Raw genomic sequence first — 70,205 nt, forward strand, 5'->3', positions numbered from 1 at the left:
ATGGTACTTGTTGGTCCCTGCCTGGCGCTCGGCATTAATGGGTACAACAAGGACTGGTCGGCTCGGAGTCAGTATAATGTGTCTGAGTGGGGTATTCATGCTTCACTGCGGCATGGTATCACAGTGGGCTAGCACTATAAAACCAGCTTCAGTCTGGGCTAGTACAAGCAGCCGCACATACACATACACACGCATGCACGTGGTCATATGAGCGAAATATTCTCAAGCACGACGTTAAACCCAATTCCACTACCACCACCACCACAAAGTCATCTCGGTGCTGATCTGGTACCGAAACTCCCAGATGATGCTGAATAGTGAGCTCCAGGAACACAGAAATTCTGCAGAATATTGAATAGAAGCGACAAAACCCTTTCCACATTCATAAGAAATCTCTGCCAAAAGCAGATTGTACAATTGTGACCATATCATGAGCAGATAGTTGTTTCAGCAGTATTATAACTGTATGATGTTGTTTGTAAACAAATCCGTCCGAACCAGACAATCCAGTGATTGTCACCATTCGATAAAATGACAGAGCATGTGTTTATGAATCACTATTAAATAGTGATGATACCAGGTGTTCGCGAAAGTAATAATGAGTTGGTATGGAAGTATATAATGTGTCTGGAATCTACAACAAAACATTTCAACAGTTGGCACAAAGAAGTTAAACACATATTACACATAAGTTCCGAATTTAAATTCACATCTCCAAGTATTTAGTACTACAAAGTAGATTAGTTCCATTAACGTATCATCCTACACTCTTTGGGGGCGGTGGGGTAGTCTAGTGGTTAAAGCGTTGGCTCGTCACGCCGAAGACCCGGGTTCGAATCCCCACATGGGTACAATGAGTGAAGCCCATTTCTGGTTTCCCCTGCCGTGATATTGCTGGAATATTGCTAATAGCGGCGTAAAACCAAACTCAGTCAGTCCTACACTCTTTGCAGTTACAGAACCTGATTTTCATGTCATTGCACCACGACAGTATGGGGAGTTGCTCGTAGCATCCATCACTGGATTGTCTGCACCAAGCTTATTTACTGACAGATCAATGCCATTCAGATGGAATATTGTGCAGTGTGGTGAATGCTTGTCATTGGCGGGACTAACGGGATTGGGTGGTCAGGCTTGCTGACTTGGTTGATACATGTCATTGTATCCCAGTTGCATAGGTCGATGCTCATGATGTTGATCACTGGACTGTCTGGTCCAAACTCCGTTATTACCAGACTGTCGCTATATAGCTGGAATATTGATGAGTGCAGTGTTCAACAATAAACCAACCAACCAACTGAATACCTCTGAAGGGTCGGTGGGCTAGCCTAGTGGTTCAACAGTATATTCGTCATGCCGAAGGTTTGGGTTCGATTTCCCACATGGGTACAATGTGTGAAGCCCATTTCTGGTGTCCCCCTGCCGTGATATTGCTGGAATATTACTAAAAGTGGCGTAAAACTAAACTCACTCACTGAATACCTTTTAAACTGGCATCAAACAAAGCCCACTCATCTTGCGTCATTGAGCTCATAGTCTCCCTTCTGGTGGGATAAAGCCTTAAACCCATCATATACACCTGAGGTTGGTGATGGGATAGCCTAATGGTTAAACCACTTGCTTGTCATGCTATAGTCCCAGGTGCAAATACCCCTGGGGTATTAAGTGTGAAGCCCATTTCCATGCCTGGAATACTGCTAAAAACTGCATAAAATCATATTCACTCACTTAACTCATACTCATCAAATAAGCAATTTTGAACTGTTTGATGCACTTGACTGTATTCTGTTTGTCTTTAACTCCACACTTACTGACAGCTGTGTGAAAGTTACCTGTAGATTGTCAAGTCTGGACCAGATATAGCAGTGCTTTTAGAATTAACAATCACCCACATCATCACAATGAAACCACTCAACCTTCATTAATAAGTTCTTATGATAAGTGAGACCGCCTCCGTGGTGTAGTGGTTAGAGCGTCCGCCCGGAGAGCGGAAGGTCGGGGTTCGATCCCCGACCGCGTCATACCAAAAGACGTTAAAATATGGTACTTGTTCGTCCCTGCCTTGCACTCGGCATTAATGGGTACAACAAGGACTCGTTGGTTCGGAGTCAGTATAATGTGTCTGAGTGGGGTATTCATGCTTCACTGCGGCGTGGTATCTCAGTGGGCTAGCACTATAAAACCAGCTTCAGTCTGGGCTAGTACAAGCAGCCGCACATACACATACACACGCATGCACGTCGTCATATGAGCGAAATATTCTTATGCACGACGTTAAACCCACTTTCACCTCACCTCTTATGATAAGTTTTGGGTAGTAGAGATCTGTTCTATTTCACAATCCCCTTGGAATTAAGGTATTAGAAACTGGATTCACGTTGCACAACATCTGACTATGAGTACATTTCATCCATCAATCTGTCAACGAGTTCACTGGTTATCTAGGGAGTGACAGCATGACTTGGTGCCCACTTGCCAGATCATACTTCTGTATCATGGAGTAGGTAGGTAGTTGTCCGATACCCTGAATCACAACCCGGTCTAGATTGTCACTCCCGGATAAAACCATGAGGCCGCGAACAAAGTACAAGCACTCAGATGACCCATGCCAAGTGTATCTCGGCCTGATACGGATTATTCATCATGCTAGCATGGATTTAGAGATTGTATTTCATTTCATAAATAGTGTGTGGGTTTTGTAATTGGATATTTTGTTTAAGATGGTGAATGCATAATTCAGTAGGTAATGATATTTAAAGCAAGTTGCGCAAGTTCCTAGCTTTCATATTCTCCAAATTATATTTGATAAAATGGAGGAAACATTGATTATTGCGAGGGTCAATTTCAGGTCAATTTCTAAAAAACAAAAGTCCATTATTTTTATATTGAAAAAAAAGATTTCCATAACCGAATTTTTTAGATTTCTTTATAATGTAAAACTTACGTCCATGGCACCTTAAGGCAAAAGAAGAGATGGTCTAGCTTATTGTTAAAATAAAGATAAAAAGAAAAATGAATAAAAAATAATAAATGCTACTTTTTAATTATCGGTACATTTTAAATCATCTCAGGACTTATGGTATATAGATGAACCAGTACAACATGCCTGCAATTATTACACATGTCCAATTCATCTGTGTTATGTCATGAAGCACTATGCCCACGGTGTTGCAACATGTTGTCACGCAGTGGGAGTGTTTCTGATAAGCCAAGCTTAAATAGCCTCATATAAATCTAGACCCTGTTTCTGAGTCTTTGTTATCAGTACCGTAATTCAACATGTTGTACAGACCTCTTTCGGGCCAAGGACAAATTTGTGGAATTTTTCAAATCATTATTACAGCATATTACAACTATAGTTACAAGGGCCTCCATTACTGGTCACAAGGTGAAGGTCAAATCAGTAATGATTACAGGTGAACTAAGATTTCTTTAAGATGTCAAGAGACTCAAGGTGGGCGTAACATATGCTTGACCTGATTAAATATTTTCGACAGGTCATTTTGCATGGCTGCAACATGCACATCTGACACTACATGCATTGGTGACAGTGCCAGTCTCGTGCCAAGAATGCAACTGTTCGCAGTGTCTCAGGTCAATGTCACTTCAGGCAAATCAGATACGTTTGCACATGAAACACTGAGGCAATTCAACACCTACACCTGTTCAGGAGCTACTGTACCACACCTAAGCCAGAAATTTTGAACTTTCTCTTCATTTAAAATCATTGGTAGCAATGTCCTTTCTGTGTGTGCTAAAAGCTAAAAGTTTGCTGTCAAACACCCATCAGTAATGACCCTATCCTCAGTATGATCTGAGTAACAGTCATCCAATTTTAGTATAATCTGATATGATCTGACTACCAGATCTTCAGTATGATCTGATCGAATGATAGACTCGCCTAGCCTGACCACCCGATCTTCAGTATGATCTGATCGAGCGATAATCTAACCTAGCCTCACCACATGATCTTCAGTATGATCTGATCCATCGATAGACTCAGCCTAACCTGACCTACCGATCTTCAAGTATGATCTGATCGAGCGATGACTCGTCTAGTCTAACCACCCAATCTTCAGTATGATCTGATCGAGTGATATACTTGCCTAGCCTGACCACCTGATTTTCAGTATGATCTGATCGAGCGATAGACTAACCTAGCCTTACCACATGATCTTCAGTATGATCTGATCGAGTGATAGACTCTTCTAGACTAACCACATGATCTCCAGTATGATCTTATCAAGCGATAGATTCGCCTAGCCTTACCACATGATCTTCAGTATGATCTGATAGAGCGATGACTCAGCCTAGAATGATTGCCCAATCTTCAGTTTGATCTGATTGAGCGATAGACTTGTCTAGCCGAACCACTCAAACCTTGGAATGATTAGATTGTGTAACCATTAGTTCCTTGTTTGGTGTTTAACACTTAATTACTTAATAGCCCAAGAATATTTGAGTCTGAACCAGACAAACCAATGATCTAGCCCTACTACCTGAACCCCAGTATGATCTGAGTGAACGAGCCAACTATATATTTCACTCACCAGCTAAGTGATACGTGAGGACAAGAGTTTTCACATTTTAGTGCATATTGACAGCTTGATAGAATATATTGGTGTCACGTATTCTTATACAGGTAACAACTGATGTCAACATCCTCAAGTGAAATATAGGTGACAGTTTTATTAGTAAGGAAATACTGTTTTCAACAAGTAAAGGGAACTAACTGTGTTATCTAACGAATGATTTGTTCACTCAGTTGAATTACATAATGAGCATGTTTCAGGTACTTGAACTCTGCTGAAGTCTGTTTTATCCTTCGTATTCTTACAAACATGTTATCACACATATGATGAAACATACAACTTTATAGATGACAACTTCTTATTTATTGCATAGAGCCACGTTTTGATGTAGATCCTTTCATCATTATCAAGCTAAAAGTGATATATATATATATATCATGTCTTTGTTACTCAGACAAGGATGTATAAAGACACACAATGAACTCACCGAGCATCACCTGCCTGGTATTCATTCACCTCTTAAAACAAGCGAGGTTGCTGTGATCACTTCTAACCTTAAATCCAAGGTTAATTTAACAGGTTAAAAATTAATTCAAACTGATATTGAGGCAACAAACCAAATAGAATAGAATCATGAAGGTAAAACACTGTTGCCCCGCTGATTGTTTCCCATTATATTCATGAAGGGTAAGAGGTTTATTTCTAAGGATATCTTTCTTATCTCATTTGTGTGGGTGAAACTGGTCACTTTGCCCATTAAAGACTAGAGGCGGCCATATTGCATACAGACAGACTGTTGCTCTTATCTTCAGACAAGGGTGACCCTGGGAGTTTGCACCTAGCACCATGGAGTTATCTCAGGTTAGATCAGTAAAGGTCAGCCCTATGAAACAGCATTGTTGTTTGTATATGACATAAAAGGAGTTGTAACACATGAATAATAAAAATGTTTGTAAAACATATTTGTAGATATTGTTTTTCAATGAATAAATGCCCCATCAGTCTACATATAACTTCATTTACTAAGATGTTATAGTAGGACACTGATTGTCTTGCCAGATATGTCCACTTAAAACCCTTCAAAATTCAAATTATTATTTGTTTCTATAATGCATATATTTGCTGATTCTTGAATTTCTTGTTGTTGAAAATATATCCATGTTTGATCTGTAAGGTAATGCAGTGTACAAACACATGACTCCATGCTTTCTATTGATTTAAAGAAGACTGACAAATGCTTTAGAGGTCACAGGTCAGATTCTAGCTCTCCCATCCCTAATCTAAGCCTGGCGGTCGACTTTGCTTTTCTGAGACACCCAATCCGGGATTTATATTGTCACACCTCTTTCTGCAAATATTTGCTAGTCAGTTAACAGAGACCTATTGCAAAATGGAGTGTTTATTTCAGGCCATATAATTTACAAGGGTAATATGTTTATAGGGCTTGTTGTATGGACCTCAAGGGCTGTAGCATGGTAAAGGTAATGTGATTGGTTGATCTGGAGAGAGAGGACTACCGGCAATGTACCTGGCCAACTGTGGGACAGACTGACTGATTCACAGATAACACCTCCACCATGGTGAATACAAACTCAATATGGAATGTGCAGGTCAAAATTAGCCAAGATTAGGAATTGATGTATGCTTGAGGTTTACCTGGCTCATTCACATGTGCCAGTCTTAACCAAGACTGTTGGACTGTTCTAATATTTAACTCTCCATGCAAGCTAAAAATACGGTCAAGATAAGAGCCCTTAGCCTACCTGGGACTCTTCCCACATGACTTTGTCGATAATCAATTCAGAATTTCTGGACTGGTATCTAGGACACGCAACTGATAAATTTTGTTGGTGACAGCTTTCTTGGCCCTGGAGAGACAGATATTTCAGGCACATTTGGCTCTCAACACGCCTGGTCATGATTTGCCACGTGTTTTCAAAGCAACTGCCATGTAGGACTGCAAAAAATAGCTGAGAAAGCAGTTTTTGTGAAGCCCTAAAACAAGCCATCTCAACATAAAAAAACACAAAATTAGTAAGGTTGAAGAGGATTGGATTGAAAAGTAAACGCATTCTGCACCTAATTTTATCCTAATCACTTTCAGGTTTTCAGTGAATTTTCCTTTTACTAAGTATCAGAAAATAGCAACATTTTACAATAATATGCCCATTCAAGTTTAATGGAATGTGTGGATTATGATCATGCACCTGTATTTGGGTTGGACTTAAGAAGCAATTAGCTGGGCAGGCACCAGAAACATGATGTAGTGAAAGCCTACATCATGAATGCAATTGGGGTTGGTTTCACTGTTAAAATATTGCTACTTTTCATGAGATTTACAAGATAACAACTCTTCCCCATGGCATTAAAAGGATATTTTCAGAGTCCTCTTTTGATTTCAGGACACAATAGAGGACGGTTGTGTTTCAAAGCTGACTCTTTCATGGTTAATTTTTTGCCCCTACAATGAATCTGTTCATCTGACTATCCTGAAAAAGGGCTCTTCACAAATGGGGTGCTTATTCAGACCATACTGAGACCATACTGAAATCAAATTTGTAACCAGGTATCATGAATACTTTATAGGTAATTTTTATGTTTTGTGTTCACATTTTACAAAATATCCCTCTGATAATTATTCACTATGATACTGAACTTTTATGTGTAATAGATATTAACCAATGATACATTAAAAGTGGTGTTATGTGTCCCACTTCATCAACCAACCCATGCTACTCAGCAATAATAATCACACGCTCATTGTTAAGATAAGATTTTATTGATAAGCTCTGATTGTTACATCTGAACTTGTAACTTTGGATCTAACACTCTAGGTAATAGTGCATGTAAATATAGCAAGATACATAATGTTGACTGGTCTTAATCACACATCATGCCAGTTAGTCATTTGAACTAGTGAGCCAATGCTCACGTCCAGGAACAGCCCAGCGTACATGATCTCGTCAAACCATTCTCTCAGTGGAAGATCCATTCTCAGGTCTCAATAGAGACATTTTCATATCTCAAAATTCAGATCAGCAATGGGACACTTCACTATACAGGATAGTAGTTACTGGAAAAGCTTCTAAAGACAAGAAAGTGGTTCACTACTATTACTGTCTATTTCTTCACAAGTGATTTCAAAATTTTGAGTTCCATGAATCCTATTTATATGTGAGCTCATTTCTCTTAAAAACTTTGTTCTAATGTACTTGCTATATATGGGGTCTAAGAGTTGCCATGGTTACTTGTCTGATTTCTGTTTGTACATTGACACAATGTCAATGATCATTCTTCATTGTAGATGAAATAATAGTCATAATCTGTTTAAGCAGCTAAATCATTTAGCCAGTGAAATGTATTTGTGTTACTTTAGCAGGGTTTGAATTAAACACAAGTCTGTCAGTCTGAGCCTAGTATAATTCAGGAATCACTGGTGATATTTCAAGAGACCACCATGTTTACCATTCAAGTCATGTCTGTGGATATCTAGCCCTGTTTAACACATGGCAATTATCTTTTCTGGTTATCTATACACCTTTGTGTTTGTTCTGTGTCAGAGTTTTATCTTCGGAACACAAAAACTGCATGTCATATGAAAACAGTAATTCTGTTTCATTTAAGAAAAAATATCTAGACAGATAAATATGTTGCTAATCTCATGCACGAGGCCATTGCTGATCTCAATATTGAGATATTCCTTTATGTGATTACCAATCAGTCAAGATTAAAGCAAATGATATATTTTTACTGCAATGGGTCAGTTTTTTAACATCTGAATTTGAATTGCAATCAAGTGACAAATCTGAAAACATGTACACCTCAGATACTGAGATATGTTGTAAAATATCACAGAATATGCCATCCTCAGACATATAAATATAAAGGTACAAAAACCTGAGTTTCTTTGGACATAAATTCTCTTTCGGTAATATGGAAACTTGAGACCCAAAGTTGCAGTAAAAGGAAGAAAACAAGAGTTATGTGATATGCATAAATACCATATAGGGACACAATGCAAGACTAGCTGAACACTTGAATACATGTTCTTTGATATTCCTTCAACAGCACCTGGAACAAAGAACTGGCTACTTTCTGGGGGAAAATAATGTCGCATAGAATGCCTTATTGACATGTGAACAGTCTCAATTCAATTAAAACTTTGTCAACATTTTCCTCATAGTTACATAGAAAAGGTGTACACACATGTAACACACATAGCACTGATTATTCACGTCTTATTATTCCCCAGAAAGTAGAATATTTTTACTGTAAGCAAATATCAATAAAATACTGAATCAGTACAATTCTAACTAACAGAAGCTAAAAATCTAGAAGCAATTAAGCATATAATTTATGAACTCAAAATAAAACCGTCACCAATTAAGATACCAAGATGGTTAAATGTATGATTCTGATAAAATGATTCTATGACATTCTGATGTTGCCTAATTCTGTGCCAAGTTTGCAGTGCCCTTCACAAATATAACGAAACATAAAATATTTGGCAAGATTGAACTTGAGCAAACAACTCTACCAGAGAGATACTTGCCAGTACCAACAAAAGTCATCTTCTTATTAACAAACCCTTTCTCTTTGAACAGAGTACAGAAACACTTAAAACATCCATCCATAAAATAAAATTTTAAATTCTGATTCAGTGGAATGTTGGTAAAAATTGTATTTATTTGCTTCAAGGATATACTTGGAAAGTAACAATATCCGCAGTGATATACCTATGCACTTTGATATAAACACATATGTTAATAAGAACTGTCATTATTTGTTTGATAATATTGAAATCAGTAATTATTGGGACATGTATCATTTGTCTCTAAAAACACCATTTAAAATGTTAGTACAGGCAAGTGAGTGTAATGGCAAAGAAAAATACAAAGTAAATTATCTTTGTTATGTATCAAGATTGAACAGTTTGCCATCACTTTCTTCAATATCTAATAAGTGGGTGTCCCCTGCTTAGACACAAAGAAAATGATAGCTCTATTCACTTAGGACATCAACTGACTAGACTTTTTTTGATAGAACTGCTAGATTATGCTTGTTCCAAATCTCATAAGAACAGTTGTGTGTTGCCTCATGCCGGCAATCATGCTTGATATACCTTTCTACCTTGCATATAATTTATTTTACTACACTGAACGAGAACTTGCACATCATTTTGTGTTTAGTTAAAAGATGTGCTTCACACGAATCTACTTCAACATGGTTCCTGATCAAAATATGATTGCTTTAAAACAGGACAAAAAGAGAAAACAAATTTTTCAAAGATTTAAAATTGCTGATCTTAACAATAGACTAATGACCAATTTTTAAGTCATCAATCATTACTGTTAATCTGGCATCAAAATATTTCTTTATCAACATCTGTCAACAATTCATTATTTGTCCACTGTGAAATTCTTTGAAGCAGCACTGTTCTAATTTGTATTATAATATTTGGTTTAAACCCCTATTTATGGATAAAGAGATATATTGAGAAATGGTATTGTAATACACTAATTTGAGATCTGGTAAGATTGGTATTTACCATGATTGACTGTTAGAATGGAACATATAGGTATTAATAAATCAAATTCATTTATGCACCTACATGACCATCATACTATCCTTTGATTATCCTTCAATTTGAATAAATGGAAGACCCCCAAATTGTTTCAAGTTTTAGCACTAACCATCCACCGATCCCTGCTGCATGCTGTTTTGGCACATGGGAGAATGCTTAGCAGACACAGGGAGTAGAGAGAGAAACTCACTTTGAATTAACATGCTTTCATGGAACTATGTCAGGGCCCAGATTTTCGAGGCTCTCTTAGTGCTAAGATAATCGTAAGTGCCATACATTAACATTAACTTATGACTATCTTAGAGCTAAGACAGCTTTGAAAATCTAGACCCAGGTGTTTATGTAAATGGCTAACAGTAGCAGCAAACCTTATCACCTTTACGGTGTTGTAAATGCTAAGTAACATCACTAATTATGTATCTGATTGCCGTTGTACAAAACACATTAATGTTAAGACTGTAATAAGTCTATGTTATGGAATGGAATGCCTTGTACAACAGCACCCTGGAAATTTAACCCGGTCGGACTTTCATACATCAGCCAATAAAAAGAACAGTTTGTCTATATTTACACCAATAGGTGTAATATTGCCACTTGTTTCAGCCATGAAAGGCGAGCATGATATTTCTGACACTATATTATTCGAAACTGACTTGATTAGAGCTATGGTGACAAATGTGTCCAGGGATTCATAATAAGATGGATAATATTACACTTGATAATTAGGATGCCACCTGTTTTCCTTTCAGTTTGTGGTCTGATGTTTCTATTATTCTGGGTTGGGCATGCTTTTTGTTCACTGCAGGTTTCCACATCAATATCAGTGATGTTACAACAAAGAATTTACTGATCAAGCAAGACTGGACCATGAATCTGGCTATACAATCCAAGTAGTTTTCCTTCTGGTGGAGTGGTAATAGACTTCAAATGATTACAGCACCATGTAGTAAAACACTTTTAAAAAGGTAATTTTACTTTAACAGGAATGGCCGAAGTGTTCGTCCTGTACTGAAATACACATAACACTTTGTGTCAAAACAAGTTTGCAAATAGTTTGCAAATAAATGGTAGAGAAACAAATAACAGATACATGTGTTCAAAAGAACTAAACTAAAAACTTCACTCTAAACCTACGAAAATCATAAAAATCACCACCAATCTAGTCAATTGTGGTTGGTAATTTAGTCTTGATATTGTATTCATTTATCCATAAAACAAAGCCTTTTTGCCATATATAAATAAAACTTGAAAAATACTGCCTTAAATTCAAACAAAAAAGTTTGAGAACTTCTCGTCATGGGTGTTAGGCAAAATATGAGACATTGAAAGAGAGCTGTGATCTGGCACATTGGACAGCAAAAGACTGCCATCATCATGGCTCTATAGTTGAGTTGATATGTCCAAGAACAAGTTCAGTTCTGTTTCAATCTTTCAAATTGTTGTCTACAATACATGCATATCTAACAACATCGAATGCATAGAGAAGCCTTCTTTGCTTCATACATATATTTAGCACTAAGTGGAATTCCAAATTTGAAGGATTATCTGTGAAGCTTGGCTTCAAAATCACCACCCACCGTAGGGCATACATTGTGAAATTGAAGTTATTGATACATCTGTTTTATGAACACTTTGAGTGTACGTTGTAAAAAACATGACCATAACTTGTAAACAAACAGTTGAAGATACTGAACGGAACAACAAATACTTGCAAACACGGCTGCCTTGTCCGATAACCTGCAACGTTCGACCTAGAATGTTTCATCTTGAAAGGCTGCATCTATCAAGATGCAGATCAATCCCTGATGTATCTTGTATAAGCTTGTAGCAACCCTTACACAATATCTCAGTAATTATTTGTGAAACACACTACTTACAAGTGCAATCAGTTCCCAGGCTTTGCGTTTTCAATGCCGGTTTAGAACTTGTTGCACATGCTTTAATACTACAAAACAACTTAATGGGTAGAAATTTCATCAGTAATCATCATAGCTACCAAATATTTTAAAAACAATTTGATCTTTATATAGTGAAGCATTATCCTTTGAGGAATATAAGGAGTCTATGTTAAGAACATTTAAACATGTCAAATCCTAACTACTCGTTATGGCACATGCAAATCTCTCAGATCAGAGCAATCAGAAACACTACAGCGACAGCTGATGCTGTGTCTACTTTAAAAACAGATTTATCATAATCACAACTAAAGATTGTGTAGGGCTTGCTACAAAACTATACCATCAAATGACATAACAATGTAAGATGATATGAACATGATAAATACACTTCCTGGTTAGTCCAGTACCAATGAACACTTCTCAAGACTAGTGTTTCAAACCTAGAATAGTACATATACTGCATATACTGAGATAGACACACTCAAGCAAAGAACATCAACACTCAAAAAGACCGATAAAATTGATAAAGCTGAGAGTAGAGCCAGAATATTCCAAATAAATAAGTCTTAACGGTTTCCAACTATGGAATATAATGATGCTACTCTAATTAAATAGTGGAATGTATAATCAGGTTGTATGCAACTCTTGTCCCTTAGTACTGGTGTGTGTAGACTGCAGCGGTGGAAGGGGGTGGAGCAGCATAGCTAGCAGGATATTCATATGTCCCTGGGTAATCGGGGTCTGAAACAGACAACAGCAGTGTCATACACTGTGGCAAGGTGACGCAATGTTTAATATTAAGCAGAAAGTCACAGCAGTGATTGAAATAATGACAAATCCTCGAGTCCTTAAGGTGTCCTCCTGTGGTAGAGACGTCCTAAATCCTGGCTTTAACATTATAGTTGTGACAAGGAGTCTTTTCGAACACTGCAAGAGGCCCTTGTGAAATCCATAATGTTGAAAGTGATAAATCCAAGATAAATACAACAAAAGACAACCTCATGGTCCCCCGGAGTGGCCCCTTGTTAATTATAAATATTGTGATGTATAGGTTGTCAAAGACCTTAAAAAATGCTACACCAATAATAGTAAGCCACAGTAGACTAGTACGAACATATGGGTGAAGAACTGATCTGCTTAAAATATATACATGTTCATATGTACAACAATTACTCATTTCAGAGTAACTGTTGACAAAATGTCTGATCAATATTGGAAATCATTTACACCAAATACATTTTGTATAAAGGTAAATTATATCAAGCACAAAGCTACAAAACAAATGAGATGTGCAGGCAAGTGGAACTATATGGCATCCATTATCTTCTTTGATCAAAGGCATGGAAGGATGTGACTTGGCTTACTTTGAATGACCTTTCCTGGTGCTACAACATAAGAGGCACTTGTAGCTATAGGCATTGCAGATGCATATGATTGCATATCACGGGCACTGTTTGGATAAATAGGTCTGCCTTGATAGGGACTTGCAGGAGCAGTAGTTAGTTCAGCACCTAGACAGACAGATAGACAAAGCTCTAGCACACTTCAGCTCAGCAAAATCAAGAGAAAAACTACATAAAATGTAAAGTTAGCACTACAGCTAGTAAATATAAGCAAAACTAAAGATATATAGTGGTGATCAGTAAATAAGAAGGCACAACATGTCAAATTTGGAAGCAGCACTTCAGACTTCGAAAGAAATGGCAAACCTAATACTGTAGAATTATCCAGTAAAACTTCAGATTACAATATGTTATAAGATATATGTACACAGTTCAAAAACAACTTTAACATAGCATACAGGAAAGTATTAAAACCATTTTTGACATGTTAAATGCATTTAGTGCTTGATATATACATTGACATAGGAAAAAAAAGAATCGTCATAGAATGTTTAGGTCATGCTTCTTGTCATAGAATGTTTAAGTCATGCTGCTTGGTACCAGAGTGACATGTATATACATATGAGTGAAACCACAGCCAATCATTGTATTATGAGTAGAAGAGAATGGACGATCTAAAAGAAAATGAGAAGCACAAAACTCATTACTCTACTCATCACATGTTTCTTAGTTTGGTCATAGTCATTTGCATTTTTAACCTAAAAATATGTCATCCACATAAAGAGTCGTATGACCAACAAAAGATTTAACAAACATCTCTCTCTGCATGTGGAGCTTTTGTTTTTGCTTCGCTGTAATTCAGTATTCAGTGAAGGTAGTCGGTCTATTAATTCATTACAAAGATAGAACATTACATTCAATGAATTAAATGGCGACCAATGAAAATAAATCATGGAATCTATGAAGAAACAGTTACTAAAGCGGCAGTGATCATGTTTCCAGAGCACATTTATCACTGCTGAACAGCGCAAAAGCACAGATGACAAGCATACAGAGTACAACTATAACCTGCAGTGTGTCCTAGCCTGTCAGTACCATGTAATAAGTGCTAAAGTATGTCGCTTCAAGTTATGACTCGGGATATACATCATAGTACATGGTATCTGGGACTAGTTTTCTTTTTTTAAAAGACATGCATTTGGTTAATAGCTTCGATACAGCAATATATCTTTTCCTCTCCACTCAAAAGAATAAAACTGCTGTACTCATGTAAAGATAAATTTCATACAGACAAAGCAGTTATTATAAATACATATGAACTATCACTAGTTGTCGTGTCACTTACTCTCCACATTGACTCCAAGTTGAAGGAGGACAAACTCTGCAGCAAATGACTTGGCCTCTTCAACTGTTCTGCACAGCTTGTTGGGCTGGAAGGGAGCAGGGTTCTGTGATGCTAGAGCGGGGATGGTCACCTGTTGGATGAATAATTTGTTTCCATAATAAAATGTTTTGATTCTTCGATAATACCATCTGCCTCACTGCTTACATATTACTGAAGTGATCATAAATTTTAGCTAACTCAGCTGAACTAGTATCTGAAACAAACATTTCTTCGAAAACTTTACATCACAGAACGTGGTAAAAATTATCTATATTAACGAGATACATACATAATTTCATGTCCTGTCAGACTTGTCTGGCCCTAGTAATTCACATAACAATGATTATGGGTAAAAAAATAAGAAGGTTAACCATTAGAAGTGAAATTGTCTACAACCTAAGTTTTTATCATTTCTAAAGAAACAAGGTACAGTTAAACACTGTGTGTATTCTTTCTGAACAACCTATTCCTTAACAAAAACTCTTCTACAGATGGATCAGAATTCTGTGAGCAAAAACATCTAACCAACCCAAATTTGAACATCATTATGTCTTCTTGTGACAGTAGTAAATACCTTGAATAGGAAGAGTTGCATGTCACCGCCACCACCTCCAGTGGAGTGGAGCTGATAAAGTGGGCTTCCCCAGCCATTCTTCTGACATAGTTCTTCCAGAATCTGAAACAGTGATAGGTTCAATGATTGTACCTACCAAGTCAAGTACAATATATCAGCTGTGTAAATGATCTGGCAAACAACTTTAAATGACACAGATGTACCTGTAACTAGAACCTCAAGTAGCTTTTGGGAGATGGTTTAGACATGTTTCAAGAACAGACATTTCTTTCAATTTCAGTATTACCAGTATTTCTCATTCCAACAAATAAATATGTCATATGTTATAGGACTGAATGGTATATAAAATATATGACTAGAAAAACTTTGTATTGCAGCTTTAAGGCCAGACCAATTTTATTTCTTGTTTTACGGATCTGCTGGTCGTATTGTTTGAAGAATAAGAGAGAAAAAAAATATATTCATTTTCCCTGCTTAAAAAATAAATCCCCATGTTTTTATTGGCCAAAAATGTAAATTACAACAATTTTGTTTGTATATACACTTCATAAATTGCCAAAAATGAAATACTTTTAGCATTTAAAAGGAATATTACTTTGACTGGTATTCTTATTTTTTATTTTTTCCCTCCTGCCTTTAGGTTTTCTGAGGACAAAAATCCGTAAAACAAGAAATAAAATTGGTCTGGCCTAATGTATTTTCTATACTGGTTTAACATTATGTTGGTGACATCTCTAAAAAACTATATCGTATATTGATGAAAAGGTTAAATTATCAAAAAACAACAACAGTTAAACAGTTGTCTTCAATATATCCTCTGGTTACATAGTGTGAAAGTTGTGTCTAAATTCTGATTGAATAACATGCACATTATTTTCTGTTATTTATACTTATCTTAGAAAATATTACAAAAAAACCCATTACAAATATGAATGTTCTACCAACACCAAGAAGAAAAGACCACAGCTACTCTTCTATGTTACTGTGCCAAGAAAATGGAAATTGAAGCAACAGAATTGGAGACAAAAAGACCTGCTGAGAATAATTATAATGAGTATATACATTAGAAACTATCAAATATCTTTTCTTTAACAAACTAAAAAAAATTTGCATCTTAAAAACCGTCTAATACTAAAATAGTTTGTTAATACCATAATTGCTTTCAACATCTTGCCAACCAGGACATTAGACTCCAATCAACTGACCCATACTTATGCCAGAGTTTGTTTATGTTCATGAGCCCATCCACCTGTCTACGGCGGCTGATCTTACAAAAGGAACTAATTTCCCCTAGTCTGTAACACTAACAGTACGGGGTAATAAGATTCTAACAAGTATTATGTTTACCCAGTTTACTGGACATGTGACCCATCTTGGACCTTTATGTTATGATCTATTGTTTCATTTTGTTTGACTTCTTTTTGAAATGCAAGCGGTTGCACTTCTGAAGCAATGACTTGTTAACCTAAGGGTTTCAGAATTTTAAAAATATTCAACAATTGGGCTCTTCCAGTAAGTGGGTTCTAAGCATATCCATCTGAATGTTGACTAGCTGTCCAAGATAAATACAAATTTGTAAATGTATTTTTGAAAATGTACATCAGTATCAAAGAATACATACTACAATCTACTTCCAACTGCATGACTTTGTTTTATATGTTTTTATACATAGATTATGCATAATAGATTATGTTATACTTTATAATACTTTCTTAAAAGTGTTCACATTCAAACTTGTTGAGTGGAACTGATTTTGAATACTCATATATCATCATTAAAAGATGTACAGAAGTTATTGATGGTTAAATGGTTAGCATAAAAGGGAAACCACACCACTCATGTTAAATGATAGTAAAATTCTAATCCTACTGATTCTATTTTCATCAAACACCTCGCACAAGCACTACAAAGCAAAGGAGAGAGCTGGTTACAGTTCAGGAATGAATGTGATGCCACACTTCATACAACAGTGTGAAGAAAGAAGTCCCTTCCACAGTAAGGTGTCATCAAGTTCTTCCCAAACTGTAGAAGCAAGCAGTATTATATCCATAGGCAGGCCAGAGACAGTTGGAGTTTCGTCAAAGCTTGCAGGCTAGGCTCAAACCGTTACCATCAGAAAACACAATACCTGAACTGTAGTTTTCACTGATTGTGGTTTGAGTGTAACAGGGTTAGTGGGAGTCAATTCCATGCCAGGCAAGATGTCAAAAAGGCGACCCTACAGCAAAAACAGGTTTTAACAATGGTGCTGACCACAAATATTCTCCCTCAGGCTCGGACATGTGTGTGTACTCTGTGTGAACGAGTATCTTGATAGTTTGTTAATTCAATCACTTGTGACAGATTAAGAATGTAATTGAATAAGAAGCAAATATTTCATAAATGGCTGAAGGTTTTGTAGTATAATAATACAGGCCATTGACTGATGTGAATGAAGTGCAGCCTTCATTCTTCATCAGTCACATGTACACTTGATAAGATCATGTGTCGAAAACATTTTGACATAAGAATACACCATTGAGAAGCAATCCTTCAGAGAATTTGGCTTGGAAGCTCAACACTTACATGCAATAAGTATTTAGAACATGCATGCATGCATGCATACTCATGCATAAGTACATGTAACACAGCTAGGGCTTTAAAGATACACCGTATCAGGATACACTATTATCTTGAATGCACTTTGTCACACCTGACATCGTAACTTGACACTTCAACTGTTACAGACCTAGCAATAGTCCATATGAACTCTAAATAATTCTCACTCTAAACAACACAGCCTCTAAATAAACAGAACTTAAAATAATTAGTTATCAAAACTGGTGTTAAAGTAGTAATAATTAATTAGCGTCAGAATGTAACAATGAAAGTAATGGTGTACTCATAATACTCATGTTGGAAATATAGACTTCAGTTATAACAAGATACTATCATCAAAAAGAACACTTTCAAACAATGCCTGGTAAAGTAGGAGGGAAGCATGTAGTCTGAAACACTTTGCAATCCTAAAAAACAAGAGGTATTGAATCATTCACGTACTGCACTACCTAGTTCCAACTACGAGTAGTTCTCCCATTTAACATAAAATGTACAATGTATGACTGATATACTTCACGAAATGACTAGAAACCTGTGACATAACAACGCAAGTACAACAAACATGCAAGCAGTGGGCAAGTGATGAATGTATGTCTCACCTCTGCTGGGTGTCTTCTCATTCCTCCTCGTACATATCCCTGCACATAGGCCCTGGATCCCCCTGCCCCACGGGATCCTGCTGCTCCTCGACCACGCCCCCCGAACCTGTCCCCTTACACCAACAGCTGCTCTCTGCATGCCTCTGCCAAATACAGGAGATATGTCACAACATGTGCAAATAGATTGGCACAGCTTACGTTTGGTTTGTCAACATACGTTAAATGTATCAATTGACAAACACTTCATTATGACTTTTCCACAACCACAGCAGAAGCGAGTTTTGAGAATGATTTGCACAATGATTTCCTCGTACCAATATTAACCCCTTAAAACATCTTTATCTGCAAACATTTCAAATAACATTTTTAAGAGATGTTACAGTGTGTTGCAATGGCTAAAGTACAAGTCAGACTATCAGGTTTTCTAAAAAAAAACCTTGATGTGTCTTCATGTGGTCTCTGGTAAAGATGATTTATGTCAGATGCCGAGTGATACTTCTAAATGTGTTTTGTATTCTAGCATACTGAAAGAGATTTTGTTACTTTGGTGTGTAATGTTACACAAAGCGTTATTTTAGGTATGTGATGGTCTACAAAAGTATAATCCAGTCAGGACATTATAATGAACAACAATCCATGGAGTCAGGACCAATTCAACCCCAAATTCCAAACAGTTATAGTAACATAAGTTGGGACCCATACCTCCCTGCTCCAGCTTGCTGTACAAACTGGCCATAGAAGGCTGGAGCAACCAAAGGTGACTCATATGCTGAATAACCATACACCTGCAACAGAATCACAATTACATGATTATACAGTACTTACATAAGTACAGTTAGGAATGATGTACCAAAGAAATTAAACTATAATGTTTAGTTCTAAACAAGAGTCAGCAGAAGATGACAAATCCCCCTGGCCACCACAAATTTGAAAGAACAAATCATCTGACAGTTACTTAAAGTCCAACTTGATCTTTGTAGATTAAGTCCAAATCGTTTCAATGGAAATCATGAAAATATATATGCCAAAAATCTGCAAATAGCAAAAGGGACCACTTTGGGATCTGTCTCATATATCTGCTAAGTTTTGTTGAAAGATATTGAAAGATTTACGAGTTATGCTCCGGAAACAAAGCCCACCTGTCCTGTTTGAGACTAATTCTGAATCATTTCCATGGAAACCAAAAAAAATAAAAAAAATACTTGGCCCAAAATCTGCAAATAGCAAATGGCACCACTTTGGGATCTGCCTCATATATCTGCCAAGTTTTATTGATAGATGTTCAGCTATACTCGGAAACGAAATCCACCCCTTTTTCAGACTAAGTTCAAATTGTTTCCATGGAAATCCAGAAAAATAATGATGCCCAAAATATGTAAATAGCAAAAGGCACCACTTAAGGTTCTGCTGGAAATATATACCAATTTTTGTTGAATTTTTAAAAAACAACGTTTTTTAGTTTATGCCCTGGAAACAAAATAATTACGGACGGACGGGGCGTTGACAATATCCCAAGGAATATAGTCGTGTCTGACATATCAAAAGGAATTGAAACTTGAAGAAGTGTTGGTGGCAATAGAGGACACACCAAATGAATTTTCAACTTATAAACTCTTGAAGGAGAAAAGCTAAACTTCATGTAATTAAATCAAACACACATCTATTGAATTGTTTTGGAAACAGAACACATAAATGTGTCATAATTTTCAAACTAGAACTGAAAAACCAAAAAGAAAATAAAGGTTTCCCCTTTCTCCACTCTCTCAACAAATACATGGAACATTGCTGCATGCTGACTTGGGAAGGAAACATCCCTTAATAACTAATTCTTCTTCACTAAGAATACAGTTTAAATTGTTTTTAAACATTGAAACACAAGCAAATTACTATAGAAACTAAACTGCATGCTGAACTGAACACACGGCCACATGCTAAAATCTGTAACCAATATTGAGACTACCTGTGAAGATGAACTCTCTGTCACTTCACTGTCCTGAAAGGGCATAACGAGACATAGAAAAAACGACATTGTAATAAATTATGCAGTATTTTGTGATGCCAAAACTTCTCACTTCTCAGAGATGATAAAAAAGGACAGCATGTCAGTAACTAAAATCTTTGACAATTTAGTCTTATTGTGTTGTGTAACTTGGCCATTAATAGACAGCTAACCAAATTATCTTATCATAATGTGTTTTTGTTGTTGCTGAAGCTGTGTCTAGTAAAAGTAAAAGCTCATATAGTAACACCTAAAATCTGCTGAAAGTAACACCGAGAGCCATCTTTGGGATAGCAGTCTCAATAGTTGTAGGGCAATAACTGTGTAAAGGCTGGTGTTGGTAATAAATGCAATTCCTCAAGTTCCAAGGACACCCAACCAAGTATGGGTCAACAAAAAACAGTGAATTAGGTTATTACACCTGGCTGTTTTGGTTAAGCCCAAACGTCATGGCTCATGGATCAATGTTCACACTATGCCTGTTCAGTAGGCACTCATGATCTTAACAAGTAGCTGCTTGGTATATCAGATCTTATTCTAGTTGGTATACTTTCAAACATTTTTAATGACACCTATAATAACTAACTAAATTGATTGTACATCCTTTCACTGCCATAGTGTTTCAAACTGATCACGTACTTTCAATTTACTGTTTACATTTTGACCATTGATTTGATGAACCTCTCCTGAGATTTTATAACATGTGGGAAATCTATTTATGTCCTCTGACATACGGCTCAACACGAGCAGGATTCAGGAGATAGGTTGGTGTCTAACGCCCCACTCAGCAATATTCCAGCTATATTGCAGCGGTCTGAAAACAATTGAATCTAGGCCAAACAATCCAGTGATCAACAGCATGAGCATTGATCTACGCATGGGATACAATGGCATGTGTCAACCAAGTCAGAGAGCCTGACCACCTGATCCTGTTAGTCGTCTCTTACGACAAGCATGGGTTGCTGAAGCCCAATTGGATTCCGGAGAGACCGGTGACATTTCCTTGTACTTTTCCACTTTAACTAAAGGTAGATGGCTGCTCTACAAGCGAAAATGAAAAATCTATTTCTAACTGCAGCTTATAACATTGATAACTCTCTCACATTTCAAATCAAAACTCTGAGAAATTGAATAGGAGGCATGTATCTTTGACCATACAATACCAATGCTTCAACAACTATGAAATCCAACAGTCCATACCTTTCATACGAGCAACAGAAACAACATTGTCATTACAGGTGTTTGCCATGCTATGTCTATCTATACACACAGTTTTATTGTATCAGTCGGATGTATCTTACCTGTTGATATCCAGGTTTGCCAGATCTCATCATCCTTGAGTAGTCATTTTTGTCCACAGGTTTGGCTAGTACCACCTCAATCAAAGATCCTTCCAGTGTGCTCCCTGCAATACATGTAACAAGAACAGTGATCACACAATGAAAGCCTCTGTATGCTGATGTTGGCATCCCCACAGCAGTCGCCCTGGTTTACAAATTTGAGTATATGTAACCATCAGCATTTGCCTCAGTAACCATCAACACAGGAGTAGACGCCATTGGGTCATATTCAACTAGTCTGCAGATCATTTCAACCTTGTGGCTATATAAAACAAAAAGACAAAGTCATCAATATCCCCCGCAATGGCAAAAAACTCTTCATGATTATGTCTACGAGGTATGATTATGTCAAATATTTAGGTGTGTATATAGAAAAGTGGAAGGAGAGTATTGAAAGGTTTTGAAAGTTCTGCTCCAGAAAGGAGCACTATTACCAATTTCAGTCTAAGTCAAACTTGTTGCCATGGAAATGACCAAAAAAAAATTATTCAGAATTCCAAAACTACCAAAAGGCACCAGTACACCACCAGATCTATCTATGTGCCAAGTTTGGTGAAGAAATACTGAATGGTTTTAGAGTTCTGCTCCGGAAAAGAGCACAACCACCAATTTCAGTCTAAGTCGAACTTGTTGCCATAGAAACGCCAAAAATATTTTATTCAGAATTCCAAAACAACCAAAAGGCACCAGTAGACCACCAGATCTATCTATGTGCCAAGTTTGGTGAAGAAATAGTGAACGGTTTTACAACCACCAATTTCAGTCTAAGTCGAACTTGTTGCCATAGAAACGCCAAAAATATTTTATTCAGAATTCCAAAACAACCAAAAGGCACCAGTAGACCACCAGATCTATCTATGTGCCAAGTTTGGTGAAGAAATAGTGAACGGTTTTAGAGTTCTGCTCCGGAAAAGAGCACTACCACCAATTTCAGTCAAAGTCGAACTTGTTGCCATGGAAACGCCAAAAATATTTTATTCAGAATTCCAAAACTACCAAAAGGCACAAGTACACCACCAGATCTATCTATGTGCCAAGTTTGGTGAAGAAATAGTGAACAGTTTTAGAGTTCAGCTCCGGAAAAGAGCACTACCACAATTTCAGGCTAAGTGAAACTTATTGCCATGGAAACGCCAAACATATTTTATTCAGAATTCCAAAACTACCAAAAGGCACCAGTACACCACCAGATCTATCTATGTGCCAAGTTTGGTGAAGAAATAGTGAATGGTTTTAGAGTTCTGCTCCGGAAAAGAGCACTACCACCAATTTCAGTCAAAGTCGAACTTGTTGCCATGGAAACGCCAAAAATATTTAATTCAGAATTCCAAAACTACCAAAAGGCACCAGTACACCACAAGATCCATGTATGTGCCAAGTTTGGTGAAGAAATATTGAACGGTTTTAGAGTTCTGCTCCGGAAAAGACAAATGTACACGGACGGACGGACGGAGTCCATTTTAATACCCCCCGCAAAACGCGTTGAGGGGGATAATAACCCCAAATTAGTTTCAGATAAACAGACCATTAGCCATATCTGTCCCTTTAAACCTAGGGTTGATGTAGATCATAATTGCCATCATCAGGCATCTCAAATTTCCCAAGACATATTTCATATTGACATTTATGGTCATTAAAAGAATCATTTGTAGCGAGTCATTTCCAGTTATTGAATTGACCAGATAGGGCAACAGTCTGCAACTTTAGCAACTAGTCTGAAGTCTGGGTCCAAACAACTGCCTTTTTGCTTTGCAGGCATGATTACACACGTACACACATTAAATAATGTATCCATATAGCCATTTATATTCATATCATATCATAATTATGGTTGTTTGTATGATAATTTTAGGGGCGGTGGGGAAGCCTAATGCTTAAAGTGTTGGCTCGTCACGCCGAAGACCCGGTTTCGAATCCCCACATGGGTACAATGTCTGAAGCCCATTTCTGGTGTCTCCCACCGTGATGTTGCTGGAATATTGCTAAAAGCGGTGTAAAACCAAACTCAATCAGTCAGTATGATAATTTTGAACCTTTGGATGCAGCATACTTTGATTTTAGATATGCAAGTGCTGCAAAGGTGGGCATCATGTGCAATAATAGTTTCCTTAAACTGTTATTGCTCAATGACTTACAAAATAAATTGTTGTTGGTTAGTAAATATGGGGCCCCCCTCAACTAACACCTGCTTAAAGAAGGTATGTTATAGGTATGCTGACATGTCATTGAGGGCTATTGCAAGAGATATTGGTTGTCATTCATCGACAAAAAGCTGATTGGTGAGGAAACATCAGCAAACACAGGTCTGCCATGAGTGACAATCCTAGGAAGGATACAGCCCTTCTCGACTTAATATGCTCGTGTCACGTGCTGTGTTACAAAAAGACTGGCTTCCACATCATTTGTCCAACACCACAGTCCAAAATCGCCTAAAATTGGCTGGGAAGGGTCAGACACCCAATCAGACCCTTGTTATACTTGGAGCACAAAGCAGCCCGACTTTGTCACTGGAATTTGACTTTGGACAAAAGTTTATTTCTTTTTCTTAAGATTGATGGCCGTACTCGTGTTTGGTGCCGCAGAAATACTGCACATGCACAACAGAATATCTTGGGAGAAGTATCGTTTGGCAGGGGTTCACTGATGATGTGGGGGTGCCACTGATATGACTGTAAACTTGACCTTGTGAAGATCAGACAAAATCTCAATGGACAAACTTACATATCAGACATCCTAGACAGGGTTGTTCTAACCACATTCGATGACCATCCTCTGAACCCAAAGCCAGTCTTCATGGACAACAATGCTCTTCCAAAACATGCATGTACTGATCTCAATGCCATGGGTAAAGCTTGTTTGGGACATTATGAGTAGCAGAATATGACAGAGATAACCTTCAGTCCAAAATCTTGATGTATTAATTGGAACAAGCTCTCCATCACAAAGGTAACACGATGCCACAACATCAAATACAATGTCTGATACAGTCTATCAGGAATAGGGTCAGGGATCATGTTATTGCAGTTGGCAGAGGCAACACCAGATAAGTTAAGTTGTTTAGATAAGTTCCATTGTTACTATGAAATATCTTGGGTGTTGCAATACTATTTTCCATGTGTATATAATAATTTAATATATAAGTTCAAATATTTTAACTCTATAAATGACATTAATTGGCCCATTCAGGCAACCAAGCTCAAATATATTTGCCAAAGACCAAGAACATACCCCCAGGTTTCAGGAAAGCATTTGCAGACAATAATAGTGTTCACATACCATTGAGAATTTTCATTGCCTGTAAAGCATCTTCCCTCGCTTTGAAGTGAACAAATGCATAATCCCTGAGCTTCTTTACTCTCTCAATGATGTTTTCCTTTCCCAGTGCTGTTTCAAAGGACTCCTTTATAGTTTCTTCAGACGTGTTCAACATCAGATTCGTACGTACAGAATTCTTACCTGGAAAGGTCACAAAAAACATATTTCACTTCATGTAACTGCAACATAAATCATACACACAAGATCATTGAAGAATTCAACTTATGCCCTTGACTAAAGGTTCAATGCATTTTAATTTCTGTCACTTAGTATATATGTCAGGGTAGAGATTGCAATCTGGTAGAATTGGATATACTACCAGTAGAGATTGCGATTGGAGTCTCTACCAGTAGAGATTGCAACTGGAGTCTCTACTGGTACAATCTGAGATTCTACCAGTACAGTTTCCAATTCAAATGGTAGAAACTCCGATTCATCTGTGGGCAAACAACAAAGACACTTTATTTGCTGAACAATAACATGCATTTTATTCAGGTATAACACTAGACTGTTTTCAGTGAAACTGTGTTTATTTCAGTAAAGGGTCCACCGGCCCATTATACAGATACATAGAACATGATGTATAAGAGATGAGATAAAATAAGGTAAAATACCACATTGCATCAATTCAGTTGAGAAATTGTGAATGTTTCTTAAAAGCTAGAAATACATATTTAGTTAGATTATTAAGAAGAAAAGCATTATAAGATGTCAACAATAGTACAAATTTAAGGATTAGGGAGCAGGGCCTGACGAAGATTATTATAAAAATCACATTCTAAGCAGAAGTGATGTTCAGACTCAATAATGGGTACAATACGAAAGGGGCATAATCTTTCGCTCGGCTGATCTTTCAACTGACAGTCCTGTCAAATGCCATACATACACTCAAAGAAATCAGTAAAGCCTTCATTTAGTGAGACACAAGACTTTACATTAAAATATATGTGTTTAATCGATCAAAAAATGAAGTGCTAAATATTTAGAGATTTATAATGTCCAACACAAAAGTATTGTCGGTACTTTGGAAGCCATTCCTTAAACCCGGATGGGACCTGAATATTAAAGAATGAAATGTATTTTACACTACTTCTTGTTCATTCACTTTTTTTGTTCATTCATTCTTATATTTGAGTGAAATAACAACTTAAAAAAACAGGAAGGTGGGGAAATGACCGGTCTGATATATATTGGGTGGGGTATTGTCCGGGTGGGGAAATGGTAGGTGAGGAATTGACCAGGTGGGGAAATGACTGGATTCCTGGGAGGACACCATGAACAATTACACCAGCACATTTTGTTTTCCTAAATATTCACTTAGATTGCCAGGGTTCGAAATACCCTATATATTAATGTGCCATGGCATGGTAATTATTGAAATGGTACGGCTAAAAAATGTTCTCGGTGCCCTTTTGACACGCCTGATTTTTCAGAGACATAACTCACATTTAGTCATTTAATCCCCAAAACAATTTTTTTTTTCCAAATTAAATAATACCAGCATATTTGACTGCTCATAAACCAATTTCTTTATTTAACAATAAATTTCAAATGATCATCATCATTGTCATTTATTCTAAAAACATGTGGGCATACTCAATTTCTGAAAGGCACACCTAAAATATTTGTCTGGTGCCCTAAGGCACACTTAGAAAAAAAAGTATTTCTATCCCTGATTGCAATCTCTACTAGTAGGATCAGATTCGAGCTTCTACTGGTAGAGATTGCAATTGAATAGGTTATTCTATATTATTAGAGTCTCTTCCAGTAGGATCGGAGATTCTACCAGTAGAGACTCGGATCGCAATATCTACTGGTAGAATCTCTGATTCTACCAGATCGCAGTCTCAACCCTGACATATAAACTCATGGAAACAAATAAGGGAACACATGAAAGTACAAGTGTTCCTTTATTCTTTTCCAGGTTTCTTCAAAAGGTATGTATTTCACTGTGGGTAAAATTCTGGAAATAAATAAAGGAACACTTGTTCTTTCATGTGTTCTCTTATTCGTTTCCATGAGGATATAATAATCAATCTGTTGACAAAAGCCTACTGAATAAGTTCATGAAAGTTCGTTTTAGCCACCTGTCAGGAAGGTTTTTGGCACTGACTGTACACCCAGTGTTCACGAATCGTGTTTCAAAGTAACAGGACATTGGGTCCTGTAAGTTTCAGATGTCTGTCTGACCCATTGAAAATTCACAGGACCCATAGAATAAAATTAAACACACATTTCAGATTTAGCATTTCTTATAATTGGCACTGAAATTATAAAAAAACATAAGATTTATAAACAGCAAACAGGTGTCACATGTCCCATATAACAACTTCAGTCAAAGTCATTGTGAAATATACAGTCAGACACTGGGGCCGGCAGGTTGTAGACTTCTATCGGACCGTTGGCAAATCTGCCGGATTTGTCAGAGGGTCAGACGCTATTCGCGAACACTGTACACCATACTGTATGTACTGTTGTTACTTAACACAGTGGTACCGACTTCACCGATCAGGTCAACCATCTGTAATCCTTCACCTCCTATTTAAAAAGAACTCGCATAGAACGTTGATCAGTGAGTAATATTTTAGTGTTATATTTGCCAATTGCAGCCATGATGGACCCATTCAGTTGATGACTGACTTCACTGACTGGCTTTGGTTATGTGGAAATATCATGTTTACAAATAATATGCATGAAAAAGTTATTATGAGTTATTGTTTGTGACCATTATGAAGATTACTAACAATATAACAGGAAAACCAGGCTATGAAATTTGTTCACTCACTTCAAATCAGGCTCAAATATTTGGCTGCAGTCAGTGAAAGCTACTGTCCGCTAAACATGCTAAATGTGGTAAATTCAGTTAAAACAGACTTATCTAGACTTTCATTGAAGTTTACATCAAATGGCAGTAAAAAGTACAGAACTGAATTAAATATGTCCTATTTCAGGAATGTTTTGGTAATTTACCCTGGGTTCAAATACTTTTAACCTCAATACCCAGAACACCAAAAATTACTCCAACAAGCTAATTTGCTCATGAGTAAGTGTACGTTAGTAAATGTAAAATTCCAATGCATTTTCTCATTGCAACAAAAGGTGAATATATATCATTTTGCAAACATAGGCAATTGGGTTTGTACATCTTCCAGTTCGATTTGACCTCAAGATGGAAGAAATCTTATCTTACAAATATGTTAGAAGATATCTGCTGTGCTAAACTTCTGAGGACAAATTTGGTGCCACCGGGAATAACTAAAACAGTAGCCATAGATGTCTTCTCAGTGGTCAAATAAGATATGTATGACCAAATTACACAGAGCAAATTTTCATATATACCTGTGAATATATTTTTCATCATCTCTGAACTAACTAGGTCCAAACAACTTTTCACAAATGTATATCATATGCATGAGTAAAGATGTACGCATGTCAATAAATACAGTATAGGCATTTGAGAAAAGCACCATATGATCAACTTATCGACAACATAAATTTTAAGTTTCAAACATTGATATTACTATTGGTCAAATGCTGATTACAAGGTGTTCCTCCTAGAATACTAAGCACAGCGATTGACATCTAATGCATAATCGCAGACTTTGACTCTCTCTTTGTTACAACATACTGGCAAGTAAAGAATGTATTTCATGATTCTGTTTGGATAAATATCATTAGGGCATTTCACAATGCTTGTTCATAAAGTTTGCAACATCAAAAATTCTTCAAATGATATTTCAGTTCTTGACCTAAATAACAAACAGATCTGAAAACATAGTAATACAAGTTCCATGGATACCAAAGGGCTTAAACATGGTGGTTCTCTACATTATAGATTACTTGTGGCCACATGCTACATTTCTGAGAAGACCTTAATAAACTTCAAACTCTCTTTCTGTAAAAAAATGCACTTTGAGTATAACTATGACATTGTTTTCATCACAGTGTTTACGAATAGCGTCTGACCCTCTGACAAATCCAGCAGATTCACCAACGATCCGATAGAAGTCTACAACCCGCCGGCCCCAGTGTCTGACTGTATATTTCACAATGACTTTGACTGAAGTTGTTATATGTGACATGTGACACTTGTTTGCTGTTTAAATCTTATGTTTGTTAATAATTGCAATGCCAATTATAAGAAATGTTAAATCTGAAAGGTGTGATTAATTTTTTTCTATGGGTCCTGTGAATTTTCAGTGTGTCAGACAGACATCTGAAACTTACATGACCCCAATGTCCTGTTGCTTTAAAACACCATTCGTGAACACTGTCACCATAACAATGATATGAATGTAGAATGTTAATTGTAACGTCAGTCATAGTGCCTGCTTCATATCATATAATACATGAACGATAGGAGAGTGACCCTGACCAGTATCCTTTTACTTTAAAGCAACACTTGTGTTTCTGCCGGTCTTTTGAATGTTTTTAAATCATATTAAAGTTAATTCTGAAGAAAAAAAGATGACTTCATAAAACAGTGGGTCTTAGACCAGTGAATTTTCTATGATACCGAAATGTCCTAGATACTTTCAGTTTGGGTAAATAAAACAGAAAAAATCCTCATCAAATTCACTAAAATCATGAATATGCCCTGCTGTCTCTACAAAAAAAATCCCTGATGCTAGCAGGTATTAAAACATATCACAAGCACACTGGCAGCTGACCGACTCATTTCAGTGTGTACAATGTAAAAGATCCTGAGGGCTAGTCCAGTTCAATTTCAGGCAATTTATGGGGGTTCACACTCGTGTCCCTTTGCTTCAAAGAGATTGGTAATTTAATGTCCCTCCTCCCTGCCCCTGTATATAATATGTGGGTTGGTAGTGATTAGATTATCTGTCTGCCCTGTGTTTGCCCTGATTTGTGATCATATGTGAAACTTTGCACACACTATGACCAGGTTATTGGGTAGCAACATATGATACAGTCCAAAATCCCACAGAACACTCTCTCTTAACCTGTAATAAATGACTAGACCCTGGAGATAAAACTACAGAGGCCACAAATTGAGACCAAAGTACAACTCGATATTTAATCAGATTACAAAAGACTTGATGTCACATTGCTTGTCACATACTACTGACATTATGGTTTTGTAAAAGATTTTGCAAAACAACAGAGCTGCTTCCGGGCACTGCTTCCAAAGTGTACATAGGTTCAAGCTGGTTATGCAAGTTTGATCCTCTGAATCAGAAATTTTCAGAAACCAGGACAAGGAAATGGTCATATACAACTAGACCACAGTAGTAATATTTCTGATAGTTTTGTTATGGAAGAACATAAAAGAACCAACTAAAGTGCCTCCGGCAAAACAAACTAAAATAAAGCTCTTTGGCTCCTATTTTCAGTCTCTCTCTTGAAATTCATAAAATGTTCCAAAGTCCTTGACGTTTGCAGCTCTTAAGGCTATATAGATAAGTTTCTTATTTAATGCATGGTCACTGGCTGTCATCCCAAATGTCTCTACCATTTATTTAAACCATGGACACCCTCGAGTTTCCACTATTAACAATATGGTTATAGTCCTTAGACTTTAATCATTAATGCTTCTTTTAAAACTGTCTGAAATACTGCTAACTGTACAAAGTATATCCTTTCATAAGAAGCACTTCAGCAGAATAATTTCTGTTCTGTCAGACATAATTTGAAATTATTCAGTAAAGTATCTGTTTATTGTTTAGTTTATTGTGTACTGCATTGTGATTGTTCTAAATGTGTATTACAACAGTCAATATCAAATATTGAACTAGTTCTAGTCCTACTTCTGGTACTTCTGGTCTGTGCCTGTCACTGTTATGATTGTGGTGAAGATGATGACTATCCAAAGAATACTGAGCTATAGGTGGTGGGCATGCAATTAGTTGTAAGTTGTCTAAGATCAACTAAATGACATTCTTTGTCATTCTAATTTGCTCCTAATTTATATACAGCTTTTTATATCTGGATCTAGACTGAAACAAATTAGATTAACCTTAACAAATATGTAGGTCTATTGTTACTTTGCAATCATTTGGTACATCTTTCACCACCTATTCACTAACAGCTCTAAATCTATTTTGTAAATTTATGTCAATTAAATTTGTTGTTTTTTAATGAAAATGAAACTGGCAAAATATAGGAGTCAAGGTTAACCATTTGAAAGGAGGTTTCTATATTTTCAGCCCCCTAAACGTAACATGTAGGCTAATAGACTGTAGAATTGAGAGAGACATAACTGGGTCACAATGACCTACGGACCAAAGGTGTAACAGATTCTGATTGAACACTCCACCATTCCCAATATACCATGCCCCAAATATTAAGATAACATGAACTTACTGTGGACATAATATCCTCGTCTACTTCTTGTTCTGGTTCGGCCCAATCAACAGCTATTTGGTGTCCCCATAATTGTATCCTTCCAGGAATCAACTTTCGTCGAGCCATAGCAGCGGCTCTGTGGCTCTCGTATTCTACGAAGGCAAATCCCCTGTTCTTCGTTTTATCCATAGCACTAGGATACACAATCACATCCACAACACCTTCAGTCACTTTCCTCATTTCCTGGAGAATTTCATCTCTCTGTTTCATTTTTGGAATTCCTCCTACAAAAAGTCTGCAATTGTCTACACTTGAACATACTCCAAGCAGACGACCTTTCCTGATTTCGAAGTTGTTCAGTTCTTTGACAGCGCGTTGGGCCTCTTGCTTTCTCGTGTACATGGCAAAAGCGTAGCCCCTATTAGATCCAGAAAAATCCATCATAAGCCTAAACTCATACAGTTTACCGATCTTTTCAAAGACCGGTACAAGTTCATCCTCGTAGCAATCCCTGGGTATTTTACCGATGAAAATTTCACAACCCCTGGGTGGAGACGGCCCGTCCCATTCAGGGGGTGGCCCACCGTACTTTCTCTGTCCGTTCTCTTGCAACATTGTATAACCTGACTTCTCCATTAAAGCCAGAAGCGCTTCTTCATTAGGGGCGCCAGCAACTCCCTGTGGCAGTTCCTTGTCCTCCCGAAGATCCATTTTGAAAGGCTGACACCCCCTAATCATCGCAGCTCTGAACTCAACGTAAAGATATCTTCTGCTACTAGTCCTTCTTCGCGCATGCGTTTTGTCCTGTTCACGTGTCTGATAGATATGCAAATCATTATTAGACACGCCCCTTTGTTCTGAAGCTAGGGGCGTGGCAAAGAGATAACGGGTGCTGAAATTTACAACCGAACTTCGTCTACGATAAACGCGTGTTGGTAATCAGCTTCAAGATAACTTTCCAAGTCGAAACTGCGACCAATATTACAAGATTTAGTTCTAATTATGACAGGCACTCAGAGTCTCTTTTTTTTGGTGTTAAAAATGTCGAAGATAAGCAAAATAATCGCACGTATAACACTGTCAAGAGAACTGTCAGACGTTATACGTCGAGAAATGTGTATTGTATACCAGAGTCGCCAAATATTCACTCGTTGTGACAATACTTATCAAGCGACAACTTCTACAGTATGAAGCGACACAAGACTGTGATCACCACCCCACCCCCACCCCCAATCTTGTAACGCCTTTTCACCGCCTCACACCATCACACCATGGCCTTGTGCCGCGCCAGTCACATGTGTTGAGGTACATGTGTGTCGCCAACCTGTCCCTGTTTGTTTGTTCAGTAATGTATATCAGACGGTGTTGATAAACTAAATGTATTCCATCATTTTCGTTCTAGCATATTTGCATTTACCGGCTCTCGCGGGTCAGTGACATATATGTTGTGACTTTCACTTGTTGAGATGGGGATCAGATTGTTCAACCCTGAAACCATCTCAAATCTAACGTTATCCATTCATGGACGCGTGCTTGCACATAAAGGAGGCGGCAATTAAGCATGATTGACTTCGTCTATGCTTAACTAAAAACCCCTTAACTGCTTTAGTGATAGTTTCTTACCCCCCTTTTAAAAATTATAATGTAAATATGAAGGCATTGCTTCGTGTGTAAACATGAGAAAGTTTAAGGTTATCTTCTATTGATTCATTGGAAACATATTTGAACAAGAAAAAAACTGACATATTTTTGCTATCAGGTTACCGTAAATTCTTTAATAAAGATAGGGAGTAAAACCTCATTATTTTCTAAAGGATGATGAAACTGAACGTACATTGACAGAAGAACTAGTACTGATCATGTGAGTCCGTCTCACTGTCCCCGCACCGCATTATTTTACTTTCCGTCCATATCCCTTTCTGACATAATAAAGCTAAATGACGCAAGTTTCGATTGACGCAAGCTCAGGTTCTGAATCTACCAACTCAATGGGACTTCTTTGCAATTTCAACACTTTCAAAAACATGCAGTGACATGTGACACTGGATCGGGACCAAGAGATAGCCATGTCACGTGATATTTAGCGTTAGAGAGGTAATCAGATTTATTCTAATTCATGCTTATCGGTCAAAGTGCCCGCCTGTCTAACGCACCAGGAATTTACCGAGTTGCGTAAATATCGTGCATGAGTATATGAGTCTTTATAGACCACGTGGCTAGCTGTATCTTATGTGTTCTGAGTCTGTGGTAAAATATAAGACAAGATACAATAAGCATTTTAATTGTGTTTTGATTTTGCTATATGGTGCAAACCCAGCGCTCAATGTCGATATGTAAACAGATCAAGGGTGCAAGAAACACATTTGGCGTATAGACTTGTGTATAAAGCTTGCGACAAGCACTCGTGATAAGACGCAGTTTGTGGGTTATCATCCGATTAATGCAGGACACAATTCCCATGCACTCTCTGCGACTATTTTCTTGAAAGCAGAAGCACATATATACGTTCCATACGTTGAACAAGTCACGTGCACAGAGAATATATGCGCGAACAGACCAAAGCGCCTACAAAATGGTTCAGTTGTACTAGTTGTACTGTCACCAGTTGTACTGACACCAGTTGTACTGACACCTGAAATGGGCTTCACACATTGTACCCATGTGGGGAATCGAACCCGGGTTTTCGGCGTGGCGAGCGAACGCTTTAACCATTGGGCTTCCCCCACCGCCCTATATGTAACATATAAGAGAGCAGGTCGTGTCGTGCCCGTGGTTATTTTATATATCCCCTGAAGAACTCGACTTCGGTAAGTCGAATATGGCGCTCTTGTGACTCTGACCGCCTGATCACGTTAGTCTTACGTCAAGCATGGTTTGGACCCGTGTGTTGAGGTATGGCGTCTGCGAAAAATATATTTTCGTTATCTCTTTATATCTATAGGCTGCGTATTGATTTCATACTGCAACAAAATTGGATGTCTCTTGTTGGTATATTTTTCAAGAACAAACAGCACATACATGTTAAAGTATATTTTAACATTTTGGCATATATCTGTGTAATTCCGTGCAAATATAGGCTTTCGCTTAGATGCGCATTCTTCCAGTCCCCCCCGTTACTAAACAGTGGTCAGAATTTCCTTGTAACATCCGAAAGCCTAATGGTGCCACTTTGAACGCATTAAATGAGCAGAAATCCTTATTCCAATCATTTTCTCGAAATTTTGACTTTTAAATAGACTTTAAATAAACACAAAATAATCGAAAGCGAGAAAAATATAGAGAGTAGCGAGAAAAAACCCTTCAAATTTCGAAAGAGATAAACGAATAATTGAAATAACTAAAAAGTTTCGACTTAACACAAAGTTATACTACCAATATGGCACCGTTAGGTTTTTATAGTAACACGCACCGGCTGAATGGATCCATGAAGCTGTGTTGGCCCGGAGCCATGATTGTGTGTATCAAAACACAGCTGATTATCACTGAAGCTAGTAACGCTTTATACATGTATTGCTATACCTTGAATCAGGGATCATCAGAGCATATCATATCCCCCCTTCTCAATACAATGTATCGTGAAGAAAGGTTTCTAGAAACTTCAGTTTACGATAAAATTGAAATCGAGAACACTTCAGAGATTGAAATAACTTCAAAGATACATGTTTTTGTATTTATGTTTTCAGAATACCCATACTCGAATTGAGAAATATGCATAAAAGAAAAGAAAAAATGAGAAGATGCAGTTACATTTTTAAATACTAGTAATCAATTTTAATCAGACGGCATCACACAGTTAAACTCCGTTGATAAATCCCACAATGCGTCTTAACAACTTTGATAAATTAAATCAAATAATGAATATGTGACGAAGACAGGGCCGGACTCATCCATTTATTAAGACGTCCGAGACTGATTCCACCGTAACGAAGCAGGTGCCCCCTGCACTTGACACGCGGAACAGACAAAAATGTGCCGACTCACGCCCTTGACTCGGAGGAGGGTATATGTGGGTATATACGAGCGGCAATGATAGACCGCTGGCTCAGCTGAGGACACACAGGTATGTAAGGGACCGGCCTCGCCTTCCTGGTACACAGTCTTATCTGGAAATGACTATTTCGTGACGCTACAAGTACTTACGAGGTTTGCTAAGACAAAAGGCAGGAATTGTTATGCGTTGACATGTTTGGGAGGGAGGTTGGGTTCGGAAGCAAGGGGGGAGCCGGCGCGGCACAACATGTGGGGGTGACGGGGGAAGGAATGGGGGTACAGCCGAGTTGGGGGTGTATATAGAGTTAAATCGCAGGGCAGGGTGGTGGAAATTAATCATTAATCGCAATGTAATCTGAATTGGGTGTACATAAGATACATAAGAGCATTATTATTATTAAAAAACACATATAGCTAAATGAGTTGCCCCCCACATACCAATAGGAACCAACTAGTATTAGGGGGAGGGGGGAAGAAGAGAGATAGTGTCGTAAAATGCTGGGGTTGGGTCGCAGGACGGGAATAAGAGTGGGAGTGAGGGTCATAGTAAAGGGGTACAGTTTAGAGCAAGTATACTGGGTTATGCCATGTGTCCTTGACATTCAAGCGCGTGCAGCCTACTTGACTGTAGTCACGAAATCATACTGCTTCGTCAGGGATATGAAGGAGTGTTGCCGTCATACTTTACTTGAAAACTTGAACACTAGAACGTAGCACAGTCAAATCATGTACTACAAAAAAAACCAAGTATTCCTCTATAAAAGTTCCCAGTGGCTAGGTAAGCTATTGGTGATAGTCTCAATGTGGGAGACTACCAGCATAGTATGTATTCGTACATTCCTGTCGAAGATATAGGAACTTTGAAGAAGAATATTCTATTAGAGTGTCACTCGCTTTACAGACTACAAATACATAAAGTGTGAGTATGAATTGCTCAGTGGTTAGACAACATTCGTCCGCGACACCAACATCTTCTAGAACTGTTTAACCATAGGACCTGCACTCTGGTTAAATAAGGTATACTTAATACCAGGGTTACTCTACAACAGGCCCTTATATAGTCTCCCTGTTAATACCCATCATTATCTAGCTCGCCCTCAAGCATCCAAATGCAGAAAACTATGGATATGTCGAACTCAAAGGAATCACTAATTCTGTTTCGTTATTACCCCCAAAACCAAAAAAAATAAAACAAAAAAAAACAAAAAAAATATATATACCAAAAATAAAAACAAATAAATAAATAAAACAAAAACAACCCCCAAAAACCAAACAAACCAACAAACAACCGACAATAAAGAAAACGAGATACACCAGTTCGTTTGTTACATAAGAAACGCCCCACCCCCCAATGATAATAATAACACCCCGACCTCCACCCCCAGAAAAAATAAAGAAATAGAAAAGTAAATATTCAATAAATGAAAAATATAATAAAAAAAGTAACAAACCAATTCGTTATATCCGTAGGTTATCAGCGCATTCGTGATAAACGTAGTTACTGTATACTACATTGTAAAACTATACATGATGTTCCTGTCAAATATACTCTCACATATTTGCCTCAGGATTTTGTCAATTTACAGTTAGGAATACACCCGTTGTGTGTATATCTCACGGTTTCGATCAACATACAGACCACTCGCCAGAGATATACACTCTATCTTTAGAGGCGGACCTTGTTCCTTACGTCATAACACCTTGTTCATATCACCGCAGTCATTGTTAATTGCATGGGGAATTCCCCGTCACACCTGTACATGCCGAGCAATTCGCTGTGTAATAAAGGTAATTAAAACAGGCGTTAGATCATCGTTGTGTTTGTATATCTGGCCCGTACATAGATTGCCCGCGTTCTCTTTGATACGTTTGTTTGACCACTTGACCAATGGTTGGTTGTAAATCATTGTCCGAGTATATAACGTGTATTGTCATGGGAAGGAGGTACAGCATGTTTGTACCTGTACTGTAAGACCTTTGGACTCGTTATCAGTTTCGACACAGTGTCGTCACAATGTTATTTATCCTTTATGTTTTCCTTTAATGATTACTGATAGTTTCTAACAATCGGAAATGCACTCAAATATATACCGTATCAATTGTTTTGGGGCGGCACATACTGCATTCAGTATCTGCTTTGATGAAGAAGTGGGGAGGGGGTAAGTTCTATGGATATACAACTTCATCAGTACAATATATGCGACGTTTCGGTGGACTCTTATCAAGCAATACTATAGCATCTTCATCGAAATGTGGTATATATTGTAATAAAAAATTGTAACCCATGCTTGTAAGGGGCGACTGACGGGATCGGGTGGTCAAGCTCGCTGACTTAGTTGACACACGTCAACGTATCCCAGTTTCGTAGATCGATGCTCATATTGTTGATCACTGGATAATCTGGTTCACACTCGATTGTTTACAGACAGCCGCCATATAGCTGGAATATTACTGAATGCGGCGTTAAACAACAAACAAACCAACAACCAATCTGTATATGTGCAATATCAGAATAACTGTAAAACAGTGTGGCTTAAAATTAAACTCACTCACTCACAGCACTGAAGCCTCATAGATTCTTGCACTATATCATGGACAGACTGGTATGAACGTGTACTTTCTGGTCGTGAACCACCACATTGGAGTGTAATGTTTTACGCCGCTGTTAGCAATATTCCAGCGATATCACGGCGGGGGACACCAGAAATGGGCTTCACACATTGTAAACTGTACATAGGAATCAAACCTGGGGGTAAAGGTGAGCCAGGTGAGGTGACCTACAAGATTTGGATACCTGTCTTACTCCTCCTTTTCATTGCTTATGGTGCTACAGCATCTACCACCGAGACTGTTTCTACTGATACCAAAACTACTGAAACTACTACAGAATGTCACGCCGAAGACCCGGGTTCGATTCCCCGCATGGGTACAATGTGTGAAGCCCATTTCTGGTGTCCCCCGCCGTGATGTTGCTGGAATATTGCTAAAAGCGGCGTAAAACTAAACTCACTCACTCACTTTTGCGATTGTTTCCACTTTAGTGTTACACACGGACACTTGTGTGGTGCTCACGAACCAAAATACATGAGCGGGATGCCTTGGGTTCGAACCCACGACTGCATGTTTCCGATACCTGTGCATGAGGGACGCAACTTTACACAATCAGTTCTGGTATCCCAGACAGGTGGTGGTGGTATGACTGATATAAACTGATATTTTGTTATGAAAAAAAAGTAGGGGGACTTCATGTTTAATTTACGATTGAAAGCAATTGGGAGATATATCGGAGTCAATCAATGTTGATATGATAATAATGAATGTTTTGAGAGTGCATCACGTCTTGCACTTCCTTATGACCATAGTTTTTTGTACAGTAATCGCTCTTGAAAGATGATTGGTGTATGACGTGAAATTTGCATGTGTACGATTTTCATTTTCAAACAAAAAACCCGGCTAGATACAAACCCTAACAACTGTGTGATGCAAGATGATTGTCAAAATTAATGGTCTACAGTGATTTATCGACCTTGAAAAAAGTCAAAATCAAGAATGACACACCATGCACGTGTATGGGGCAACTGCGTTGTGCATGTGCATTCCATGCATTGTGCATGTTTGGTAAGAAAGTCTAATGCTGACATTTTTGTAGCATAAAATATTTTTTCAGCAAAAATTCTCTCTGCTTCAACTATTTATTCGTTGCTTCGAGTATTTTCTCTTTACTTCAAGTTTTTGAAAGAAAGTTGAAGGAACGAGAACATACTCGAAGTAACGAAAAAATGATTGAAATAATGAGAAAATACTCGAAGCAACGACTAAATAATCGAAGCAACGTGAATTGTCGCGGAAGAGATATTATATCCTACAAAAGTGGCAACAGGCTTTCGCAATTTCGGGGTGGTTATAAAGAGAATGGCGGTGCGTTCTTAGATGTCTGTCTTTGAAAAGTTTGTTAACCCTTATACTTCCCATCCAAACTGAAAGTTCAGGTTCCCCTACTTTTTTTTAAGAGTATAGTATTGAAAGTTTAAACAAACAAAATTAACTTCACAACACATAAGACACCGTTAACATGTGTAGTTTGTGGGTTGGCTCGACAGTCAATCCCACGTGTTTTGTATAGGCTGTGCAAATAATATGAAATTCGTGTAATGGATTTACTGCTACCCATTCACAATTTATTAGCTCTTTGATAATTTATTATATATCTGTCAACATCACGATGAAACGAAATGATTATACTGCGTATTTATTCGTCGCATTTGATTTTTTTTTTTAAATGGATGTTGTGTAGCTTCTGATGCTCCTGCATCTCAGCGATCATGTTTTTTGCGTGGGAATATGTAACTTCAAAAACAAAAATGTCGGTGTGTACAAAGCAGATAACAGTAAATCGGGGTGGGATGTTGGGGAGAGGGGAGCGGCGGCCGTGCTTTGATCCTGGACGGGCTTGTCGATAGCTGTGCCGACGCTACGGATGATTGACAGGTGAGCGTGGCGCGCGAGGCGTGGGTCACGTACACCATAAGGATAAGTCCACTCTGAACGTAGGGGTAATTTCTAGACCGACCATTTAATGAACTTGGTTGGTAGGTTTGTTTGTTGTTTAACGCCGCACTCAGCAAAATTCCAGCGATATGGCGGCGGTCAGTATATATTCGAGTCTGGACCAGACAATCCAGTGATCAACACCATGAGATTCGATCTACGCAATTGGCAACCGATGACATGTGTCAACCAAGTCAGTAAGCCTGACCACCCGGTTCCGTTAGTTGCCTTTTACGACAAGCATGGGTTACTGAAGACCAATTCTAACCCGGACCTCCACGGGATAATGGGCTTGAAAATAATGATAATAACAATCTGGCTCAGAAAAGTGTGGAACAAACAAACAAATCATATTCGGTTAGCCGTTGCAACATACAACGGCGGAAAACAATAGACATACCTCCGCGCATGTATTGATTAATGTAACCAGTTACACACCACGTGAATTATTCCTGACAAACTATAAAACTGATGTACATTTACTTACACACGTGCTTGTGTCGCCAGGATCTATGTATGTCTGTATCTGTATACTACAGTTATCTTCAACCGTTACCTATGGTGCCACATGGGGCGGTGGAGTAGCCTAGTGGTTAAAGCGTTCACTCGTCACGCCGAAGACCCGGGTTCTATTCCCCACATGGACACAATGAGTGAAGCCCATTTCTAGTGTCCCCCGTCGTGATGTTGCTGGAATATTGCAAAAAAGCGGCGTAAAACCCAACTCACTCACTCACTCACAAACTATGGTACCACACGAGTTTGTATAGGAGGTGTTTATGTTTAAACGTGCTTTAGTGGTAGGACACGGGTTGATGGAACTTCCATGGCCCTCGACCATTAATATAGGTAAGAACGTCTTTTAACGATATATAATAATAAAACAGACACCCAAACACGAGAAACAAAACGTATGGAAGAGGTTTTTAAGTCGTTTATGTAGAACCATAAAACGACAATTCTTTATGCTTTCAAAGTAAAGTCAGAAGGTAAAACGTACTTTATACTGAAGCTGTCAGTTATATGTAGACTAGCACAAGTATCTAAGGCAAAAAATTAATAGTTTAAATGATAATTTCTAAAAAAAATAAAAATAAAAATGGGGCGGTGGGGTAGCCTAGTAAAGCGTTCGCTCGTGACGCCGACGACCCGGGTTCGATTCTCCACATGGGCACAATGTGTGAAGCCAACTTCTGGTATAACCTGCCGTGATATTGCTGGAATATTGCCACAAGCGGCGTAAAACCAAACTCACTCACTCTAAAAAAATAATAGATAACAGACTGGGGTCCTCTGCTTATCTAGACTTGCCTCTTTAAAGGATAGAATACATCCATGGGCTCAGCATCCAGTATAACCTTGGAGCAAAGGTTAAGTTATATAGTCCTAAGCCAAAGGCTTGAAAAGTGCCTATGTGTTTGCATCTCTCAGCAGCAGTCAAAGTGTCATCCACTTATGACACCTCCCACCCTCCAGAAATTCTTGTTTCTAAAAGGTTTCTAAAAACAAGGTGTACCTCACTGCTTGACCCACACAGCCCACGTCTAAGATACAGGATTACTTGTAGACAATGAGGATGTAGGAATAGTCAAATTATAAATTTTTATCACTTTACCCTGATATGTTTTACAGACTTGTAGAGAGCACTGTGCATAAACACCCAAAGGGGGAAGAGTAGCCTTGTCCAAGGCTGTACTGAATGCTAAGCCCATGGATGTATAGTAATTCTATCCTTTACGGAGGCAAGTCTAGATAAGCGGACGCCTCCGTGGTGTAGTGGTTAGAGCGTCCGCCCAGAGAGCGGAAGATCGCGGGTTCGATTCCCGGCCGCGCCATACGAAATATGTAAATATATGGTCCCTTCCTGGCGCTCGTACGTACGTATTCGTAAGTACGACGTTAAACCTCTCATTGAAACTATTAATTATTACCTTAGAGTCTAGGTGAATGGTACAGAAGCAAGAACACAAATTGTCAAACTGGAAGGTAATAACCTTTTCATATAAACAATGTGAATTGAATATTGCTATATTAAGGTCAAGAGAGTGGGTGTATATGTTTTTGCATGAACATTTTGGAAATGCGTTGCTGATATTACATTAAATGTGGTTCAGCCATCAGAGGAAACAGCAAAGAGCGAATTCTTGTAGCTATAACTACCAGTCTTTCTCAACTCTGATACGCACTTAGCAAACCCAACTCACCGAGCTACTATGGAACCAACTGCATGAATATCGTCTCGACAACGTCTCTGTGAAATGTGCAGTGTCTTAGACGATGAGCAACACACCATGTACTATCCTGTACCAAGTATAGCGAAGAAAGGGAATCACTGATACACACAATGCTTTATTATGAACAAGAAATTGCTACACTCTCTAAAAAAGAACAAATCCAAATAATTTTCACGAACAGAAGTCCTGAATTAATTTCAAAAATATGTCACCATCGTTACAACTTAAAATGAATTCTATATATTACCATAGTCTCCTCATATATTATTTCCATGTCATTATAGCACATGATTTCTAAAAAATGTTGTAATGTACATCATTTATGTGAAATGTATCTATATTTCTTGTACCTGCTGTGTGTATATTTGAATATTGCCACTGTTTCTTCATGGAATGCTATGCAATAAAATATCTTATCTTATCTATCAAAACACACACACACACACACACAGAGTCTAATGGTAGGTGACAGGCACTTGTGATCAACATGGTCAAGATATGCAGCGTGGGTGATAAGGCCGGGTGTATCATATTACCTGATTACGATATTATCTCTATATTTGGCCTAGGTGTAAATACATGATCATACATATATAATAAACAAAATATAAGATCTGTCCAAACAGACTAAAGTGTGTCGAATTGGCACAATTAAAGAAAAAATAGCTTAACCCCAAATGAGATATTTTATTCCATTATAGCGGCGGTGGGTTAGTCTAGTGGTTAAAACGTTAGCTCGTCACGCCGAAGACTTGGGTTCGATACCCCACATGTGTACAATGTGTGAAACCCATTTCTTGTGCCCCCCCCCCCCCCCGTTGTGATATTGTTGCAGTATTGCTAAAAGCGGCTTAAAACTAAACTCAATCACACTAACTCATTGACTAAGTATAATCTCGAAAGATCTTGGCCCTCTTGTACAAAGCGATCTTAGCTCGACGATAATCACAAGTCTAATGTTTGAGTATACGAGTACGGAGCGGTATATCGCTTTGGGAAACTAAATAGCTGATTTTACTTCAGGTAACTGCTTTAACACGACACAAAATACATCCCTTTCACGAGTGTCATTCCCAGCATCATTTTAGGATCCATTAAAGTGTTCGTCACTTGTAGGCCTTTATAATCGGTGAAAACATGTAAATGAATTGTGAACATAGTCCAGACCCCTGGTCACTGACACGAGGTCATAGGTCAGTGGCCTTGTCAAGGTCATAGGTCAGTAACTAGGTCAAGTCTGTCGACAATGTTTGTTTGAACATATTACACATTAATGGAAACGCTTGCTACGTACAATGAATTTATGGACATGACTAAAAATGTTTCCATTTGTAGTTTGTGGCAGACTAAGTCTGCCGTACAGAATGGTGTTAATATCTAAGCTGACTTTTATGATTTCAAAGCCTTGTGTCAAATCAAGCTGGCAGTTGACATACTTTGGACACTTTAAAAAGAAATGGCATCTTCCACAGGAGCACCACAAAGGCCAAAGTGTCGCAAAGCGCGACAATGCGAAAGGGTAAATTTATCGTTAAAGATCTGAAGGGATTTGCCGATAACAGACTTTGGATAAGAACAAGACCCAACACATTAAGGGATACATGTAGTGTTTTGGTTTCCAATTTGAATTATGCCCCGGAAACATGAATGATGTTTAGAACGGTGCTGGGTGAGGCGAGGTGAGGTGAAATTGGGTTTAACGTCGTGCTTGAGAATATTTCGCTCATATGACGACGTGCATGCGTATATATGTGTATGTGCGGCTGCTTGTACTAGCCCAGACTGAAGCTGGTTTTATAGTGCTAGCCCACTGAGATACCATGCCGCAGTGAAGCATGAATACCCCACTCAGACACATTATACTGACTCCGAGCCGACCAGTCCTTGTTGTACCCATTAATGCCGAGCGCCAGGCAGGGACCAACAAGTACCATATTTTAATGTCTTTTGGTATGACGCGGTCGGGGATCGAACCCGCGACCTTCCGTTCTCCGGGCGGACGCTCTAACCACTACACCACGGAGGCGGCCAGAAACGGTGCTGGGGCTGAAGGTAGCCTTGTGGTTGAAACTGTTTGCCGTGTCACGCCTAAGGTACGAGTTCGATTACCCGTATGTTTAGAATGTGTGAAGCCCATTACTGGTGTCCCATAGACTATCGCTTAGTCACTGAATATATTGAAGTTTGATAGTAACAAATAAACCAATTTAATTTGAAAAGGAGCCCCAGTGAGATGGGAGATTCAGAACCTGAGGGAATCTAGACTTGCTTCATTTAGGGCTTTAGCATAGCAGGGGAGGGCTAGACTGTAGGGAAAATAATGTGGTCCAGGGTCTGTGAGACAGACTAATGTCCCCACCGTGAAATGGGTGGAATATTGTTGAAAGCGGCGTAAAATATCATGAAAATTCCATCTCACTGAAGGAAAGAACAATGTTTTTGTTGTGTGAACTATATTTTATCGCATACCCATATGTCTTTGCACGTGTCCCTCATCGTAGGACTTCATACTTCAAGGGGCACCGGGGTGGCCTTGTGGCTCGTCACGCCGGAGGTCCAGGTTCGATTCCCCAACTTTACGCCCACTTCATGAGCACAACGAATGCCGTCCAATCTTCTAGAATATTCAACTATACTGGAATATAGCTAACTGCGACTTAAAGTCATACTCACGGACCTGCTTTTGAAAAGGCTAGGATGGTCAGCAGCAACCGATGGTTGTCGTGAGAGGCTGCTAACGAGATCGGGTGGTTGGGCTCGCTGACTTAGTTCATAAATGTCATCGTTTCCTCGATGTGCATATGTTAACCAGTGGTTTGTCTGGTCTCGACATCGTGATAAAAATGGAATATTGTTAAAAGTGGTGTTAAACAACTAACAATCAAAAACAACAACCAGTAGTGTTTTCGACAGAACAGCACATATAGATTAATCGATGATTGTACGAACGCTTCTAATGATTTAAAAATGGATATATGCGTTGGCTACTTTTTTTTAACTCGTTGGATGCCGAGTGTGTTTCTGACGCCCAATTTCTGGTCTGAAAAGTGAACGTTGTGTACCCGATCTACCCCTGAATATAAAATTATTTAGAGATTTAGAATTTCCTGCCTGATGATGTAAATTAAAGTGCAGGTATGAAAGCGGTGTGTAAGAAGNCACTGTGTTGTCCAGTTTTGCATTATAGCAACACGTATAAATGTAGAACTATGATCATAGGCTTTGTCCTGAAAGTTTATTGAAGGACCATTGAAGCTCTCATGAAAACAGATGTAGATGAAGTGTGACCCCACCCCCTTCTCAAGAGCGTGCACTCCCCTTTCTAAAGAAGCTGTATCCGCTCCTGCTAATGCGCGACGATGTATTTCATTTAACAGCTGTATGGAGATTGTAGGTGGACAATAGCGCATAATACTCGAATGACATACACATAATGTGACATGCACATAATATTATTTCTAAACTACCGAGGAAAAGAAAGTTATCACTCTTAAAGTAAAAAAGAAAAGGCTGGTACAGGTTTGAACCCAAGTAGAAAACATTCGGCAAAACGCAGCAATTGTACTGATAACAAAACAGCAAAAATGCATTTTTCAAAACGTGAAAAACGTGTAGTAACTAAAAAACACCTCGAATATGCCAAGACTTACACAAGCGCAACTAAACAGGACAGTCAGTATGGCCAAGAACCTTCAACTGCAGAGAGGCCACCATCAGCAAATTGATAAACTGCAGACAGGCCACCATCAGCAAATTGATAAACCGCTACGACGGTACTAACCAAAAAACAGGCCGGAACCTTGAGACCCAAGACCGAGCAAGATCGAAAAAGATAAAAGAGTCACGACACCGGCCAAAGATACCGCTTCATCCACTTCTCGGAACAGATGTTGATTATCAAAACACGTCAGTTACTGCGCCTCATGCATATTGTTCCAAAGAAAACAGCGGCCTCTTTGATGGGTTGACAGCTTCATTAAAACAACAACTCATGACTGGGACATCAATGTCATGATACCACGTGGTTATTCACAAAACTGATCAGGCGAACAATCCTTCGACGACTTGGTATGGCCAATTGGTTTTGGTACCGTTTTGAGCGATGTGACTGGGAGACGACTGCGGCGACAGCACTGGGACATGCCATCATCAGGCGAACAATCCTTCGACGACTTGGTATGGCTGGTACAGCGATGTGACTGGGAGACAGACAGCACTGGGACATGCCATCATCAGGCGAACAATCCTTCGACGACTTGGTATGGCTGGTACAGCGATGTGACTGGGAGACAGACAGCACTGGGACATGCCATCATCAGGCGAACAATCCTTCGACGACTTGGTATGGCTGGTACAGCGATGTGACTGGGAGACAGACAGCACTGGGACATGCCATCATCAGGCGAACAATCCTTCGACGACTTGGTATGGCTGGTACAGCGATGTGACTGGGAGACAGACAGCACTGGGACATGCCATCATCAGGCGAACAATCCTTCGACGACTTGGTATGGCTGGTACAGCGCATGACATGACTGGGAGACAGAGCGATGTGACAGACAGCACTGGGACATGCCATCATCAGGCGAACAATCCTTCGACGACTTGGTATGGCTGGTACAGCGATGTGACTGGGATGTGAGAGACAGCACTGGGACATGCCATCATCAGGCGAACAATCCGACGACTTCGACGACTTGGTATGGCTGGTACAGCGATGTGACTGGGAGACAGACAGCACAGACAGGACATGCCATCATCAGGCGAACAATCCTTCGACGACTTGGTATGGCTGGTACAGCGATGTGACTGGGAGACAGACAGCACTGGGACATGCCATCATCAGGCGAACAATCCTTCGACGACTTGGTATGGCTGGTACAGCGATGTGACTGGGAGACAGACAGCACTGGGACATGCCATCATCAGGCGAACAATCCTTCGACGACTTGGTATGGCTGGTACAGCGATGTGACTGGGAGACAGACAGCACTGGGACATGCCATCATCAGGCGAACAATCCTTCGACGACTTGGTATGGCTGGTACAGCGATGTGACTGGGGAGACAGACAGCACTGGGACATGCCATCATCAGGCGAACAATCCTTCGACGACTTGGTATGGCTGGTACAGCGATGTGACTGGGAGACAGACAGCACTGGGACATGCCATCATCAGGCGAACAATCCTTCGACGACTTGGTATGGCTGGTACAGCGATGTGACTGGGAGACAGGCATGGGGCCATCAGGCGGGAACAATCCTTCGACGACTTGGTATGGCTGGTACAGCGATGTGTGGGAGACAGACAGCACAGCTTGGTGTGGCTGGTACAGCGATGTGACTGGGAGACAGACAGCACTGGGACATGCCATCATCAGGCGAACAATCCTTCGACGACTTGGTATGGCTGGTACAGCGATGTGACTGGGAGACAGACAGCACTGGGACATGCCATCATCAGGCGAACAATCCTTCGACGACTTGGTATGGCTGGTACAGCGATGTGACTGGGAGACAGACAGCACTGGGACATGCCATCATCAGGCGACGACATGGCTGGTACATCGATGTGACTGGGAGACAGACAGCACGCCATCATCACCTTCGACGACTTCGACGACTTGGTATGGCTGGTACAGCGATGTGACTGGGAGACAGACAGCACTGGGACATGCCATCATCAGGCGAACAATCCTTCGACGACTTGGTATGGCTGGTACAGCGATGTGACTGGGAGACAGACAGCACTGGGACATGCCATCATCAGGCGAACAATCCTTCGACGACTTGGTATGGCTGGTACAGCGATGTGACTGGGAGACAGACAGCACTGGGACATGCCATCATCAGGCGAACAATCCTTCGACGACTTGGTATGGCTGGTACAGCGATGTGACTGGGAGACAGACAGCACTGGGACATGCCGTCATCAGGCGAACAATCCTACGACGACTTGGTATGGCTGGTACAGCGATGTGACTGGGAGTGAGCGTCAGTCGGTCCAGACACGATGAGAGAGTTCGAATGTTTCGACGTAGAAGAGAGCGACTTGCGCCATACTGCATTCAAGAAGTTCACGAGTTCGATGGAGGAGTCGCCATGGTATGGGGCGGCAATTGTGGCCAGAGAACAACAAGCCTGTTTATCATCCAAGGACATCTGAATACCCAACGATACAGCGATGAAGTGTGGAGACCTTTTGTGGTTCTCTTAACAGACTCTCTTGGACTTCCTGCTGACGTCATCCGTATGGATGCCCAGGGTGGTCAAACTCGCTAATGTTCCCTACTCCTGTCTCATTATCTGACTCTTTATACACTTTTTGAATAAACTTTTCAATTTTTTATGTTGACAAACATTACAATGCAAGACCAACATTACAATGATTTATTAATTCAAATTTTTGGAAAATGATTTCTGTTCGTAAATTATTATCATAGATCTCACATATGTCTTGTTTCTATTTTGTGGTCAAATAAAGTCAGTGGTAACTTTCTTTTGTGCGGTAGTTTAATATATAGCACTGGATTTCTGTCTACGAAAGCATGGTCATCATGGTGAAACAACATGTCGCCTAACGGTAAATTCTGGCATTGGTTTTGGAAAACTAAGGATTCCATGCTTTCCAGCAATACCTAATACATGTTGGTATACCTTCGGTAGATCTATCTCCCAAGTCTTGCTAACTAGCGAGCTTGATATTGCCACTGGTATTTATTAAATGTATTCAGCTATTCATATACTCATGCCAATAATGGTTGTCACCCCCTTCAATTGTTTTATTTTGGATAAAACCGATGCAATACTTGATAAAACCGATACAATACTTGATAAAACCGACACAATAATTGATAAAACCGATACAAAACTTGATAATATACTCATGCCAATAATGGTTGTCAAACCACACACCACCCCACCCCCCCACACACACACACATCCACCCCCCACCCCCTCTCCAATTAAAACATTGAAGGGGGTGACAACCATTATTGGCATGAGTATATTTGTTGCATGTATTGATTGATGGTTCATGATGTCATCACTTGAGCGATTAATTACAATTACCATGGATACAACACAGGGACGTGCATCATATGACCTGACACAGGAGAGCTGAAATAAAATATGAATGGTGCAGGTTTTCCGTCTCTAATGCCAAGTCACTATGTCAACGATATTGACTTTGCTCATTATGTACTCTGTATTGCTGAAGTTTGGCACATCGTGTCCGCGATTTTTGATTGTCTTTTTCTTCTGTTTTTCGCAAAATTTGGCTGTTATTGATTTCTTTGAACGAAAGAGAATCAGACAATACCTTATTTATCACGACACGAATGCAGTGTAAACTACATACCTGTTCAGTAAGTTATCTGGAAGAGTAATATTGATTTTTACCGTTAATGATGCATTTGGGCGAGGACCACGTGAGTACTTTGTACATAGCAACTAATGGCATGACGGCAAATTGACGGCCGTTACTGCAGATATATTTGAAACGTGCTGACAGAAGTCCCGCAGACTCAGCTACCCAGTCTGCTGGGAACGTTAGGGATGAGCGTTCTAATTCTCGTGCTCCTTTTTTGGGCTGCGTCTTTACAGGCACTCACAGCCTCCTACGTTCCACCTGATAGGATTCAGAGTCTGAAGAGATTAAAAAAGTATATTGGGACGCTGATTGACCCTGAAATCCCCCCACTGGACCCTCAGACAAACATGATCGATGTAGTATTAAGACTTGGTCCGCTGCAGGTGCACGATCTAGTTGATTCTACCCAGGTCCTCACACTTGGATCCTTTGTGGTTATGATTTGGAGAGACAAAGCTCTGGCTTGGAATATATCCGACTATTCCAACATCAGCGAAATAGAGATACCCGCTAACAAGGTATGGCAGCCAACTGTACACCTGTTGAACAAGGCTGTTGGTGATGGCCCCTTAACGACAACAATGCCCATTCATCTGAAGAGCGACGGCTCCCTATTCTGGAAGAACACAATGACAATGTCAGTGATATGTAAGACCTATCTCTCAAGATATCCATTTGATAGCCAGATTTGTTCAATGAAGTTTATGCCAATGAATGAATACGATACCATCCTGTATCCGTATGTGTACTTTTCTACTCATGGTACAGATATAGAAGCCAATGGAGAGTGGGAGACTGTCAACGTCACGTACTCAACAATAAATATGACAGATGTAAGTTCCAAAAGTGCCATATTCCACATTCACCTGTCTAGAAAGTACATGTTCCACGTCTTGAATCTGGTTTTCCCAATGTGTCTACTGTCGTTCCTGAACGGATTCGTGTTCCTGTTGCCAGCGAGTTCTGGGGAGAAGATGGGCTTCCTCATGGCCGTGTTTGTGTCGAATGCATTGTTCCTGAGTTTGATCCACGACAACATGCCTTCGTCGTCCGATACTATTCCTAATCTCACAGTCTATCTTGTTTCTGTTCAAATCCAAGGTTTTCTCGCAATCGCAGCTACTATCTTAGTACAGAACGTGTACCACCGCCGGACCAAGAACGAGGAGAGCCGTGCAAAGAAAACCCAGGTTGTACCTCTGGATGGTGTCAAGGATGTGGTTATCAGGCCTATCGATGATGACACGTCTGAAACGAAAACGGATCGTCAAATTGGGAAGAAAAGCGACTGGTTAAAGAACAGAACAATTCCTCTGGACAGAATTCTCGATGGGGTTTTCTTTGTGTGTTTCACTATTTTCGCCCTTACAGGATTGATGTTTCTCTATTTTATATAGGCAACAAACAGACATACGGACGGTTGAACGGACAGATAGACAGGCAGGCAGACTACAGTTGTGAGATACTCGTGAATACAGTGACTCTGGCAAACTAGAGATCATATGTGGATTTTATTTGGGGAATTTTTCCAAGGAGTGCTAAACCCCTCAACGCTGAAGGACACAAAGAGTTACAGCAGCTCGGACATGGCGGTCAGTCAAGACACGTTCTGATATATGACGGCGTGAAAACTGAAAACATCCACACGCATCCCTGCTCATATATTGTGCCACAGTTAGGACACAGTGGCGTCTAACACAGTGGTGTCTAACACTGTGTTCCTCAGTATGATCCAACCTTCAACGACCGTTATTTCTGAGTGAGTGAGTAAGTGTAGTTTTACGCCACATTGAGCGATATACCACCAATAACACGGCGGGGGACACCAAAAATGGGCTTCACACATTGTACCCATGTGGGGAATCGAACCCGGGTCTTCAGCGTGATGAACGGTAGTTTTAACCACCAGGCTACCCCACCGCCCCACTAGTTCTGGAGACACAAGCGTCCTCATCCATGCCCATCACTTTCTGACCCGTGACGGTCCGGGATAGAATTGATCTTCAGTAACCCATGCTTGTCGTAAGAGGCGACTAACGGGATCGGGTGTTAAGGCTCGCTGACTTGTTTGACATGTGTCATCGTATCCCAATTTCGTAGATCAATGCTAATATTGTTGATCACTGGGTTGTCTGGTCTAGACTCGATTATTTACAGACCGCAGCCATATAGCTGGAATATTGCTTTTCCCCCATCATCCCCACCATCTTGGTACAGAACGTCTACAGCCGTTACAAGATCGCCGTGGACAAGGGTCAATGAAGTATAATGAAGAAAGACCTCGTGCCCCTTGAAAATCAGAACAGTGTACAGTCTAACGGTACTGTGGTGCTTCGTGTTTGGTCAGAACATCATCTTGGGAATACATAGAACTGGGGCCCGTTCCACAAACCGATCGTAGTGCTACGACTGTCGTAAGTCTATGTTAAAGTATGGGAGTTACGATCATCTTAGCGCTACGACTGTCGTAAGTCTATGTTAAAGTATGGGAGTTACGATCACCTTAGCGCTACGACTGTCGTAAGTCTATGTTAAAGTATGGGAGTTACGATCACCTTAGCGCTACGACTGTCGCAAGTCTATGTTAAAGTATGGGAGTTACGATCACCTAAGCGCTACGACTGTCGTAAGTCTATGTTAAAGTATGGGAGTTACGATCATCTCAGCGCTACGACTGTCGTAAGTCTATGTTAAAGTATGGGAGTTACGATAATCTCAGCGCTACGACTGTCGTAAATCTATGTTAAAGTATGGGAGTTACGATCATCTTAGCGCTACGACAGTCGTAAGTCTATGTTAAAATATGGGAGTTACGTTCATCTTAGCATTACGATCGCTTTGTGGAACGATACCCTGACCAGAAAGTCATTTTCGGAATATATAGAATTCACAAGAGAGTCACTGGACACAAGTCTGGTTTGTTTCTTTGTAGTCGACGTTTACAAGTATTGGTCGCTGATGAACAATTCTAACCCGGATCTTCTAGGGCCGACACAATTCTAGATGTGCATCATTTGTAAGTTTAATGTTTGAATTTTATCTAATTTACTATTTCATTTTGTAGGATAGAACGTGATATATATCCACAATTAGATATCGCTACCATGTGCAGTTTCTATGGCTTGGAGATTATATTCCAAAAATGCACGGCATGAAGAAAGGAGTCTTTTCAATTTTTATGTGTATATATGTATCAATTGACTGATTAGGAACTGGTTCTGTTTTTCATAGTTATCTTTTTTCTTCGTTTCAACACTTGACTGTTTCCGTTTTGTATCAATTGACTGATTAGGAACTGGTTCTGTTTTTCATGGTTATCTTTTTTCTTCGTTTCAACTCTTGACTGTTTCCGTTTTGTATCAATTGACTGATTAGGAACTGGTTCTGTTTTTCATGGTTATCTTTTTTCTTCGTTTCAACTCTTGACTGTTTCCGTTTTGTACCATGAATTAGGCAGGCATATCATATGCACCAAAGCAGTGTAGGAAACTAGGGTGAAAAAAGAATGCCGATAAGATATGTCTGTAATCAACAGAATTGTTGTAATGTTTAAGTATATGTAATTTTCACTCATTCCTGCAACCATTTGTAAACATAATCTTTGCCTGGGTAGTTTTGGAGCAAACATATACTGAGTGGAGACTAGAGAAAGAAAAGAAGTTGTTTGAAATATAAATTTATGAAAAGCAACTAAATTGATGGTCAAAGATACGATGTTTTAAATACCCATAAGCAGTTTTTCAATTTTCTTCCTTGGAGGTTTAAATAATAGAATTATATTTTAAAATATAAAACCATGCAGAAGTATTCTTGGCTTTTCAGGTTCAACAATATTAAAGGGGCTATGGGGTAGCCCAATGGTTAAAGCGTTCGCTTGTCACGCCAAGAGCCGGGTTCGATCCTCAACTTGGGTATACTGTCTGAAACCCATTTCTGGTGTCCTTTGTCGTGTCCAATATTGCTGGAATATTGCTACAGGCGGCGTAAAACTAAACTCACTCACTCACCATTTCTGGTGTCCCCTGCCATGATATTGCTTGAATATTGCTACAAGCGTCGGGCGTAAATCTAAACTCATTCGACAACATAAATACGAACGTGATACGTAATGGTATGGCAACTTTCTGAACTGCCATTACGCTCCAATAAATGTGAAAACCATTAGGATGCTAGACATTGTTAGATATTTCAAACTATTATCTCAATTGTAAAATTGCATTTGCTGGCTCACCATTGTCCTTGTAATGAATTTTGGAATTCTTTGGTTAATCTCGTGGAGATCTGGTTTCTGTGGCACAAGTGTGCGCAGACATACTTTCCCCGGCTGAATATTGCTACATGAGTATTGTTAACAAATAAATCACCCAGTCATTGGAAAAGTAACCCGAAACCTTGTCCAGTAAATAATGAAAGGTGCAGAGCTGTACAAAACGAATGGACTCTGGAATTTGATGTCTACAACACTGAGTGTCTTTGCTGTCCTTCGATGAATTATTCATTGTATTTTGTAGTCTCTTTGTTTTTGCCACCTAACCCACAACCTTCCCATCAACGTAATCGAAGTCTCAGAAAAAGAAATCTGCTGAAACCGTATCCTTGTTACCGCCGTCGACAGCAGCACAGGCTTGTTTCGAAATGGCATTCGTTTGTCACGCCGAAGGGTTCGATTCCCCGCATGGGTACAGTGTGTGAAGCCCATTTCTGGTGTCCCCCGCCGTGATATTGCTGGAATATTTCTAAAAGCGGCATAAAACTCACTCAGTTACTCGCTCCAAATAGCAATCGTAGCCACACAGGGCTTATAGGTTGTAAGGTCCACAGGGGCGTGTCACGCTAAGAAACAGCATTAGACAGACATATAGGTATATATACCCTACCCTAGTACTATATAAAAATAGTACTAGGGTAGGGTCTATATACCTATATGTCTGTTTCTTAGCGTGACACGCCCCTGTGGTAAGGTCAATGGTACCAGGTCAATACCACCTTATCGACCTCGTCCACAACCGCACCTTTCCTATATATAGCCAGGCTTGTATACACGCCAGTTATAACATGTAATGGCTTCTATGTATTTAGACCTGCGGGTCATTAAGTCGTGAAGCAAGTAGCGTATTCCAATATATACCCAATAGCCGCTGACATGTTGTTCTTTTACATGTCGGATTGTTCGAATTGACATGGAGGATGGAAGATGGCTTTGACATTTTGCTTTCTAAGCCCACTTAGGACTATTTTGTTGGATAATGGAGACTGATTGTTTATTCTCTAGCGTTGGCATTTTATATTTGTAAATGTACAGTAATGGACTGAATGTACAGTGCATACATCCAGCTAGGCTTTCACGTTAGTATGCTGTGTGTCGGGGCGGGATTGGTGGTGTGTGTGTTTGAGAGAGAGAGAGAGAGAGAGAGAGAGAGAGAGAGAGAGAGAGAGAGAGAGAGAGAGAGAGAGAGAGAGAGAGAGAGAGAGAGAGAGAGAGAGAGAGAGTGTGCGTGATGTGGGAGAGTGTGTGCGTGTGAGTGTGAGAGAGAGAGAGAGAGAGTGTGTGCGTGATGTGGGGGGGAGGTGTGTGTGTGTGTGTGTGAGAGAGAGAGAGAGAGAGAGAGAGAGAGAGAGAGTAGTGTGTGCGTGATGAGAGAGGAGAGTGAGAGAGTGAGAGTGTAGTGTGTGGTGCATGTGGGAGGTGTGACGTGTGTGGATGGGTGTGACGTGGGTGTATGTGATGTGTGTGTGTGTGTGTGTGAGTGTTTGTTTGTTTTGTTTTTGTTCCAGAAGACATAAAGGCATGATTTTTTTGTTGTATTGTTGTATCTTCCGTGTTCCTTCGGCGTTGCCAGTGGATCCATGAAATGATTTTAGAGTGTTTTTATACGTGCTTTATCGTCAGTTATCCAATGTGGAATATCGCAAGCTCTCGTAGCCGGTGGTTTTAGTAATCTGTCCTTTTTCAAATGACACGTTTTTGATTGACAATTCTGTTAGGTATATAGATATTATTTCTAAATGTTTGTCTTCTTTCACATAATATTTTCTTTTAAAAAATTTAAATGCTAAAATATTTATCGTTAACGCCATACATGTATACAAGACAAGAATGTTTATCCTGTAACATATTTGTCATTAAAGTGTTTTGTGAGATTATTTCCTCTTGACATAAAAATTTAGTTCCTGTAAATTTTCGGCTTCATAATTATATCCATATGTGTTCTGTAACATAACGTTAATGTGTTCAGTGAGCCTCAAGTCATGTCATTGTCACTGTTGAGTGGTTTTCAGATTTTATAGGAAACCAAATTAAAGTGGGTCAGCTTGTTTACAGTTGTTTGTGTTTAGATGAGATGAATGTGACGAAAAAACGATACCCTCACTAGGATTTCTTCACACCTTGGAGGGAACCGGGTGTTTTCGACTCTCAGACATGCGCTGGAACTTTGAGTGAGTGAGTGAGTATGGTTTTACGCTGCTTTTAGCAACATTCCAGCTTCACACATTGTACCCATGTGGGGAATCGAACACGGGTCTTCATTGTGACGAGCGGACGCTTTAACCATTAGGCCATCCCGGAACCTTGAATCGTGGGTTCGAATCACAGTTTCACATAAACAATGTGTCGAGGTTTGCTAGCTCCAACACGGGCTCATAGTACCACATATCTAAGATCGGCTCCCATCGGACATTCTTCCACACCAAATTGACAGACAGTGACAGGGTGTTTTACGGCCTTTGAGAAAGAATAAAGTTTATGGACAACATGTTTATTATATTATAGAGTCTTATAGATTTTCTTATGCCGATGTCTACTAGGAATGAAGTACTACAGCACAACACCTGCGACTAACAGAGATCAACAAAAGCATCATGATGGCTTCGAGTCAGGTAAAACATGCGAACACCCCATTAGAATTGTCTTCGACAACCCATGCTTGTGGTAAGAGACGACTCATTGGATTGGGTGGTCAGGCTCGCTGACTTAGTTGACACAAGCCATCGTATGCCAATGCGTAGACCGATGCTCATGATGTCAATCACTGGATTGTCTGGTCCAGACTCGATTATTTACAAACCGCCGCCATACAGTTGGAATGTTGCTGAGTGCGACGTGAAACAAATAAACAAACATAATCCAGGAAGCAACATCACTGTAACAATTACTTTATTATATCAGCTGTGACTACAATGAGTAAAACAAAAACGTGTTCTACATAATACACATTCACAACAGATATGGATGGAATTGATTTCTATACACAATAATATAACGTCGATAAAGTAGTGACAGCATTTTGAAATTCGATAAAACACGTATTTTCTCCAATTTGTCTTAAAAGTGGGTATACACATTAACAGTTTAACCGAAGCGATACCTGTAACGCCTTAGGATCATTTTTCTAAACAATGTAAAGAACTATATTGGTAAAGCTTAATGAAACAATGTCAGAGCTGTGTTAGGTAAAGCTTAATGAAACAATAAAACTGGAGACAAATTATAAATGCAAGAACTGTGGTGAAATGTCGCCATGAAACAGAAGCAGCCTTTTTGTGATTTCTTTACAAGGTTCTTTGGCAGTTGACAAGTGTCCAGTGAACTCAGAAACTGGCGCACCTCTGACATCAAGGCTCCACGTGGGAGAAGGTTATGGTTTCCATGGGGTCTCAACAAGGTTAAGAGTTGAAGACATTGGAATGAATGTTACACCATAATCAGCCCCATCCCAGCTGCTTTAGTATGTCTCAGAGTCCCTGAACCACATTTCACCCCATCTTTCTCGATGCCCAAACTCTACACGAAGCAAGTCTCGATTTTCCTAAATATAGCACTACATCGGGCTCATTTTCAACTAAAATGGAGTTAAATGTCTCCATCACAATTATATATATTCTGAGACTAAGCTATAGTCAACAGCAGCATGTACGTCACGGGTCTGGAACAGACAAGCAACTGCTTGATATCAGAGCAACTTCTCTTACCATCACATGTAACACACAGCACACCCAATCCCTGAGCCAGACAAGCCAACCAACCTTGTATTGTACCACAAGCACGTTTCTTTGGACATATTTTAAACAGAATCCATTAGAATAAATAACTTGAAACAACCTATATTTGTGGAGACATTTGACGAATCTTGATATAGTCAGTCATTAAGTACATAATTTGATTTTTGTAACCCCAAATATATAGACCAACGCCATACGTGACAAGAAGGCAATCGGTCACTATGTCCAGACACATCAAAGTGAGTGAGTGAGTGAGTGAGTGAGTGAGTGAGTGAGTGAGTGAGTGAGTGAGTGAGTAAGTTTACATTAGTTTTACGCCACACTCAGCAATATTCCAGCTATATGGCGGAGGTCTGTAAATAATCGAGTCTGGACCAGACACTACAGTGATCAACAACATGAGCACCGATATGCGCAATTGGGACTGACTGACTGACTGAGTTTGGTTTTACGCCGCTTTTAGCAATATTCCAGCAACATCACGGCGGGGAACACCAGAAAGCGCAATTGGGATACGGTGACATGTGTCAACCAAGTCAGCGAGCCTGACCACCCGATAGTCGCCTCTTACGATGGGTTACTGAAGATCACATCAAAGTTGCATTGTGGAAGTTTAGTACTAGATACGGGTGTCTAAATAAAAAGTCTACGATTACAGTTTTTTTTTCAGACTGGCCTCAGTTAATAAACGCGTGCGTGACTAGAATTCAACAGACAAAAAATAATATTTAAAACATAATAAGAGCCACCATCGTGGCCGAAGTGCCCAACACCCTGAACCATTGGTTTAAATCAATTTTGTATCGATGCAATCAAAAAGCTATCGAGAGAGAGAGATTCTGCGCATGCTACTAACAAGAGATATCGCGTAACTTACGAAACGAAATTGCGATGATGAATAGGTATCGGGTATTTATTCTGATAGATCCGGGTGAGTTGGATTTAACACCGTATTTCAACTGTATTCCAGTTAGGGACCGTCGCGAAAGTTCGCGGTAAGCTTGACGTAATTTCTCTGATGCAGACTGACTGACTGACTGAGTTTAGTTTTACGCCGCTTTTAGCAATATTCCAGCAATATCACGGCGGGGGACACCAGAAATGGGCTTAACACATTGTGCCCATGTGGGGAATCGAACCCGGGTCTTCGGCGTGACGACTGACTGACTGACTGACTGAGTTTGGTTTTACGCCGCTTTTAGCAATAGTCCAGCAACACCACGGCGGGGGACACCAGAAATGGGCTTCACACATTGTGCCCATGTGGGGATTCGAACCCGGGTCTTCGGCGTGACGAGCTAACGCTTTAACCATTAGGCTACCCCACCGCCCCCTCTGATGCAGAGGTTGAGTGTTCAACTATCCAATTAATGTGACATTTCTGTAATTGTGTGATCGAATGAACATAATTTTAACCATCCGTCGTAATTGCTACGTTTGAGTAGCGTTTTACCTTGAAACCTCAAGAGACATTATGTATTTGCCCTCAAGTATAAGACCCTTTAATATTTCATGTCTGGGCCATGTGGAGCGTACGCACTGAAACTCTATACAGGGTCGTTACATGATAGCGTGTGAATTGGAGTCACTTGAGTTGCCGTGTTGAGTTTCAGCTGACAGATCGTCCTGGTTAAAACAATCCGAATATCTCCATGCAGCGATATCACCTACAACAGCGGCATTATCCATACTTGCCTGGTGGTGCTGCGAGATTCAAGTCGGGAGTGATCAATTCCCTTGTCACTGCTTGGCGTCACTTGTTGCATTATAATGGTGAAACATCTATTAATATCTTATTACCAAGTGCATTAATCTACCATGGTATGCGGGTGGCAAACTCTTGATGGAGTTTTTCTGTTAGGTTGAGCGAACTTTTGAGACGGTCCCTTACACCAGGCAGTCAAGCCAACACAGACATAGAGCATTGGCAGGGGCGTAGCTACCATATTGAAAAAAAGTTCGGGCTTACACATGATTGTTGCTAAAAAGGTTGGGCAAGCTCTCAATACTATCTGAATATAAATCTTTCCAACCTATCGGACTTACACGAAAAAAATGGGCTTGCTACGCGCCTGACTGGATAATCAACGAGGAAAAGCGATGAAGATTACAATTTGCAAAGCTAAATGTATGGTGCAGACGAAACCAGAACCATATTTAGTGTAAATCTGTGAATAGAACCCAATATAAGTGTATGAGATGTGCTAAAGGGCACAGTACACAATGAACACTGCAGTGACTATCAAGATGTCAAGGCACATACATCAGCATGTGTAACTCGAATTTTACAATATTTTAAAATATAATCAACATCGTGCAGAAAAAAGCTCTGTGAATGTACAGTGAAACAATGTTAAAATATATTTTTTCCAGAATAATAAATGTTAGGTTTATCGTACTACAATAATCCACAACTCAAAACAAAGTTGATTATACCACAGGCAAACTGTAGCGCAAATAGGGTTGCGCAACAGAGAGCAAAATGACCAGGGCCTAGATTTTCGAAGCACTCTTAGCGCTAAGATAGTCGGAAGTACCATGCATTAACATTAACTTACGACTATCTTAGCGCTAAGAGAGCTTCGAAAATCTAGGCCCTGGGCCCCGTTCCTCAAAGCGATCGTAGCGCTACGACAGTCGTAAGTTTATGTTAAAGTATGGGGGTTACGACCATCTTAACGCTACGATCCGTTTGAGGAACTGGGCCCTGGGTCCCGTTTCACAAAGCTCTCGTAAATTTTCTCGTAGCAATCGTACCTCCTACACTGTAACATTGACTTACGATAGTTGTAGCGCTACGAGTGCTTTGTGAAACGGGGTCCAGTCTTCCAATATGTTAAAGCTGGGCCCCGTCTCGCATATCGCAATATACACTTTGACGCAAGTTCGTGCGCGCAAAGGGAGCCGGGAACCATCTTATCAATATGTGAGCAAGCATATAGGAAGACTGGTCATTCTTCTTTCTGTTGCGCAACCCTAATTTGCCCTACAGTTTGCCTGTGACTATACCAACCATGACAGATTACCTGTAGTCATTCAGCTTCTTTAGAGTAATGCATCTTGTTACAATATATTGAACACAGTTTGAATATTGACAGCAAGTTCTCTATTGACCAGTAATGTGTAAATAGAAAAAAAGGTTATTTAAAACATTAACAATATCAATAATTGTGAAGGAAAGGTTTAAATTGCACCAAAGTGCTCTAAGTCTGGTATTGATACAAATATAGAGATTTCATTTACTGGGAAAATGAATAGGGAATTTTTTTTTCACAGGGAAATCTTTACATTTGTTCATGTTATATACAATACATATCTCCAGTAATCTTTTTGAACAATGGAATATTGGTTGTTATCATGACAAATGTCATGTCTTCATGGATTGTGTCATGATGTTAGATAAAACGGTAACATCAGAAAACTGTGTATTTAAGTCTGAGTTCTGTTGTGTTAACAAATACAGGTGAAAATACAAGAAACTTTAACTCTCTGTTTTGTCTCTGCCAAACTAAATATGGTTGCCTCGATGATTTATTTCAATAATTGGCACTAAACACAAAGTTTGATATCATGCTTTGTAATAGGAAATTTTCTTAAGTAGTGCAGGAATAATAAAAGTTACAGAATCCACTTCCCTTTGTTCAAAGGTAATAATATATTGAAATGTAACAGCAGTGGTATATTCATAACTGAACTTATACTGAAAAAACATTCATCCTCATCATCAGAGAGACATAAATGAACATTCACTGGGAGAACTGGTTGTTTATGTAAAGTCAAACAAAAAATATATATGTGTCTTGGTTAATTATTGACCAGATACGGTAGGGCTCTTCTGTTTCTGTTTTCTTAATGTATGGTTTTAGGTAAAATGTTTGTCAATTATTGTATGTGTAACTAGTCACTGTTACAATATTATTCCGGAATATATGCATATTTAAATATATTGTCTTAACAGCCAGTTCCAGGTGCCATTAAACAACTTAAAGAATGAATAGGTTTTGTTTCACGGAACAGAGGTATCTTTGTTGCAAGCAAACTGAATTGTTGAAACAGAACAGAGTTACTTCCCTTTGACAACATATATAAGTCATTATACATATATATATAATATATATATGCTCGTACATGATATACATATTATTAAGACAGAAGTAATATCCATAAAATAATCTCGTTCATGTAAATCTAAATAAACACTGGTTTTGCAGAACATGCTTGAAAGCAACAATATTCAAAATGCTATTTTATGTCTGGCGTATGGGAAAGCACATTAACTATTTACAAAAGAACTTAAAAAAAAACCCAGCATCCACAACACAACTGATGGACACATGAAACAACCTGGGAAAAAACATGTGACATCATAATGATCATTATGCATATTACAATAAAAGAAATATGTACTGGTACTACAATGTACTTATATCACAGCTTTAATAACAGTAACCAAGCAACCATTGTTCTAAGATTTCTATCCTGTTCAAAATGAGTAACAAAATGCATGCACTTAACCGATACTCAAATGCATTATGTTTCTGTACGGATAATAAGCATAATTGTTGAAGCTTGAGACATTAAATGTACAACACATCTGTACAAATCAGATCTTGACTACAGTAGATGAACAAAACATTTGTTTTAGGACTGAATCATTTTTCATACCCCCCCCTGCCTATTTCATGCTACATTGTATTATGCACCCCAACCCCCATTAAAATGAATGACCACACCCAAAATGACTTTTCAATTCATATTTTGTTAATGGACCCAAAAAAAGTTGCCACTTTCTGTGACAAACCCCAATAATACAATAAAACTTTCCAGTCTAATGTTAGGTTTTGATGCAGCTATACATCATTTCGCTACAACTTGCCAAAAAGCCTATAAAAATGTATACTATATAATGGCTTGGTTCAAGTCCGTCAGCTTGGTCATATGAATCAGCTTATCCTGACATGGACAAGGGATGTAACTCCGCATAGCAAAGTGTAGCAGCTTTGACAACCTGTGTCTCAATACCACTGAGACTACCAGGCAATGATAGACAATAACCTGAAAGTCTTCTTCTCCAAATACTTAAACACATAAGAACATCCTCTGAAAAATCTCAGAAGCCACTGGGACACCATCAATAGGAAATACTTCAAGAAGTGACCTTGGTTACAATGTATGTAGTTCAGTCTCTGATAAAGGGGGGCATTATTCAGATCTTGCATATGAAAAAGGAAATAAAGTCTGCAAAATAATTGGAAGCAAGTTGGTCTTTGAACCAATCAATCCCCACCACATGAAATTGTGTAAAAGAGCCTGCGGAGAGATGCAGTTTTTGCATGAAGTTCCCATGTTCTTGTTCTATAAGGTGAAGCTACCATGAGGTCCAGCTATCCAATAACCCCAACGAAAACCCAGTTTCCAAGGTAACAAGTAAAATCAAGATTTTGTGGTTCTAATTACATGACTGTAAATTAGGACATGAGAGATTCAACGAAATCTGAAATCTATCTAGATTTTGAGTAAAGACAAAATATCATGTTTGAGCAGCCTTGAAAGTTAATGGCACTCAGGTAATTGTAACCACAAAATATTGTTTACGGTATGGACATCCTACTAGTACAGATGGGTAAGGACAAGTCCGATGTACAGACCAAAGATGAGGCCACACACGATGAGGACGATGATCCCGACGATGATGCTGATGTTGATCATCTGTTTGGATGACTTGGCAGCCAGGTTTGCAGAAACCATGTCACCGCGAGCCATTGCACATCGAGCCTGTCAACATGAGTGAGTTAAGTTGAATATGCATATTTGTTGCATCGCTGTTCATCAGCTTCTTGTTGGAGGTGAAGCAGGCCTAGGTGTTTACCACTTTAGTGAGACTACACTCACAGGGTTTGGACAACTAAGTGAGGGATGCAATTCAATTGTGGCACCTCAGACACCTTGGATGTAGAGGAGTGACGATACAGAAATTTCATGACACGATACATTATACAATTATAGACTGGTGATGAGGTCAATACCTGTTTTTTTTTGAACCGCCAAAAGCAATATTGACCAAGGTCGAAGTCCGAGGTCAATTGCTTTTCGCGGGTCCATAAAAACAGGTATTGACCTCATCACCAGTTTATAATTGTTTTATTATGTAATTACAAAAAAAAAAGCTGCTAAAAACCAAAACATGTCCATTTAGTCAAGATAATTTTAGTTTCGCTACAAACCACTAACGTTATGTCAACAATACTGTGACATGTAAACAATAGAATGACGTCATAGCTTGACGTCAAAATCTATTTTTAGTAACTCAAGTCAATATGACTTTTAGTCGGACCTGGGTTGGAGTCAACATGCTTTTCTGTCGACGGTCACGTGACCGCCTCTAGACAAATCAGGTAGATGGAAAAATAAGCTTACATAATAAATACTGATATCTTGGATTGATACGATTCGATGCATATCACCAAATGTTATCTTTAGTTATTTTCTCTCAAAAAACATATTTTGATAACAAGTAACAGTGTAAATTTTGACATAACCATCGATTTCTAGTCAAAAATTAACTATTTTAAGGTCAACGATACATATCACGATACGAAAAAAGGTTTTGATGGTTTTATTGTGTATCACGATTATCGATACTACAATATATCGTCAGAGGCTCTACTGGGTCGGACATACATGCTAGCATTAATATCATGGGTTGGACACTGTGTGTCTTTAGGTAACGCCAACAACAACAACAACAATAATAGGCATATGTAGAGCTTGGAAAACTGACCAAAAGAAAGATCAATATTACAATTAACACAACCCTGCAGGTAAAATCTGTTTTACTGATCGAGCAGTGAGACATCAAAGAAAAGATACAAATTATAACTTACCTGAAACAGTATTTCATGCAGAATTATTTATAAAATTCCTTGTCATTGGTGTAAAATAGTAACAAAATGGACTGAAGGGAGAAAACTATACTGACCACCTGAAAAAACTATACATACCCAAAGCATGAGTGAGTGAGTTGAGTTTTATGCCACATTTAGCAATATTCCAGATATATCATGGCAGGGACACCAGAAATGGGCTTCACACATTGTACCCATGTGGGGAATCGAACCCGGGTTTTCGGCATGACGAGCGAACGCTTTAACCACTAGGCTATCCACCGCCCCACATACCCAAAGAGGATGACAATAAGTGAGAAACTACTCAATGTGAATCCTTTTGGGAATATGTACAGATAGTTGTTACTGACATTGGGATGAATATCAGCCTCTGAGGAGGGGGAGGAGACTGATATTTCGTATTTTCTACATGCCAGTGGACAGTGGGAGTTCATTATCCCTCAAGTTGAACCTTAAAATGAAACTCAAGTGTCCATTCTAATACTCACATCGTTAGCTTTCATGATGGCAATGATTCCTGTGGGCCAGAAACAGCACAGGGTGACAAAGATGGCCCCACACATGTGGTCTTGGGGTGGGGTAGTATTCTGACCACCCTGAATCATGGGCTGGGTCTGGATCTGGAAGCATAAGGGTGGCAGTCAACACATGTCAAGATAGAGGCGTGTTGATAGTTGACCTGTGTCAAGATAGAGGCGTGTTGATAGTTGACCTGTGTCAAGATAGAGAGATGTGTTGATTGTTGACCTGTGTCAAGATAGAGATGTGTTGATTGTTGACCTGTGTCAAGATAGAGGCGTGTTGATTGTTGACCTGTGTCAAGATAGAGATGTGTTGATTGTTGACCTGTGTCAAGATAGAGGCTTGTTGATAGTTGACCTGTGTCAAGATAGAGATGTGTTGATTGTTGACCTGTGTCAAGATAGAGGCGTGTTGATAGTTGACCTGTGTCAAGATAGAGAGATGTGTTGATTGTTGACCTGTGTCAAGATAGAGATGTGTTGAAGGTTGACCTGTGTCAAGATAGAGGCGTGTTGATACTTGACCTGTGTCAAGATAGAGAGATGTGTTGATTGTTGACCTGTGTCAAGATAGAGATGTGTTGATTGTTGACCTGTGTCAAGATAGAGATGTGTTGATTGTTGACCTGTGTCAAGATAGAGATGTGTTGATAGTTGACCTGTGTCAAGATAGAGAGATGTGTTGATTGTTGACCTGTGTCAAGATAGAGGCGTGTTGATAGTTGACCTGTGTCAAGATAGAGATGTGTTGATTGTTGACCTGTGTCAAGATAGAGAGATGTGTTGATTGTTGACCTGTGTCAAGATAGAGATGTGTTGATTGTTGACCTGTGTCAAGATAGAGATGTGTTGATAGTTGACCTGTGTCAAGATAGAGAGATGTGTTGATGGTTGACCTGTGTCAAGATAGAGATGTGTTGATTGTTGACCTGTGTCAAGATAGAGGCGTGTTGATAGTTGACCTGTGTCAAGATAGAGATGTGTTGATGGTTGACCTGCGTCCAGATAGAGATGTGTTGATGGTTGACCTGTGTCAAGATAGAGGTGTGTTGGTGGTTGAACTGTATCAAGATAGAGGTGAGGTGAAACTTGGTTTTACGTCGCGCTTGAGAATATTTCGCTCATATGACGACGTGCAGGCGTGTGTATGTGTATGTGCGGCTGCTTGTACTAGCCCAGACTGAAGCTGGTTTTAAAGTGCTAGCCCACTGAGATACCATGCCGCAGTGAAGCATGAATACCCCACTCAGACACGTTATACTGACTCCGAGCTGACCAGTCCTTGTTGTACCCATTAATGCCGAGTGCCAGGCAGGGACCATCAAGATAGAGGCATGTTGGTGGTTCAACTGTATCAAGATAGAGACATGTCGGTGGTTGAACTGTACCAAGATAAGAGGCGTGTTGTGGTTGAACTGTATCAAGATAGAGACGTGTACAACCAGAGGGCATGTTTCGACCTCAACTCTGTTGTGTGCGGACATATCGTCATCCATTTGTGTCAAGATCGTTTAGTTAAGAGTCAAAATCGGGTTTCAATCGACTTGTAGAAATAACAATAAAGAACTGGTAGGTGCCATGAGTGGTGCTCTATGGGCCAATCATCCATGATTATGTTTACATTAAGTTTTAATTGATTGCATGTGATGGTAACGTATTGATCAGCAAAGCAGGCGGGGCTGGTACATCGAAGTGTCTGGCCTTGTCATGATGTACAGTGAAACCTGTCTAAACCGGCACCATACGGGACCGAAATAAAATGCCGGTTTAGACAGTGATGACAGAGCCAATGCCCATTTATTTACTCTCTGACAAGTGTCAGTCACTTGAAAACAGTTACGGCAATCCTCCAGTGTTTATAAAGCATAACCGCGGTAATCCTGCGAGCGTTTGATTCACCATGCAATCACTACTTCCTGATTATCTAGCGTGCCAGGATTATTATTTAGTGTATTGGATTATGGGTCCTTGATTGGACTGCTCATACCCATGCCAGTACAGACAGAGTTAATTACAGTTAAAATTGCTTTTTGGGACCGGAAAGTCATACGGAATAGACAGGTGCCGGATTAGACAATGTTTTAATGATCATAATATCGTTTTAAATTGGCGGGACCAAAGTTTTATGCTGGTTTTGACCGTGTGCCGGATTAGACAGGTGCCGGTGTTGGCAGGTTACACTGTATTGTACCGTGAAGCATTTCGAGTCGGGGTACATCTAAAAACAATAATTTTTTAATCTATAATCCTCACAAAGACACGAGGGCCTGTGGCGTGTGATGGTTGAACTGTATGAAGATAGAGGAATGTGGTGGTTGAACTGTATGAAGATAGAGACATGTGGTGGTTGAACTGTATCAAAATAGATGCATGTGGTGGTTGAACTGTATCAAGATAGAGACATGTGGTGGTTGAACTGTATCAAGACAAAGACATGTAAGTGGTTGAACTGTATCAAGATAGAGGCGTGTTTGTGGTTGAACTGTATCAAGATAGAGGCACGTTGGTGGCTGACCTGTGTCAATATATTGCATTATGTATCGCAATACAGGTATACATTGCATTACTGTCTAGTTCCCAGTACACAGCACCGTATACCTGGATTTGTGCTTTCTAGTGCATTTGTTTTCCTAAGATAGAAATCATATTGAGGTTGTGAAGCTGAACGTTTTTCAATGGCTGACATGATGAGGATCCATGCATTCATCAATCAATTTGGGCTTCCAAAGTTTACTGTGATGTGATATTATGTGAAGGGTTGTTAGATATTCAGACAGAGAGGTATCAGATTCAGTTGGTTGGTTTGTTGTTTTACGCCGGACTCAGCAATATTGCAGCTTTATGGCGGCGGTCTGTAAATAATCTAGTCTGGACAGACAATCAACTGAACAACAGCATTAACATCGATCTACGCAATTGGGATACAAGTCGCCTCTTACGACAAGCATGGGATGATGAAGACTGATTCTAACCCAATCTTCATGGATCTATCGTATTCAGAAAAATATCTGACGCGAATGAGATTGTGAGGAACTAGTACATATAATCAACTTACAACTGTTGTGACATTGTTGCCATACTGCATGACAGGGGGGTTCCCGTAACCCTGCTGGTAAACTGGGTACTGAGTGTAGCCTTGTACAGGCTGCCCCTGGGGTGGGTACCCTGGGTTCATGGGGTACTGGGGTGGCACATCTACCATTGCTTCAGTATAGGTAGGTGGTGCATTTTGAGCTGTAAAACAATATCATATTCAGCATGGGGTGCATTTTGAGCTGTAAAACAATATCATATTCAGCATGGGGTGCATTTTGAGCTGTAAAACAATATCATATTCAGCATGGGGTGCATTTTGAGCTGTAAAACAATATCATATTCAGCATGGGGTGCATTTTGAGCTGTAAAACAATATCATATTCAGCATGGGGTGCATTTTGAGCTGTAAAACAACATCATTGAGAATGTTGATAGTAACACAGAATTAGTAGCCTAAATCTAATACTGTTAAAACTAAAACATGAATATCATCAAGAATAGTGATGTCCAGTTTGAAATACTCTCTTGACAATTAGTATTGCTTGATTTGCTTAAACTACCTGTAAGTTCGGTAAATTGACATCATGTATGATTAATAAATGGAGATTCCAGTGTAAAGAATAAACCATAAGGGATGGTTGTATCATCTGTCATGATGATGACAACAAAAGAATTTAAAACGAAAACTTGTTAAATATCAATTTGTATTTCAGTGACATCAACACCAACAAAGAGCCTGTAACGGCAAGTTTTACATCAATTAATGTACTACACACACACTCTCCATATTATGAACAAAATAGTGTTTTCTGATTGTCAGTATTGTTGCCAAATGATTTGCTGCCCACATCCTCGAATCAAATGTTATCGAGAACAAAATAGTTTTACACACAACGGAGTCATCGTCTCGAATAGTTCTATATGTTATTAGTCGTAACAAGAAATCATTCAATGATCAATACAATAACGATGTATCTCTGTAGTGAGAGTAGAACGTCAAAACATCAAAATATTTTGACATTCTTGTTTGATCAATCTGCTTTGGCAACAGCGACAAATATTAACGAAATTTTAGGTTGACGCACAGACAGAATAATGTCATTAGATAAAGTAATATACCTTCTGCGTGTTTTTCCATTCTGTAACCTGAGATACTTCAATAATAGGTCCGTAAATATGAGAAAACGTGTAACAGCCTCCAAAGCAATAACAAGGTGTCAATTTACCGCCAAAGCGCCACCTGGATATGCTCCACGGGAGATAATTCTCATCTTTGCACCTCGTCATTATTCGCATATATATGAACCTACGCCCTTTCGGACCGCCTCTGCTGGGGATGTATTCGCTCGAGTTGTCATTTCAACAACGATAAACTTGAGTTGTAACACTGTGTATTATTTCTTCCTTGATATAGCAAAATAACATATGTTTTTTCCGAAACAGGAATCAGAAGGTGAAACGACATGCCCGTATAGTCAATGTAGTTTCAGCAGCGGGGGCGGATACAGCTTTTTGAGAAGTGGGGTGGGGGTGCACATTTTCAGGGTTTATTTATCCTTTGGCTTATAGAATGGATTACTGTAAAATATCTATGGCAAAATATTACACAGTGGCAGAATAATCTATATGGAATATTTTGAAAAGGAAATGACGAATTGAAACAACCTAAATCAAAGAAGCACCAGTAAAATCTTGCTCACGAGAGGGGTTCCCGAATACCTTTAGAAGAGGCAAATGCACTTATTTATTCAAGGGTGTGGCCCCCTGGTCGGGTTACACCGGTCTACCCGGACAAAAAGTGAGTGAGTTAATATTTAACGTCACATCGGCAATATTTCAGCCATATCGTGACGAGAACATTTGATATTGAAATGAAATATATGTATATTATAAAAAACCTGCCGACGAAGGACAGTAAAACAACTAGAATATCACAGATATCTATGTAAAACTAGTAATTAAATCTAAAACGTTTTAACTATAGGGGAAAAACAATACAGTTTAAAAATGGGCTATAAATCGCCAACAACTACCCGGACAAAGAGCATGACAGGGCGAAAAATTAATTCTAGGGCCCGTTCTATTGAGCGATCTTAGCGCTAAAATGATTTCAAATTTCATATTTG

The 70,205-nt window shown here is 39.3% G+C and overlaps 3 protein-coding genes across 3 annotated transcripts; 1 reads left to right on the plus strand and 2 right to left on the minus strand.

Moving 5' to 3' along the window:
• Nucleotides 1–7,292: 7,292 nt before the first annotated feature.
• On the minus strand, nucleotides 7,293–32,266 carry LOC124290246 (APOBEC1 complementation factor-like). Its single transcript, XM_046726957.1, is given in 13 exon segments — nucleotides 7,293–12,755; nucleotides 13,379–13,525; nucleotides 14,703–14,832; nucleotides 15,316–15,417; nucleotides 17,444–17,533; nucleotides 18,513–18,611; nucleotides 18,613–18,655; nucleotides 19,215–19,297; nucleotides 20,473–20,505; nucleotides 21,813–21,916; nucleotides 25,128–25,289; nucleotides 25,292–25,307; nucleotides 31,491–32,266. Coding segments are annotated over 13 exon segments (1,818 nt in total). The 5' UTR covers nucleotides 32,211–32,266; the 3' UTR covers nucleotides 7,293–12,666.
• A 17,535-nt stretch (nucleotides 32,267–49,801) lies between these two features.
• On the plus strand, nucleotides 49,802–51,013 carry LOC124290208 (neuronal acetylcholine receptor subunit beta-4-like). The gene has a single exon (XM_046726921.1). The coding sequence runs from the start codon at nucleotides 49,802–49,804 to the stop codon at nucleotides 51,011–51,013; it is 1,212 nt and encodes a 403-aa protein (XP_046582877.1).
• An 11,960-nt stretch (nucleotides 51,014–62,973) lies between these two features.
• LOC124290183 (proline-rich transmembrane protein 1-like) lies at nucleotides 62,974–69,325 on the minus strand. The gene is made up of 4 exons (XM_046726879.1): nucleotides 69,199–69,325; nucleotides 68,099–68,277; nucleotides 65,011–65,142; nucleotides 62,974–63,392 (listed from the first exon to the last, which is right to left on the minus strand). Exons 1-4 carry the CDS (start codon nucleotides 69,215–69,217, stop codon nucleotides 63,228–63,230), a joined length of 495 nt encoding a protein of 164 aa, XP_046582835.1. The 5' UTR covers nucleotides 69,218–69,325; the 3' UTR covers nucleotides 62,974–63,227.
• Between the last annotated feature and the right edge of the window lie 880 nt (nucleotides 69,326–70,205).

The sequence above is a fragment of the Haliotis rubra genome, unplaced genomic scaffold (assembly GCF_003918875.1).
Source record: "Haliotis rubra isolate DU_JTF1 unplaced genomic scaffold, ASM391887v1 Scf46, whole genome shotgun sequence".
Taxonomy (NCBI): Eukaryota; Metazoa; Mollusca; class Gastropoda; order Lepetellida; family Haliotidae; genus Haliotis; species Haliotis rubra.

Excerpts from the sequence above, each read along its gene's own strand:
- LOC124290208 (XM_046726921.1), top strand. The coding sequence starts at position 49,802 with ATGAGCGTTCTAATTCTCGTGCTCCTTTTTTGGGCTGCGTCTTTACAG.
- LOC124290183 (XM_046726879.1), bottom strand. Across the intron at positions 65,143-68,098 it reads GCAACAATGTCACAACAGTT|ATCCAGACCCAGCCCATGAT; the intron begins GTAAGTTGATTA and ends TTATGCTTCCAG. Across the intron at positions 63,393-65,010 it reads CCATCATGAAAGCTAACGAT|GCTCGATGTGCAATGGCTCG; the intron begins GTGAGTATTAGA and ends TCATGTTGACAG.